Source organism: Sciurus carolinensis, chromosome 8 (assembly GCF_902686445.1).
Source record: "Sciurus carolinensis chromosome 8, mSciCar1.2, whole genome shotgun sequence".
Classification (NCBI taxonomy): domain Eukaryota; kingdom Metazoa; phylum Chordata; class Mammalia; order Rodentia; family Sciuridae; genus Sciurus; species Sciurus carolinensis.
The window spans coordinates 25,389,153-25,459,733 of NC_062220.1; the positions used below are offsets into that span (position 1 = coordinate 25,389,153).

At 43.1% G+C, this 70,581-nt stretch overlaps 2 protein-coding genes and 1 pseudogene across 8 annotated transcripts; 2 read left to right on the plus strand and 1 right to left on the minus strand.

Moving 5' to 3' along the window:
• The first annotated feature begins 3,947 nt into the window (after positions 1 to 3,947).
• Positions 3,948 to 13,894, plus strand: Prrt4 (proline rich transmembrane protein 4). Of its 5 annotated transcripts, none has more exons than XM_047561642.1 (5): positions 3,948 to 4,326; positions 5,356 to 6,210; positions 6,295 to 6,399; positions 6,735 to 6,860; positions 11,576 to 13,894. In XM_047561642.1, exons 2-5 carry the CDS (start codon positions 5,559 to 5,561, stop codon positions 13,399 to 13,401), a joined length of 2,709 nt encoding a protein of 902 aa, XP_047417598.1. In that variant the 5' UTR covers positions 3,948 to 4,326; positions 5,356 to 5,558; the 3' UTR covers positions 13,402 to 13,894. The 5 variants fall into 5 exon arrangements, with proteins under 5 accessions (XP_047417598.1, XP_047417599.1, XP_047417600.1 ...); XM_047561643.1 differs by having other exon boundaries at positions 5,483 to 6,210; XM_047561644.1 differs by lacking the exon at positions 3,948 to 4,326 and having other exon boundaries at positions 5,288 to 6,210; positions 11,576 to 12,519; positions 12,940 to 13,894.
• A 4,880-nt stretch (positions 13,895 to 18,774) lies between these two features.
• Rbm28 (RNA binding motif protein 28) lies at positions 18,775 to 54,463 on the plus strand. Of its 3 annotated transcripts, XM_047560602.1 has the most exons (20): positions 18,775 to 19,003; positions 23,130 to 23,288; positions 23,616 to 23,710; positions 24,183 to 24,285; positions 24,989 to 25,081; positions 25,754 to 25,825; positions 26,920 to 27,118; positions 27,258 to 27,400; positions 29,371 to 29,443; positions 32,117 to 32,226; positions 35,261 to 35,334; positions 36,133 to 36,268; positions 37,302 to 37,366; positions 39,294 to 39,452; positions 41,304 to 41,453; positions 41,756 to 41,830; positions 43,837 to 44,093; positions 44,715 to 44,814; positions 46,969 to 47,120; positions 51,374 to 54,463. In XM_047560602.1, the coding sequence occupies exons 1-19, from the start codon at positions 18,886 to 18,888 to the stop codon at positions 47,101 to 47,103; spliced, it is 2,316 nt and encodes a 771-aa protein (XP_047416558.1). In that variant the 5' UTR covers positions 18,775 to 18,885; the 3' UTR covers positions 47,104 to 47,120; positions 51,374 to 54,463. The 3 variants fall into 3 exon arrangements, with proteins under 3 accessions (XP_047416558.1, XP_047416559.1, XP_047416561.1); XM_047560603.1 differs by having other exon boundaries at positions 24,183 to 24,258; positions 46,969 to 54,463; XM_047560605.1 differs by having other exon boundaries at positions 18,831 to 18,963; positions 46,969 to 54,463.
• Positions 45,380 to 45,884, minus strand: LOC124990451 (60S ribosomal protein L37-like; annotated as a pseudogene).
• Positions 54,464 to 70,581: the final 16,118 nt, after the last annotated feature.

The window sequence follows — 70,581 nt, forward strand, 5'->3', positions numbered from 1 at the left end:
CCAGGCATTCTGTCCTGAGATTCCAAAGATGGTAACCTGGCAGCAGGAAACACGGAAATAAATGACAGTGTCAAGGTGCCTACCTCCTGAGTTAGTCACAGGGCTCCAATCTGAAGTGGGGTCCCTCTACATGTGATGCACAGCTTACATCCTGGGATTCCCCCTTCATAATCTTCCAAGAAGCTCCCTCCTTTCCCTATCATCTCCAGTGGACCTCTGCCTCTTGTATTCTGCATCTTCTACTTTTCTTGGTTTGCATTCTGGTTTTGGTGGAAACTAGTAGCTTTTTCAGAAACTATGTGTTGGAGGTAAATGTTTTGAAGTGTCTGAAAAATATATTATGTATTTTAACTTCTTATCTAGTTTGATAGTTTGGGTGGGTATAAATTCTAGATTAAAAGTAATTTTTTCAAAAATTTGAAAGTATTGCTTTTAACTTCCAAGGTCATTATTGAAAAATTCAAAGCTTTCTGATACTTGGTACTTTGTACACAACATTTTTTTTTCTTTCTTTCTTCAGTATGCCTTGGTATGGGTTTATTTTCATCCACAGTACTGGGGACTTGGTGGACCCATCCTTATGATCTGTCAACTCATGTCCTTCTGTTCTGGAAATTTTCCTTGAATTAGAATTAGTTAATTGATGATCAATGATTTCCTTCTTTCCATTTTTCCTCTTCTAAAAAAATTCTATTATTTTGAAGTCAAACTTTTAAAATTATCCTCAAGTGTTCTTATCTTTCCTCTGCTGTATTTTCTCTTAGTATGTTTGCTTTACTTCCTAGGGAGATTTAATTAACTTTATTTTCCAATATTTCCATTAAAGCTTTTGTTTCTGATTTTATTTTCCAAGCCGTCACTGTTGCCATTGTTCTCTGAATGTACGATCTCTTTGTACAGCATCTTATTCTAGTATCATGGATTCATTATCTTATCTCTCTGTGGATATTAACAACGGTATTTTTGTTGACATTTCTTTTTGCATAACCTGTTTCATCCAAGTTATTTATTATAATTATTATGGTTTGGTTTCTCTCTTCTGTGTTAGAATTTTTTCTGAATGTCTGCTAGTCTGTGGTCATTAAAGTTGCAGTGTGGAGGCAAAAGACTGGTTAGAAACTCCAAGCTCACAGTTGAGTTTGGCACTATAGGATGATCTGGGCTGTTTTGTTTTGTTTTTACAGTACTACTGATTGAACCCAGGGCCTCACACATGCAAGGTAAGCATTCTGAGCTGCACCCCAGCTAGCTAGGCTGTTTCTGCAGAATGTCCTACGTCAGTTCATTGAACCTTTCCTCTTGGGTTAGTGAAATGCCCCGGGGTAGAGTTTTCTAGTCTCCAGTTTGGAGAGCAAAGGTCCTGCTCCCACTACTTTGGAAATCTGGTTGTGGGAGAAGGCTCAGGTTTTCTGCATTCAGTGTTCCGTGTGATATGTGTGACACGGTCACTTAATGCCCTTGTTTCCAGTGTGCTATCTCTGGGGTTCACAACCGTGCCTGAAGTTTTCCCAGTCCAGTTACCTTCTATCTTCCCTCCTTCAGAGGAAAATCTTCCAGACCTGGCTGAGATATGAGATAAACTATCGCTCAGTGTTTTGGAGTTCAGGAAGAGACCTAGGGACCTACTGCATTTCACCTTGGTCTTTACTTTAGTCACCTCTTCCACAGTTCCAGAGGTGCTTTAGAACTGCCAATTTCTGTGCCTTCAGAGAACCATGAAATGTAAACCAAGTTGACTGTGTTTCCCCGCTGCTAGTTGGAGATGTCTTTTTCCTCGGGACTGGTAAGTCAGTAACTGCGTGGCTGTCTTGCATCCTGCCTCGAAAATTCTATTGCTGTTGTCTCTATTCTTGGTCTTTTCCTCCCTGCAGTTTATCTCTTGATTTTAAAATCTCTTTATTGAAGTTTTAGTGGAGTTTGGGGAGGGAGTGAAATTGGACATATGCATTCAATCACCATTTTAATCCAGAACCCTAACTTCCCTTTCCAATATCTTTAAAAAATATAATTCTTGGGAATAACCTTACTTGGTCATGGAGGATAGCTATTTTAATGAACTAGGGTATGTTTATTTCTGTCCTTCCATCTAGAAGTCTTTAAGTGAACATGATTAGCAGGAAATGAGCCTTTCTATGAGGAGGATTGAAAGAAAATGTCTCCAGTGGGAAACTTTTAGTATGTGCATGAAAGAAAACCAGAAAGTGAATCCCACTATGCTACCTCCAGGCAACTGCTAATGGACTGGGGGAGGGAAGGGGAACCGACTGACAACCCCTCCCTGAGGGTACATTAGGGGATACCCTTTGCCCCATGTTTTGTTTAGGAACTCAGAATAAATACCAGACTTCATCATTGACTGGTCCTGAGAAGAACTCAGTTGGTGACCTATTCTGATTTTACATCAGTTGGGGAGCTTTGTGATCAGGAAGTGATTCCTGGATGCCTTTCTGAACTGTAGCCCATGGCTCGTTACTTATCAGATAGTTATTGAACATCTACCCTGGGTAAAGTGCTATGCTAGCTCTCTGAAGGAGAAACTGCCCTTGGTAGCGTTTTCTTTTGTTGTTGTTGTTGTTCCTGAAATGGGGGATCTTGCTAAATTGTCCAGGTTAACTTCTAACTTGTCATTCTCCTGCCTCAGCCTCATCAGCAGCTGGAATTAGAGGTGTGCAGCTGTCTAGGTAATTTTCTAAGCATCTCTCACCTTAAAGAGCAGAAGGGGGGCTGTCCGAAAGAAGATTTGGGGTCACATCCAGGGTTGTAACATGGTGACAATAATTTTTCTCTTTCCGTTGCCTGTGATGAGGAAAAAGGGGGGAGGCTCAGGAGCTTCTACCATGGTGCTCAGCACTCAGTAGGATGAATGTCTGAATTTTGAGAGCAAGTTTTGAATGGTGCAGAGAGCCTCAGGGGTTTTATGTTCTCCTGATACTTTGAAATACTAGCATTTTTGGAAGAAAACATGAAGGGATATAGAGACTCAGAACAACATTAATGAGCGAGTACTGCTTAAATCAGTCACTACTGCAGCCTAGCAGGGTGCAGGAAGCATCCATAGTGGCTACTCAGTGCTGGGTCATCCTCAACACTGCCTCTGCCTGGGTCTCATATTCCCTGGAGGCTGGATGCACTTTGATTTTACCGTTCTCCTCTCACCTCCCATGGGAAACAAGTTGTAAAGCACTTCTCACAAGCGGTTCAGCTCACCATTCTTTCCCGCAGACATTTCTGAAACTCTACGCATTTTTGAGAGACCCGGTTTAGCAAAAAGAGATGTGCAGGGATTGACATTTGGCAGTTGGCCTGCCAAGTGTTGGAGAAGCTCCTCTGTAGCAGTAAGGCTGTTGCCAACCGTAAGATGGTGGAGAGGGCAGGCAGAGGGACCGAGTTCAAGTCTCTGTGTAAGCTGTCTAATCTTGGGTAATTTGGTAATGGGACTTAATTTACCTGGCTTTAAAATGGGAACATAACAGGATTGTGGGGAGGGTTTGTGAGGGTGTAGAAGTATACTTTTACTCACAGTAATGACGTAATAGAATGACTTTTAGTGCCTGAAGTGCCAACGTGGGGGCAGGCTGCTGTGTGCCGTGTGTGTGTGTGTGTGTGTGTGTGTGTGTGTGTGTGCGCGCGCGTGCGCGCGCGCGCGCGCCCTGGCCGGCGGGTGTGTTTCCCGGGAATGGTGGATGTGTGCGCTGGGCTGCCCTGGGAGTGTGTGACTGCCAGCTGCAGGCTGAGAACGAGGCGCCCGCGCTCACCGCGGTTGATTGGCAGCGCTGGGTGAATGAGCGCGCGTGGGGCCCCGGCCCCGACGCGGCCGCGGCGCTGCTCGGCTCTGCTGTGCGCGCCCGCCTGCCGGCCAGGGTGGGGGGTGGACCGCAGGCGGCGGGCCGGGTGGGAGGGGGAGAGGGGAGGGCGCGGGAGCCAGGAGGGAGGGCCGTCAGAGCGCGGCTGCCGCGGAGCCCGGCGCGGGCGGCTGGGCCGGGGACCCGGGCTCGCAGCCAGGAGGCGGTGCCGTGGGGAGGGAGCGCGGAGCGCGGAGTGCGGAGCCGGAGCTGGAGCCCGGCCGCCCGCCTGGTGAGAGCGCTGCGGGCCGGGCCGGGGGCAGACAGGGGGCAGCGGGTCGGCGAAGCTGCGGTCACCTGGAGGAGCCGAGGGGGCGTCGGGGAGCTGGGGACCCGATCTCCGGTCCTGGCGCCGGGCTCAACGGAGAGAAGGGGCGAGACTCCGCGGAGCGTTGCCCAGTAGGGTGCGACGGGGTCGCGGCGACCGCCCCTTCTCGGGGTCTAGGCGGAGGAGACCGCCTGAGGGAGCGAGCGACAGGAGCAGGTCGGTCCAGACTGGGGGAGTGTGTACGTGTGTGCGCGCGCCGTGTGTGCACATGTGTGCCTGCGAGGGGTGGGTGGGTGTGTAGGGGCGTGGGGGAATGACGGCGTGTGATGTGGATATGTACAGTGCGAATGTGTGTTAGGGGCGTGTGTGCCTCTGACCGTATGTGCTGTGTGTGAGGGGAGAGAGCGGACAGGGGAGGTGGGAGCTTACGGCGCTAGGGTCTGAACCCATGTAGGAGGGAGGGGGCTCAGCAGGGTGGAATGTGTGTGCATGTGTGCAGGGCTGTGTGAAGGGTGAGTGGGTGAGTGTGTCGGGTGCTAGGTGTGGCTGTGCGTGTGTGATGGAAGGGTGCCGGGTGCACGTGTGTCCCTGGTTCACCCTCCCTCCCCCCACCAGATGTGTGTTCCGGGTGGGGAGAGTCCTGGGGAGGGAGTGGGAATCTACTGCTGCTGCCCCTTACCCAGCTTGCCTGCTAAGCCTTCTCCCCCAGGGAACCAGAAATGGCCAAGCTACCCCTCCCCCAAATACGTCTAGGGTCTTGGAGAAGGGAGCAAGCAAGCCCCAGGAAGGGGGAAGGGTTGAGAGGAGGGAGCTTCTGCCAGACCAGGGACTCTGCTTCTCAGGGTAGAGCCCGGCAGCCTTCAGCCTCTGCCAGATCCAGCTGGCCTGTGCTTTACCCCTTTGGGGGCCCTGTACTTCTGTGGTATCTCAGATCACAGGAGGTGGAGGGCAGGACTAACCCAGAATGAGGGTTTGCTTGCTCACAGCTGTATCACCAGCAGCGGGCCTGCGCACAGTAGGCCTCTGAATATTTGAGGGAGGGAGGAAGGCTGGGCAAAAGGGTGGGGGAAGTAGGGTAAGAGTCTGTATCTGGGAGCCCAAGTGCATCCTCTGGCTGTATTGAGGAACCCAATTCCCAATGAGCCGGGTGGGTGGGATTGGGGGACTGCAGGGGAGAGATTTGTGATGGGGTTTGAAGGTACAGGAAGGAGCTGGCAAGAAGAGCCACCGTGTCTCTCTACTTAGGCAGAACACTTCACATCCTGTCCCTCCACCTGCCTCTCTGTGATTAGTAGCCCCTGTCTGGGTCATCTGATCCTGGGAGAGGGAAGAGGGCATCCGCCAGGGCTCACAGGACCTCTCCTTCCTCCAGGACCTTCGTACTCAACAGGTGCTGAAGAACTGAGCCCCCTGCCCACTCAGGCCACCCCAGGGGGCCAGGTGGGGCCATGGCAGGGCGTAGCTGCCTGGGGCTGGGCCTCTTCTGCTGGGTCCTGCTTGCTGTTCCTGTGGGCCCCCAGCCTGCCTCCTCCGTCCCAGGTGCCCCTCTTACCACTTTGACCCCGCCACCTCAGAGCGAGGCCTCTATGCTATCTCTCAACTTGGGACTTAACTTCAAATTTCATCTTCGGGGACCTGCTGCTGTCTGGGGGAGCCCTGTCACAGAGACCCATCCTCTCTCTCCTGGGCCAGGCCAGGAACCAGGGGAAGAGGTTGCCAGTGTGCTGAGGACTGACCCCCTTTGGGAACTGCTAGTGGGCTCTCCCAGGAACTCTCCCTCAGAGTGGGGCTCCGCTGAAGGCAGCTCTGTGCCCTGGGCCTCCTCCCTGCCTCTTGAGTCCACGTCCCCACTTTCTGGGCCCACCGACCGGCCCACTGCTCCCTACCAGCCCAGGATGGGCACTGTGACTTGGGCCACTGCTTTGACGGCGACAGCGCCTCCATCCAGTGTTCCCAGGCCCCACCAGAGCGAGCTGGAGCTGAAGTTTGATGTAGCACTGAGAGCAGGTGCAGCTCCCACACTTGGGCATCGAACACTACCCCTGCTGCCCAGCCTTCGAGCCAGCCTGGCAGAGATTGCTGGGCGCCTGGGACCCTTTGGTAAGCACCCACCCCATCTAAGGAGAGCCTTTGCTGGGCCCTGCAGCAGTTAAGAAGCAGATTCAGCTTGGGCTCCTTTTGCAGGGTTTTTTGGCACTACTCTCTCCCCACTCCGGAACTTCTCTGGCTTGAGTCCCCCAGGCACAACAACATCCCCAAGCTCTGCCTCTGAAGTGTCAGATTCTCCAGGTGAGTGTTCATTTCTTTGCAACAAACATTGGTGGGACCCTCTACGTGCCAGGTGCTGTGCTGGGGGCCTGGCCAGTGTCTCCTTTTCTTTGCCTAGGGGAGGCCTGCAGTGCTTCTCCCAGGTCCTAGGACAAGGACTACTGCTCCATGAGGAAACATTCTCTTTGCCAGATTGACTCTGCTTTGGCACTATAGTTTAGTTCAAGTTGTACGTCAACTTAGTATACGGCTACAATTCCTAGGACGGTGACTTCCTTAGGGCAAGGTCCTCAGAAGGTCAAATCCTCAAAGGCCACAGCCAGCTGGTAGGGTGGCCCCATGTGCTCCTGTTGCAGGGTTCTTTGGCACTACTCTGTCCCCACCCCCACCTGCCCTGGAAAGGAAGCTCTCAACCCCACATCTGTTGGACCCAGCTGCTTCCCTAAGCTCTGCTTCAGTTGAGACAACACTGATGCAACATGGTAAGTATACAATTCATTTGAACTTGACAATTATTTATTGAGCACTTACTACATGCTAGTCACTCATCAGTGCTCTCGGACCCTTTTATTTCATTGTCATAATGATCATAGTCGTCATTCTTTTCATCATCGTCATGGAGAAATCTACACAAATGGTCTGAGAATAAGTGTTGCAGGGGAAGATCCCATGTGGAGTTAAGTTATGATGCTCTGGAAGGTTTTCAGGTAGATAGAGTAGGATGGAGACAGATGAGTGAGGGCCAGACAGCACAGGAACTCCTTCGTGATTTCCACGGCACTGCCACTCACCCCACCCTCCACTCTGGGTGGCCTGGCCTACCTCCCCATCCCCTCTCAACCCCAACTTTGGGCTCTCTCTTCTGCTGTCTGATCTGACATGACATGCTGTCAGATAGGAGCAGAGCTGGGCCCCTCATTGGGAGGACATGGAAGAGGAGACTGTGAGCACGCAGATGCCACCTTTGTTCAAGGGAGTCTTTCAGAATATGCATCTAGACAGGTGGGTGATGCTGAGGAAGGACCACACACTCTGGCATCTTGGGACCTGGCTTTAAATTCCTTTACTTACTTAAAATTAGCTGGGTGACCTTGGGCAGGTTATTTAACTTCTTGGACCCTAAATTCTCTCATTTATCTAAGGTTAAAATAGTACTTATTTTGCCAAGATACTGCAAAGTTTCTGCAAACTCTTGGCATGCTGCTGGGCACAAAGTAGAAGCTCATATAGTTGTAGCTATTAACCTTGTTTCTATCCCCCCCACCCCATGCCCCACATATACTTCCAGACCCTACCATGCAGAAGACCCTGCAGCCCTTGCCCCAGGCTATTGTGGAATCACACATAAACCCACTAGGCAGATGGCACAGGTGCTTGGTCACAGGAGCCCTGGGGAGAGCTTTGCAAAGGGTTACTTGTGCCCACGAAGCCTCTCAGCCACCACATACTAGGCTCAACCATGGAAACCCCAGTTTCTTCCATCCCCAGACTTAACACCAAACTCCAATTTCTGGTTCCCTTTAGTCACTGTCAGCACTCCCTAAGTGGTGGGTGAGGAGCTGACTGGCCCCTGTCTAGCTAGTGTACAGCAGCAGGAGGATCGTTGTGGGTGGGGGGCAGCTCTGTGCCTCAGGGGAAGGATGCTGGCTGGCAGTCTGTCAGCCTGTGTGACAGCGCTGGCCAGGCAGGTTTAATGAGTCTGGACAGTATCAGAGGCAGCCTCACCCTGCAGGCTGGCAGCCCCACCCTCACCCCCCTCCTCACTAGTGGCTTCAGGAACTGGGCCTCTTCCTGGCTGCTGCTCCTCCTGGATAAACTCAGGAGGGCAACAGACCTCCTGGAGAGAAGACCAATGGGCCTGGCTCACGTGGGAGTGTGTGTGTGCGTGTGTATAAATCCATGTGCATGTTAAACAGGGAACAAAAAGAATCTCTCTGTGATTCCTCTAAGATATTTCTAACCTAGGTGCCATCAACCTTGTACCTTGGACTCCTAGGTCTTCCTTGTACTAGATTCCCTTCACCTTGAACTGAGCTTATATTTAGCACATACCCAACCCAACAGTTGTGTAGGTCCTACCATATGGAAGGACTTTCAGACTAGTTGATAAGCCCCTTCTGTCCTTAGTTCCTTGAGTTCTTGCCTTTACTCCCTGAGTACCCTGGCAGGTCCCTGTTCTACCCAATCAGCATTTGCTCCATCCAGTAGTTGAATCTTTTGAGTATCACTGCTATAAGTTTATCAGTTCTCTAGGATCCTGGAGGTGGGGGTGGGGAGAAGGATGGGGCCAGGTCACTAAATGAGCTACAGCAGAACGGAGATGCAATTCCCCAGCCCTTTGATCTGGGCAGCTGGTGGATAATCAGGCCTGATTCTTCCATGAATGATCAGGTGCCTCCACCTCCTTTTCCCCCTCCCCAGCCAGCTCCTGTCTCACCGCTTACTCACATTGACATCCCATCTCCTCTCTCACCCCTGAGGCCAAGAGGGGACACAGACCAGAGTGGGGTCTCCCTGGAGAGATGCCCTGTTCAGGGGATCCTGGGAAGTGGGGAATAAAGTTGCTGTCTTCTGGGGGAAACTGAAGACTCTTTCTGGGGAAGCCACAACTGGGGAGACAGGAAATGAGCTTAAGTGGACCCATCAAAAGTAGAAGTTGGACTTTCTCCTACCTGTCCTCATCCTTACCTGACCCATGCAGAATGTACTGAGTATGCTCTGATCCCTGGAAACAATGCTCCTAATTCAGAACTCACTTTCTGACACTTGAGCTGACCCCGTGCTTTGCCTATTTTCTGGCTTTTATTCCTTTCCTGGATTGTTATGAATGTTGAAATTTGCTCTAGTTGTCATAGTGCCTGAAGACAAAGATGAGAGATGGGGTTTCCTGTGGCCCGGGGCGGGGGGGGGGGGAAGGTGAAGATGGAAGAGTGTGAAGTGGAGCTGACCTCTGAGAGCTGCACTTATCTGTGTGTGAGCAATGAGGAGAGGGTGAGGGGTGAGAGGCTGGGGCAGACTGTGAGCTCCCAGGCAGAACCTCCCTGCCTCTTTATAGAGCCCACTAAGGCAAGGCTACTGGCACTGGCCTGGTTGCTGCTGCAGGACCTCAGTCACTGCAAAGTGACTGAGACCAGAAGCAGTGCATTACACCAGGACATCAGAGGGGACCAGGGAATGTTTATTTGATCCCACTAAGTTCAGATGGATGTCCTCTCCTGATCAGCAAGTTATCTGTTCCCAGGTGGGTGGTTTCTCATTTAACTGATGGCAGCTGTCTTCATGAATGTTCTGGAATGGGCAAGTCATTAACTCAGAGTTCATAAACTGAGACAGTTGATCTTCACTCACTTGACTAATTGTGGTCTTTCTAAGCAAGCTTAGGATGTGCTAAGGATGTTTAATCCAGACAATAGTTTTTAGTTAGGTAAATCAAGAATTACTTTGAAGCCAAGAGTAGTCACATTCACACAAACACAAACTGCTGATCAATCAGTGATGAACAGTATCCAAAAACAATGATGCAGACCACCAGCATGTATTGAACATTATTTCATGCCAGGTACCCTAAGAATTTTACATCCATCATCTCTTTTGTCATTGTAACTGTCCCATGTAGTAGGCACTCTTACCCATTTCAGATTTGAGGAATGTAATCAAATGGGATGCAGGGTGCCATTTGCTGTATTTAATTTTCTGGCTGTTCCCACTGTGTCCTCCCTAGTTGACCAATTCCATCTTCCCCTCCCCTCTCTAAAGAGCAGGTTTCTGGGCCCCTGGCTTCTTTTTCTTGTTCTCAGAACTTTTGTGTTTTTTCCTGTGTTATCCAGCTGGGGCATGGTCAAGCAGTTGAGGCAGGAATGTGAACCATAGAAGATGCACCTCCCTCATTTCCCACCTGTGTCCTGTCTTCTTTCCCTTTGCTACCAGGCTGTCTCCATCCTTTACCACCATCCTTTCTTCCTCCATCTTAACCTGAATATGCAGTCCCATCAAGCCTGTGAGGTAGTGATAGGGAGAGGTCAGCTTCCAGCATCTTCTCTGTGACCTGGTCATGGCAAGAATCCCTGGGTCTAACTCTTTTGAACTCCTCCCTTGCTCTAAGAGAGTAGATCCAGGATCTTACTCCTCCCTCCTCTTAGTTGACTTCCCTTTTGTCAAGAGATGTGGGAAGATGTTGGTCATAGAGGGGCTCACTTACTCAGATGGCATCTTATCCCATTATGATCTGCCCAGTTATTCCTTTCTGGGAGTTCAGGGGCAACCTTTGAAATCCAGGGCAGCCCATCTCAATGTTACCTCTATAAAAGGGGGAGAACCAAAGGGCCATCTATATCAAGAGTCTTAGACCAATGGCTTTGTGGGTAATAATGTAGCCACAGCTATGGGTAGGTTGAAGATTGGGGTGTAGCTGGCAGGAAGGTGCTGGGGACAAGAGAGTCTTATATCTTCCCCTGCTCTGTGTGGTCTACATGTGAGTTCCTTGAAATGAGAACATGGGAGAATACCTGAAAATGTCAGAAGAAGTATCTCCTAGCATCAAGGTAGGAGTTAGGAGTCAGGGGTGCAGAACAAGAGATAAGCAGACGAGAATGACGAAGAGACTTTGGAGTGGACAAGGGCTCAGATTAGTGCTCAGTCTGGACTCTAGTAGCACTTTGCCACTTTGTGACCGTGGACAAGTCACTTTATCTCTCTGCAGAGCCTCAGGATCTTCATCTGGCAAATGAGAATTCATTTATTCAATGGATATCTGCCTAGTGCCAACTATATACCACAAACCATTTAGGCATGGAGATTCAGATGTGAGCACAGGGAACGAAAACCTTTGGTCTCATAAAACTTCCTTTCTGGTGAGGGGTTTGAACTGGAGGAGGCATCCACAGTTCCTTCCAGTTGTAGTAAAGTTCTGTAACTTCTTAGACACTTTTTTCTCCCAGTAGGATCAGATTGTTGGAGGAAAATGAACAAAAGAGAGAGAGGGAAAAGGATGAGAGGTGAAGCTTCAGGCTGAGGGGTTGGAATGGGGGAGGGGAAGTTGGGAGACCAAGATGTCCTAGAGTCTCCTCTGTAGGACAAGGGCCTTTTGGGTGGGTGTTTTGATGGACTATTGGTATTCAGGCCTCTGGTTGAGGTCTGTGGGTGGAGGGTGGAGGGTGGGATTATATAATTGCCTCAGCTAAACGTTCTTTGCCCACAGACCCCACCATCCCTACCTCTGGCCCAGATGACCCCTCTCCTGCCAGCCTTGGGAACCCTTCAGTGCAGCCAGAATGTGGGCCAGAGTCCTGCAGTGTGGGAGAGCTACCTGACCACGAGGGGCAGCCCGCTGCCTCCCCGCTGCCCCTCTTCTTCCTGACCCTGGAGGCCGACTGGACAGAGGCCAAGGCTCATTGGGGGCTGGCCTGGGAGGCCCATGTATATGGGGCAGGCGCTCTCTTCGGCCTAGTGGCCCTGCTGGCGCTGCTGGCTTTGGCCCTCTTGCCCTGGCGCTGCCCGCCCGGCGCCCCCTGCCTGGCGCTGCTGGACCTGCTGCTGCTCTCCGCGGGGACCACACGAGCCTTTCCACTCTTCTATGACGCCTATGGACACCGGGACCGGCTGCCGGCGCTGGCCTGGCTGCTGCTGCAGGACCTTCCTCTGCCCTGCCTGGCAGCCGGCTTGGGGCTGGCCTGCCTGCTGTTGGCTCGGCCGCGCCCGCCGCGGTGCCCCGCGGCATTGGCTGCGCTGTTGCTCTTAGGCCTGGGGTTGGCTGCCGCCGCCGCGCTGGGGAGCGCCGCGCATCGCCCGCTGAGGCCTCTGCGGCTCGCCTCACGCGGTCTGCATGCCTTCCTCGCCGCCCTCCTTTCGGGTCTCCTGCTGGCGCTCTCCTGTTGGCGGGGTCGGCGGCGGCGGGCTGGAGCGCCCCTGGGAGGGTCTGGCTTCAAGGGATCTACTCCTGTCCCGCAGGCGCGCAGCCCTTTCGCCCCGCGCGAGTCCTGGCGGCGCGCGGCACGCACTGCCCCGGTGGCTGGCACTTTCGGGCTGTTGAGCGGAGCCCTGCAGGGCTACGAGGTTCTGCACGCCCTGGGCTACGGCGGCCAACCTGGCCTAGAGGGTCCCTGGCCCTGGTGGGCCTTCCAGCTAGGCCTGCGCCTGGGCGAGGTGGGTGTAGCACTCCCGCTGGCGCTGCTGGGCCTCTACCCGGCGCTATGCAGTCCCCGAGTGCCTCCGCGCTGCTGGGCTAAGCTCTTCCGATTGTCCCCGGGTCATGCGGCTCCCCTCCTGCCGGGGGGCTGGGTCACTGGGCCCCCTGACAAGGAGCCTCTGGGTAGCGCCATCGCACGTGGCGACGCCGAGTTGCTTCAGCTGTGCGCCCTGGCAGGGCCAGGCCCGGATCTCCTACTCCAAGGAGGTGGCGGCAGGGGCTTCAAAGCTACGGCGGCCAACTCGGCCCCGTCCCCTGCCTCCTCCCCCTGCAGCGATTGCACAGTAGACTTCCGCCCGCCCTCCCCAATCAACCTGCGGCGCAGCATCGAGGAGGCCCTCTGCAGCGAGGCGCTGCTGGCTCCCGGTCTCTTCCAGGGCCCTGCCTTCGGGGAAGCCCTGCCTGGGCTCGGCCTCTACCGCACAGCCTCGCTGGGGACCAAGACAGGGACCAAGCCCTGTGGAAAGTCGGAGGAGACCCCCAGGTCCCCCCCGCCCCGGGAGCTCCCCTCTCCCGGGGCCTGGCCCACCGGCAGCAGCGCCTCCTCAGGTTCTCTGTGTGGACTCTCGCGGGACAGCTCGTCCATGCTGCTATGTTCCAGTCCCGATAGGTCCCTGCGCTGTCCACTGGTTTGCGTCCTCAGCCCTCCGAGACCCTCAGGAAGCAGCCCCAGCCTCCCGGCTTCAGGATCCTACCAGGCCTTGTCCCCACCCTCGCGCGACTCCCCAGAGCCTGCTCCTGAGCTGCAGGCCGAGGAGGCCTTACTGCAGGAGCAATTCCTGGATGCCTGTCGACAGATCGACGAGCTGAGTGTGGGGAGCGACACCATAGACCTGTGAAGGGGTGGTCACCTGATTGCCCTGTACATAGGCCCCTTTCTGGTGCCTGCTGTGGTCAAGACCTGTACACTGTAACCCTTTTCCAATCCTGCCTGGGTCAGATAGCTCCCCTGCTTCCTTCCTCCTCCAGGGGGTGGGTGGGTCAGCAGCCAGGCTCTGTTGATTGGGACTGAGTGCCACCTTCTCTGGAGCCCTGGGCTCAGATGCCCTCAGCTGTAATTTTAGGCCAACAGGAATCTCACTATCCTTGGCCTGTGCCAGCAATAAAGCTCCAAGGTGCTCCACCTCTGACCACTACTTCCCACTCTGGTGCTGAGTGAGAGGAACTGTCCTCAGAACACCTGGGGCCCTGCCTCTGCCCCATACCCACCTCTGCCATGCCCAGGAATCCCACCCCTGTGGTGAGTGAGACTCCCTGTTCTCCACCAGACCCCTCCTCACAGAAGGGTCTCTGGCCGTTCCAGGAGACCTTATAGCAGTTGCGTGGGGGATGAACGCTTTCAGAGTTAATTTATCAATAAAATATTTTCAGAGGAGAAAGTTGTTACCTTCTTGGAAAAGCTTAGGTGGCACCACAGAAGCAGTAGTTCTAACAGAAGTGGAAGTGGGGTGTGTCTGCCTCAGACCCAGGGACCTTCACACAAGACCAAGGGGTCTTATCCTGTAGCTGGGATGAGTGGGGGGGGGGCTACTGGGGGCTGCCCCTTGAAGATCCTTCTGACTCCCTGAGAAGTGACTTTTCATAGGGATAAAAATGTAGTCTCAGAGGTGGGGGAAGAACTCTCAGTCCTTATTGGAAATGCCTGCCTTCCTAGGAGTCTGGCTTTGGGGCTTGGTGGACCACTAGCTAGGGACTATTTAGTGATAAAGTCCTTCATGGAAATATTGATACACATGTAAAAGGGCCTGATCACCTCCAGCTGGAATCCCCAGCAGTCCCCGCAGCCACAGTTCAACAGTTTGGGATTCACAAAGAGAAAACTGCCTTCTTCACCCACCAACAGGGCCTTTTTGAAATTGGGCCCACAGACACCCTACCTACTCCCCTGCAGATCTCTCCTTTCTCATAGGCACAGATCCTCTCTGGAGAAAGCCTGTCTCCACTGCCTGCCCCTGCCCCTGCCCCTGCCTCAGCCCCAGCCAAGCTCCCAAAGCAGAATTCACAGTGCAGAGAGCTACAAACACATCCACCACCAGGCCCTTGGTAATCCTTCCCTTGCCTGGAGCATTTGGCTGGGAGCTGTGTATAGTGTGCATTTGTCATTTGGCTAAAATGTAGTAGTTTAGAATGGCACAAAAGCGGAGTCTTGGATTAGGTTTCAAAGTGAAAATCTGACAGTGTTTTGGCAGATGTCCTGCACATCGCAGGGAGACCTGCAGGGGCACACACACTAGGCTCAAAGTGGTAAAACAGGAACTACAGTGGTTTCCTTCCAATTCTTACCATCAGCTGGTGGGGCTTGGAGAAGGGAGGCTAGAAACCAAGAGGGAAGCAGGCGGGGAAGCCTGGGTTGGGGGTGGGGGCTGGGGCCCTTGGCCAGACCAAGTCCCAGGCTCTAGTGGGAGAATTCAAGTACTGCTCTCCTTGCAGATGAAGATCTGTCTTGGCTGAGAGGAGCACCCAGGGCCTCAGACCTCAGAGGAGGGAAGGGAGCCAGTGATGTCTGGGAGGAGTGAGAGTCATAGTAGAGAAGAGAAATGGGAGGTGGGTGTGCAGGCAAAGCTGAGGGATGGGCCTGGAGTGGTTCAGACCATGTTTCCTCCATCATCTGGCTCAGCATGGCTCAGAAATTCTTGCTGCATCGTCACTCTGGGCTGTGGCCCAGAGAACTGCCAGCCTCCTAATTACAGGCATTTCTCACTGGTGTCATAGTGGCTGTAGCGGGCCCAGCATTGGTGCTGCATTGTGTCATGCAAGGAGTGCTTGCTGCTCTGAGCAATTGCTCCTTTTCTTCTCCACTTTCCTTTCCATCTGCCTCTGCTCACACGCAGCTTCTCCTTGCCATCTCTTCCTCATTCTAATCCTTGCCAGCTGCTCTTTCTCACCCTCCCTACCAAGGGCCCTTGGGTTCATGCACACACATACCCAACAGAGCATTCAAGCCCTGGATACCCCCAATCTCTCTGTATCCTTCCCCCCATATCACTCCTTTGCTGTCTAGAAACCAAATGGTGCTGATGGGGAAGGAGCCGGGGAGGGAGTACAGCTTGGCGCTCACCAGCTTCAACACTGTTGATTTTCCTCAGTAGGAATTACCCCAACCCTTTGGCTTCATAAAGAGGCCAAGACTTTGGCTAGACAGCTCTCCCCTTTTGTCTCATGCCTTATCTCTTACCCAAAGCAGGTTTCTCAGGAGTCCAGGTAAATCCCAATGCATACACCAGCATACACAAATCTTGGGACTGAAGAGAACCAAGAGACAAACTCACCTCTATTCATTCATTCATTCATTCATTCTCTTAAAAATACCTATTGAATGCTTACAATATGTTAGGTGCTGGGGTTAGAGAGGTGAATGAGGAGGACACCAGCCCTGAATTTATGAAGTTGCCATTCTTTTGAAGAAAGACATTAAACAACTAATCACATAAATAGTCACAATAACAACAGTAATTAATTACTGTTGTGAGAACTGTAAAGAACAAGAACTACTTGGCATTACAGAAGGTTTAGTTTACAATGAGTAGCAGAACCAGAGGGATGGGGCTTGGGAGAGGCGGATTGAGGAGAGCCCAGCCTCTCTTACTTCCTTTCCAGGCTCCTGCATAGTGATGGATGAGGGGCAGGCCGGCAGTTTATTTCCCCTGGAAGCCACATTGCAGGGTTCCAAGATTCTTACTATTTAATAAAGAACGCTGCGTGTGTCCTGAGGAGATGGATGAGCAAATATTTCTGATTGAAGAACAACATGCCTCCCTGATCTGAATAGATACATGGGAAGGGGGGGTGGGAACAGATGGGACCCAGTCTGAACTACTAGGAGGATAGAAAGGGTCAACTGTACAGTTGTCCTCCCTGAGGGGCACAGAACTGCACTGTGGGTAGCTGCTGCCCCCTGATGGGCGTAGGGACACAGTTTGGTTTAGTTCTTTAAGAAAAACTTGGGGGAGTGGGGTTGTGGTTCAGTGGTAGGGCGCTTGCCTGGCATGCATGGGGCACTGGGTTCAGTCCTCAGCATCACACAAATTAAAAAAATAAAAGTATTGTGTCCATCTACAACTAAAAAGAAAATTAAAAAAATTTTGAAAAGAAAGAAAGAAAAAAGAAAAACAGACCCATGGCATTTGAAACAGCATTAATAGAGAGTGTTGCAGAGATGTTGGAACAACCTTTTCCCCTGTACATATCGTGGCCAAGACTGGGAAGGCCTCACCACAGCTGGGGCCCTGAAGCTTGCATTTTAGTTTTTGGGGATGGAATTGTGGTTCCTAAGGTGAAGGGTGCAGGAGGAAAAGAGAAAAAAGAGGTAGGAATGTAAAATCTCAAACCAACTTTGTGCAAGCAATCCTATTCATTTCCCTCGTCTGTTTGGCTCTCTTTATCCTGGATAGGATTAACCTAGTAACCTTAACAATCTGTTTTGTATTTCAGTGCTTCCCCTCCTGAGTTATGTGTCTGAAAAGAGCTATGTTGTGTGTTTTTAAAACACGTATTACTTACTTGGAGCTAGGGCTTCATAAATTTGATGCTCAGAATTCTTCTTTTCCCCTCGTTACTACCAACCAGTCATCTATTCATCTAAATGTATTGGAAATGGATGGGGTTTAAGGAGAAAAGGAAACTTACTTTTCATTCTACCTTTTGTCCTTTCTGCATTTTCCACCTACTAAGATACTATCATTTAAAAGCAATGATTTAGAAAGTGCTTTGGGGAGGGCTGCCATAGCATAATGGTTACCATAGAAAGTGCTTTGGTATTTTTTGCAGTGTTCTGTAGATGTCAAGGTCTTGCACACAGGTCAGTTTCTGAGCCTGGAGTGTGGTAAATACTCTTTGTGTTTCAGAACCCAGGAGCACCCAAATCTTCTCCTGCTCAGTTAGACCTCTCGGTCTTAGATCTGTCTGATAAGCTGACCTGGGGGAAAATCCTCTGTCTCTGACTGGACCTGGGTTGTAAATCTGTATGTATAAGTTGGGTACTTGGTTTGCTTTGGGTGTGTTCTGATGTGATCTTGCAATGTACGTGCTGTGATACATTTGTAAAATTTTTCGAATAATGTCTGTTTCTCTTACTAGACTATCTTCTATATGAGAGCAGGGACCTTGTCTTTTTTTTTTAACTCCCTGATTTTATCTCTAATGCCTGGCGCATAGCAGGAGCTCAGTATTTATTGAAAGAATAATTGCAAACTGTGTTAGTTAGCTTTTCATCACTGTAACAGAGTACCTGAGAAAAACAACTTAGGGGAGAAAGATTTATTTTTGGCTCACAGTTTCGGAGATTTCAGTCAATGGTTGGTAGGCTTAATTGTTAGGGACTTCAGTTATATCAGAACATCATGGTAGGAGGAAGAGATGAGAAGGGAAAGGGAGGGGAGGGAAGGAGAGGGGAGGGAAGGGAAGGGAAGAGAAGAGAAGAGAATCTGGGGACAAGATATAGTCCCCTAAGGGCTCCAACTAGATCCCACCTCTTATAGTTTCCACCACCTCCAACTAGATCCCACCTCTTATAGTTTCCACCACCTCCAACTAGATCCCACCTCTTATAGTTTCCACTACTTCCCCAAAGTCCATTCAAATTCTGCATCCATCAATGCATTAATCCACTGATGAGTTTAGAGTCCACATGATCCAATTGCTTCCCCAAAGTCCCACCTCGGAACGTTGATGCATTGGCGACCAAGCCTTCATGCCTTCAACACATGAGCATTTGGGGGACATTCCAGATCCAAACCATAACACATGCCTTCTGTATCTATGCATACTTAATAGCTACACTTTGTCAGTGAAGCCGAGGTGACATTAGTCTCATATTCTCTGAGGATTTGAGAATTGTCCGAATGGTGTACAACATCTGGGTGCATCTGGCTGCAGTTTATGCACAAGATACGTACATACATATGTGGAGATACACACGTGGATACATACGTGGAGACACTTCAGAAAATATTTTTAAAACATTGGTTATATGACAGATCCTGGGTAAGGCTTAGAGCAAAAGCGACCTCTCCTGCCTGTTCTGATGAATTGGGGTCGATCTCCGGGAGGTGAGAGTTCAAGAGAGGGTAAGCTGTTGATGCTAATATTCCGAATAGAGGTGGAGCCTAGTTCAAGAAACTCCGCCCCCGGGGAGTCACTATTTTTTCATTCCGGAACATTTCTTCCCCATCCAACTAGGTTTCCCCTCCGGAGTCTTTTGAGTGAAGAGCACTTCCGGGATCGCTCGGCAATTCGGCGTGGTAGTTCTACTTTAGCCAGTTTTAAAAGCGGTGTGCCGAGGCTGTGTTCGGTCTTGGCTTTACGAGCCTTGGTTTCCCGGTCTCATGGCTGGCTTGACCTTGTTTGTGGGCCGCCTCCCGCCTTCAGCCCGCAGTGAGCAGCTGGAAGAACTGTTCAGTCAGGTGGGGCCGGTGAAGCAGTGCTTCGTGGTCACTGAGAAAGGTAGGGGGCGGGACGGTGCAGAGGGCTTGCGTTTTCCTGGGGTCGGGATCAGGGCGAGAACACCTTTCTGAACTTCAGGGAGCTAAATTATTCTTTATTCGCTCCTGAGAGAAGGGACTGGGAATTGAGTTTCTTTTCCAACTGAATTTGCTTTAGGTGGGCCTGTAGGATCGGTTTATGAAAGTCAAAGCCTCATTTTAGGTTTCTGTAGCGCTTTATTTTATATTAGGTACATTTACATTTACGATCTTATTTGTTCATAATGAAAATAGCAAACCTTTTTTTTTTTTCTTTTTCTTTTGTTACTGGAGATTGAACCCAAGGACGCTTTACCACTGAGCTACATTCTCAACTTTTCAATCTCCCGCTCCCCCCACGGTCTCTTCAAGTTGCTGAGCCTAGCTTGGAACTTGCGATCCTTATGCCTCAGCCTCCTGCGTCCCTGTAATTACAGGTGTGCACCACCACACCCGGCGGCAAATCAGTCGACTCTAAGCCTTACCCTTGCTTTATTAAAAGGGCTGTTTTCACAGGGTTCAGTGGTGCAGGCGCATAATCCTAGCGACTGGGGAGCCCGAGGCAGGAGAATCGCCAGTTTGAGACCAGCCTCAGCAACTTAGTAAGGCACAAAGCAACTTAGCGAGACTCTGTCTCAAAATAAAATAAATAATTTAAAAGACTGGGGTTGTAGCTCCGTGGTAAAATACCCCTAGGTTCAGTCCCCAGTACAACCCCCCCCCCCCAAAAAAAAAGACTGATTGCCAAGGCACAGCGCTGAGTTTGATGCATAGTCTCATTTAATTTTCTCAAAAATCTTATTGGGTGAAGACTTTTATTCCCGTTTTATATACAGGAACTGGGACTTAGAAAAGGAAATATACTAAAATATACTAACTTTGGTTTAAATTCATACATCTAGTAAGTAGGAGACACAGAATTTGATCTGAAACTTTTAGTCAATATGAGTCATTTTGGTCTTTGTTCCTCAAGTACTTACTGAATAGCTACTGTGTTCTAGGGCAGTATTATAGGTCCTGAGGGTACAACAGTGCACAAGAAATGAGAAATCCGTGTTCTTACGTCTTTATGGTGTGGAAGACAGCCAATTAACAAATAATCCAACTATACACTGTATATGTTAAGGTAAATGTTAAGGAGAAAACTAAGCGAAGTGGGATAGGGAGTCTGTGTATAATTGGGGGGCTTCAGGGGAGGAGAGCCCGTATAGATAGGACAAAAGAGTGTGAGCTCTATGTCTTTTGGGGAAGAACATTCCAAAGGAGAAGAAACAGCAAGCTCAAGCATACTGAAGCAGGAATGTTCCTGGTATATGGGAGAAGTAACAAGGAGGACAGGGTGACTGAAGTTGAAATGAATGAAGGCAAGGGGATTAGGAAATTCGATATAGAATACCAGGTCTTGTAGGACCTTCTAGGTCATTGCAAGGATTTTGGATTTTGGTGTGCTAAGGGAAGCCACTGGTTTTAAGCAGAGTGGAAACTCTGTTCTAGTTTTCATTTTGAAATATTCTCTCTGAATACTGTATTGCAAATAGACTATTGGAGAAAAGGAAAGAAGCATTAGTAAGCTCTTGGAATAATCTAGGTGAAAGATCATGATGTTGGACTAGGATGGTAAGAGTGGAGGTGGGATAAGGTCATTGGAATATGGATATTTTTAAAGGTAAAACTGAGAGGATTTGCTGATAGATAAGATGTGGAGTATGAGAAAAAGGAGTGAGGGAGTTAGGTCTAACTCCAAGGTTTTTGGCTTGAGCCACTGAAGAGATTTCCTGACTTGTAGAGTGTTGTTGTATGTGTCACCTTCTGTTTGGTGTCAAATATGCACCGTTGGCATGTACTGGAATAATTATGAGGGTTTTAATTATAGGAACATTCCTTTCTCTCACCTAGACTGACAAGGAACACTGAGATAGGCACCCAGTGATACCCAAAGCATACATTTAACTTCCTGTCAAGTCACCAGGCTGTCTCTTTTGGTGACTGCTTTTTTGCATTTTAGCAGAACAACTGGCAAGAACTAGCATCTCACGGACTCCCTTTTCCCCTCCATGGTATCTGAATATGTGAGTAGGCAGCCTTACGTGTGTTAATAATGACCTCACTTTAACTTCTGTTCTGTTAATAACAGCAATTATAGTCAGGATTGTCAGCATGGCTCTAATTGTTGTACAAGTCATGGCACCTGCCTGGTTCTTTGTCATTCTAAATATAGACATAAGTGAATGAGAGAGTGAGAGTGCTATACATTAATGTTTCTTAAACTGCAGATTATTACTCATTAGTGGATCTTGTGTAGGTTGTGACTAGAATTTAAAAAAAATAAAAGAGTAAAAGGAATATATATATGGTAAAGGATGAATATTTGCAAAACTTTTATTTCAGTTTTGTATAAAGTGCCATGTGACTGTTTTCTAGGGAAGAACACGCCATTGACTGAGAATTCCCCTTTGAGTCTTCAGAATATAGGCTATATATAACCTTATCTTAAATCTTTTGCACTTTGTCTAAATCATTAACAATTTCTCTTATTTTCCTTTTAAAAAATTATGTACTTTCCTGTTCAGGCAGCTGGGAAATATTGGACAGAGTGCTGTACTCAGTGGAATGGGAGGGGTGAGGTGTGGGGTTAGGTTTTCCCCAATAGTAGTGTCATGTCTCTTAGCTTCTTTAAGATGGGGTAGTTTCACAGGGTTCTTAGGAGGATTCTGAATGTATTTGAGAATGCTTTATGTAGACATAATTATTGGGCACTGAACTCCTTCACATTTGAACTGCTTTATTTTTGGTTGTATTTATTAAGAAGGGCCCTCATTTTTCTTGTTCTTGCTCTTTGAAAGGTGAGCAGGCAGGCTTTTATGTGAGGGATTTCTAAGAGAAAAGAAATTGATCTCCTTGTTGGGGTGTGCTTTCCTGTTGCCAAATGTCAACTTTAATTTCATCCTGTGTTACATTGCATGTACTCTGGAGGAAATTCGAGTGTAGTTGGAAGGGAAGCAGAAAACACAGTTCTGTTTCTTCTGCAGGTAGTGGGCAGACTTCTTGGTCTGTCTTACTCCTTTTTGACACACTAAATTACTTAAAATTTTACTATGCAAACTATGTTAAACCAAAATAAACATACCAAAAAAGGGGCAAGGTGGGTTACAGTATGTAATTTTCCACCTGCTTGGTCCTAATATTGTTCTCTCTGGAATCCTGTGGAAGAACATGGGGCTGGTAGGGAGGCATTAATTGAACTACTAATGTCCTGTGTGATATTTACTCACTTTCCTCTGTGTCAGATTATTCTTTGGGAAAAGGAACTTGCTTTACCTAACTTGCATTATAGCTGCCTTATAAAGGTTTTATTTGATATCAAATAGCTAAGGCATTGGTAATAATGGTAATAATATCTGCAGGCTCCCAAAGCAGTGTTTATTCTTTGAGGTTCTTTTGTCAGGGCCTTAGGCATTTGTTGCTGACCTATTCTGGGTAAACACTTTACCACTGAGCTACATCCCTGGCCTTGTTGCTGATCTATTCTAAAGAGGGACTGCAATATTACATTCTGATTTTCAAAGTTACTGCACTTACCTTTCCTGCTTTCCCTGATGATCTTGCCTCCTATTTGATGTAAGTTAGTTCTTCTTTGGGGGCGTAATACATATCATGGGTCCTCCATACCTTTTTTTTTTTTTTTTAAGTGATACTGGGGATTGAACCCAGGGGTCTTCTATACTAATTTACATCTCTAGCCCTTTTTATTTTTATTTTGAGACAAGGTCTTGAATTTGTAATCATCCTGCCTCAGCCTCCCAAGTAGCTGGGATTACAGGCATGTGCCACCATGCCCAGCAGATCCTTCATATTCTTAAGATTATCAGGAAAGGGGAAAAACAGAAACTAACAGCAAGACACCAAATTAGAAGAGAGGAAGAAGCCTAATAGTTTCTGAGCAAAGTGGAGGGGGCATAGATGCCAGCCTATATCTTTCCTTCCTGAGACATTTGGTAAACTGATCACAGGGTATCTGCTAGCTTAAGCCTTTGAGTATTTACCCATTAGTGTTCTTGGCTTATGATTCTCTGTCCTTTTCACCCCACTCACTTATTCTTTTGTTCTAGGGAGTAAAGTGTGTCGAGGCTTTGGCTATGTCACTTTCTCCATGCCAGAAGATGTTCAGAGGGCCCTTAAGGAGATTACTACCTTTGAAGGTTGCAAGATCAATGTGACTGTTGCCAAGAAAAAACTGAGGAATAAGTCCAAGGAAAAGAAGAAAAATGGTGAATTTCTAGTAATCAAAGGGAGTCTTCCCCCAGGATGGAGAGCAGCACTATGAAAATGAAAGAGGCTCAGCAGCCTTGGGTAGTCTCTAGAACTTAGAGCTCCCTGAATTTCTTTTTCATATCCAGAATCACCTGGTGTATTTTGATATTTATTTTAGTCCTTTGCTTCTCCCTCAATCTGGGAAATCTGGTGTTCCTGGATAATACCATGCTTAACACTGTGGTAAATACCATCTGTTACTAGCAGCTTTTTCCCTGTGATGTCTAGCCTAGAAGTGAGCAGTTTTGGAGCATGGACTTATTCCATGCCTCTTCTTTTTTTAGAAAATTCAGAGTCCCCAAAGAAGGAACTGAAGCCTAAGAAAGCCAAAGTGGCAGATAAGAAAGCCAGATTAATTATTCGGAACCTGAGCTTTAAGGTAAGTGAGGAAGAACTTACCTCAGTGCATACACCTTCTTAAAATATAGAAAGTGGATTGCTGCATGTGTTTGGAAGGCAGTTGGAGCCAAGGCATGCTCATTGGTGGAGTGCATTACAGTATGGTATAATTGGCCTTAATTCCTCCTGGGAATGAACATAGCCTGCTAACTTGAGAAAATGGGCCTGTATTAACAATAACTTTTAAGAACATTGAGTGGGAAGATGCCTTCCTTTTTGGGAAAACTGCTGTGAAGAAAGAGTGGAAAAGCTCTCTGATATCTGCCTTTTTGGCTTCTTGGATACAAAGTAGTTTATCATCAGTTCAGAATTGTTTGATATCCTAGTTTCAGAAGTAAAAAAGAAATGAAAATATTCAGATTATTCCTAACGAGTGAACTTTGTAGTTGATGTTTCATGTTTTTTTGATGAGATGATATTTCTTACTTTTCTTTCTTCACCTTTGGCTATAGTGTTCAGAAGATGACTTGAAAACAATATTTGCTCAATTTGGAGCTGTCCTGGAAGTAAATATCCCGAGGAAGCCAGGTACTAATATATCTTCATCTGGTGAAGGTTAGATTATTTAACATGTCTTTCCATATTGACCTTGAACCAGAAATACAAGCTCTGTGTCTTACTCTTTTTTTTTTTTTTTTAATATTTTTTAGTTGTAGATGGTCACAATATCTTTATTTATTTATTTTTTTATGTGGTGCTGAGGATCAAACCCAGTGCCTCATGCATATGAGGCAAGTTCTCTACCACTGAGCTATAACCCCAGCCCAAGTATGTGTGTCTTACTCTTTTTTTTTTTTTTTTTTTTAATATATATATTTTTTAGTTGTAGATGGAGAAAATACCTTTATGTTTATGTGGTAATGAGGATCATACCCAGGGCCTCACGCATGCTAGGTGAGGGCTCTACTACAACCCCAGCCCTGTCTTACTCTTCATCACCTCTAGATGATATGATATTTATGAAGTATCTGGCATAGGGCTTGATGAGTAATGAAAACCCAAGTAATAGTGCTAGTCCCTTGATAGTATTTTTAGTTAGATTAGGATTAATTTTAGAAGAGTAGTTGCCATTGCTTTTGACTTCTTGCTCTCCTGAAGCCGAATCAGGATTCACTTAACAAGAGAATATAAACTATTGCCTTTGGGAAAGGACTACCTGACTGGTTGATGGGATTTGGGCCAAGTTGCTCTAATTTCCTTCTTAGTGTTCTGTGGCTCCCCACTGCTGCCTCTAACTTTTTTTGTACATTTTACTTAGATGGAAAGATGCGTGGTTTTGCTTTTGTTCAGTTCAAAAATCTCCTGGAAGCAGGAAAAGCTCTCAAAGGAATGAACATGAAAGAGATAAAAGGTAAGTTTTCTAAAACCATACCATTGACCCAGATATTTTTGGTGTTTGGGCGAATTAGCATAGTAACCCACTTTCTGCATTTTCAAAAGGTATTTGCACTGTAGAGAGTCACTGCTAGCTGTTGTGGCAAAATACTTCTAGTACTTGATCTTGGTACTTGAAAGTGTCCATGCCAGAATTGTTGTCTTTATTTGGTGAGAGTGTCCTTTTAAATTTTTAATGAAGGGTGTCCTGGAAATAATCACTGATAGATGCAGGTTGGTATCTAGGTTCCTCCTTGTTGGTTGTGACCACTCTTCAGCATTCATGGGCTATTAAACTCACTGAGGCTATTCTTGGTATTGATTATCAGGTACTGTGCCTAAGGGTTTTTCTAGCTTCTGAGTAGGATGCCCGTTGGCCCAGAATGCTTTTTTTGCTACTTGCTAGTTTAACTGGAAACTATTCTTCATTTTTTTTCCCTTCATCTTTACTAAGGTCGATGCCCCTGTAAGGCAAAATTTGTTATTGTTAAAATGTCTAAGGATTAAAAAGAGCAGCTAAAGTTCTATAATTTCTGAATTGGTGTTTCCACTGGTTCCATAACTAAGTTTCATGGTTTGAAAGTCACATACAGGAAGTAGGGATATTAAAAAGGAGGAAAGCCTTTCTGATGCCACTTTCGTTTGACAGGTCGGACAGTGGCAGTAGACTGGGCCGTGGCAAAAGATAAATATAAAGATACCAAGATTGTTTCTGCCCCAGGTAAGCCATGGTAGAATTGGGTAGGAGGGTTGGATATTCTGGATGAGAGCGTGAAAAAACGCTTGTGTTTTTGCTAAAAGTATGAAGGAAAATGCTTGTCAGAGTGGGAATATTAGGCTGGAGATATCAAAAGCACAAGTAGCCAAAAGAACAAAATAACATTCAGGAAAAACTCTGAAATCCTTAGGCTCAGAAATGAGCCCAGGGTTTTGTGTCACTTCATATCAGACCATCTGTGATCTGATACCAAAATAGAATCTTTTTAGTTCTAAACCCACTCATAGAGTATGGACGTGAGGAAGGGCCTGAGTTCATTGTACCCTCTACTTGCTCTCTTTTCCCAACTTTTCATAGGAATGATGAAGCATTAAGAATAGAGAAACTTAAAACTTGAGTTTCATCTAGAGAATAGTTGGCTTTTAAGCCATTAGGATATCAGACTAGATCTCACTGAGATTAAAGTTTGTGCCTGGGCCTCTGAGTTAGCATTGTGCTGGCTGTAGGTTACAAGTGGTGGGCTGTTTGGGGAGGCTTAGCTGCTTTTGTCTAATTCTGAGGCAGGTTAATCTTCAGGCTTCTCAAGATGAGAGACAAACTGTAGGGGAATCTGAGTGATGAGAGTTTTGTTTTTCATCCCACCCCCTCACCCCAGTTGCACTTCTTACATATAATTGTCTCTTAGTACCTATGGGGGATTGGTTCCAGAATCCCCCTCAGATACCAAAATCCTGGTATGCTCAGGTTCCTTATAGAAAACGGTATAAGTTTGCATGGAATCTACACTATCCTCCCATATATTATAATTTTCAGATTACTTATAATACCCAGTACAGTGTAATGTTATGTAAATAGATGTTATACTGAATTGTTTAGGGAATAATGACAAGGAAAAAAAGTGTAGTTTTGATCTATGTTTAGTTGAATCTCAGGATGTAGAACCAGTAGGTATGAGGTGCCAACCATACAGTCAAGAAAAATATATGAAATTCTGAAACATCAAAGAACTATAAACTTGGAGTTTTAGTTGCTCCAGTTAAAACAACCTTGTTTGGAATATTAGAGAAATTCCTAACTTTCTTTATCTTCCTCCATAGATGAGGAGAAGAGTCATAAACCTAAATGTCATGAATCAATTAAAAAGAATGGCAGGGTGGAAGAGGAAGAAGATGATGAAGATGATGATGAGGGTGATGATGAAGATGATGATGAGGGTGATGATGATGATGATGAAGATGAAGAGGAGGAGGAGGATAAAGAATCAAAAATGACCAATCACGTGCAAATTCAGAAGAGGTAAGCAGGGAGACAATAGAGGAAGATACAGGATTGTCCCTGAGAGGAATTCTCATGTCTTCCTAGAATTGACATGCGTGATGAAGTTGAATAGCCATGAGTCCGCTCAGTTCCTTAGGTCTGAACTATGTCATTGCAGAGCAGTCAAGAGAGCAGCTCCTGAAGAAAGTAGTGAGGAAGACCACTCTGATGAGGACAGTGATCTGGAGGAAAGAGATAGCATTGATGGTGGAGAGGGATTGGCACAGAGTGATAGCAGTGCTGAAGAAAAAGAGGATGAAGGTTTGCTTGGATCTTCATAAATGCCTTTAAACCTTAAATAAGTTATGAGAAATGTTACATTATTTCTACCCTGGTCTCTCTTTAAATAGGACCCTAAGTTGTTCAACCACATTTATGTTTAAATGCAGAAAAGGAAACCTCTTTATATTGCTTTCTTCTTAAGGTTTTTTGCTTGATATTTTATTATTGTTTAGTTTGTTTTAAAAGTGAGTTTGAGGGCTGGTGATGTGACTCAAGTGGTAGAGCACTTGCCTGGCATGAGTGAGGCACTGGGTTCGATCCTCAACACCACATAAAAGTAAATAAATAAAACAAATATTGTATCCATCAACAACTAAAAAAAATTTAAAAAGATAATTTAAAAAAAAAAAAAGAATTTGAAGTGGTATTTGAGGATTAAGATTCTTTTCTGGGCAGTTTAAAACCCAGCTTAATACTGAGGTCCTAATCTCATCATCATCCAAGTTGAATCAATAACGATAAATAGCATATATTGCATGTCAATACTGAAGTGGTGTTAGACAACTCTGAGTTGAGATGGGATAAAGGACTGAATAGTGAACTCAGGCTGCCATGACAAAATACCATAGACTGGGTGATTTAAACACAGAAATTTGTTTTCTCACGGTTCTGGAGGCCAGAAGTCCCAGATCAAGTGCCAACTGATTTAGTCCCTGGGGAGGTTTTGTTTCTGGCTTGTAATCTGCTGCTATTTCACTGTGGTCTCATATAACCTTTCCCTGTGTGCTTCAATGTGGGGAGAGAGAAAATGAGCTCTGGTCTTTCTTCCACTTCTTATAAGGACACTAAACCTGTTGGATTAGGACTTTCCCCTTATGTCCTCATTTAGCTTTAATTACTTCCTCAAAGTCCCCATTTCCAATGCAGTCACGTGGGGTATTAGGGCTTTAGTATACAAATTTTGGAGGAACGCTGTTCAGGTTAAGGACCTCTGCAAGCATTTTGTAAAATTGCTACAAATCCCCATTGCTACCTTGATTGAGAATTAACTCATTTATTGAGGACGGCAAGTCATTACAGTAAAAGAAATGACCAATAACTGTACCTTTGGCTTGTCTAGTTGGACATTTTTATTCAGCTCTTTGGCTTCCATTTCTGTTAAGTCTGGCTTATTCATTTGACCATATAAGAAATCTGAGGAAACAAGATTTTCCATGAGAATGGAATGCTAGATACCTCAGAATTGAAGCTTTTACACCAAAAGGACCATGAGACTGCATCCTGCAACCCAGATTCAGCTGTCTCTGACCATTTATTCAACTGAAAAAACTTACGGGACTGATATGATAATGGGAGCAAACCAGAAAGTACAGTACAGAAGAGTATAATGTAGAAAGTAAAACTCATCACCATTCCTCTGATAATTCCCCAAAATAACCACTGTTGTTTCTTGTATAATTATCTGGAAATTTCCTATGTACACATAAGTATATATATTTATTCTTCAGAATAAGTAGGGAATCTCCCTTATATCTAGATCCTCAGCCTCGTAGGGCACACCCCCCAGAGACAACCAGTATTATGTTTCTTATGTTTGTAGAGAACATTTTAACTTATTTATAAGCAAAAACATACATTCACACCTACATGATGTAGCATATGTTTATGTGTATGAATCTATATGTATGTTTTCTCCTCAAAGATTCTACATGTTTTATATTTCTGGAAAATGTACATTATCACAGCTGTATATGGGAATGTATTTTACTCACACCTGTACTACATTGGATTCCATGTCGTTTTGGTTTTGCCAATCTGTGGGTGAAAGTAGTCTTTTATTTCTTGTACTGTTTCTCTTCTTTTTTCTTGGTGTTGGCAATTAAACCCAACTTTGTTCACTGTTAAATAATTTTTTACATTAATTTATACAAGATCTTTACATACTTAAGAAATGAGTCCTTTGTCATATGGCTTGCACTAGTCCTTGAGTTTATTTTTCTTTTCCTTAGATATACAAGTCTCAAAGAAAAAGAAGAGGAAATTACCCTCTGATGTGAGTGAAGGGAAAACTGTTTTTATCAGGTATGCCTTCTACCAAGAGAATTGCCATTTTCATTGCCTTGACAGGTCTCCTTTCTTCCTTTTTCTTTCCCTCTCTCTTCTTTTTTTTGCCTCACCTTCTTCCCCTCTCTTCTCTTTTCCTCTCTTCTTTCTCCACCATCCTATCTTCCCCTCCCATTCTCCTCCCTCCTGTGTTTCCTTCCTTTTGGTACTATTTATGTTACCAAGCCCAGAAAGTTAGATGCTGTAAGACCATTAGCACATCACATCTGAACCTAGGAATGTACCAAACAATGAGAAATATAGGAGGATCAGAACTGTAAAGCAGAAAACAAGGAGTAGCTAATATTTTGTCCTCTTTAGATTTCATTCTTTGTAATTTGGGTGTCATTATTTGGAATAAATCAGCACTTTAACTGTCAGGAACATCTTGGTTCTGACTTTTGTTTTAGAGGGAGTACTGGGGTGATACCACTTGTCACAAATGACTTTTCTCTCCATACTAACTTAACTTTTAAGTCAGTGTCCAGAATAACTAAGACATGCTGTCAGTTTCCAGGAAAACGTGGTGGTAGGGGGATGAGGGCAGAGATGGCTTTTATTGCATGTTTGCTGTTACTATTTCAGCCCTACCAACAATAGATTGATGTTTTTATAGGTCAGGGTATCGTCACTTCACTTCAAACATGTCTTCTTGTTCTTTCCTAGTGCGCTAGGCTTATTTGGATCTGGTTTTAGAAGTATATATTTTATCCTCCCATATAGTCTTTTAAAATTGTTCTTTTTTTTTTTTTTTTTTTTAATCTTGTTATATAGGTAACTTATGTTCATTGTAGAACATTTGGGAAATACATGAGCAAATAGGAAAAAAAAAATTAAACCTTAATCACTACTCAGAAATCATCCCCACACATGCCCACATAAATATTTTAATAAAGATGAGTTTGGCCAAAACAGGCTATGCCCATTTCTCATTTAATAGTAACTTGTGTTACTATTATATCTTTCCATAGCTTTTCTATTTTTTTAAACTTCAGAATTTGGAACTTCCATGTAAATAATTTTGTATTACAGAAAGGAAGAAAAGTTACATTCAGAAGCCTGTGATCTGAATACCAATGATTCTATTACTTTTCTGTGTGTTTTAGCTAATAAAGAACTTAGGGAAATAAGGGAGTGGCAGAGAATATAAAGGGGTGGAAGAGGATGTAAAGGATGAAGTAAATTAGAAGAAATAATATGGATATATCCTCTATATATCCTGTAGAAAACTTCTGTTTGTCTGGAATATTCCATGAACTAGTATTAGTTATGGGGCTATTTATTGAGTATAAGAGAAGTAAAATTGTAGCTATTACTAGAAACTGTTTTTCTTAACCCTGGAAGGATGTGCATAGCTAGAAAAATGAGGAATCTTTGTACTACATCAAAATGTAGGAGAACAGAATCTTCCAAGATTTGTAATTCCATCAGAAGAAATAAGTACAGGTTGAGTATGCCTCATCTGAAATTCAAGGAACCAGATGTGTTACAAAAGATTAGAGTTTTTCAGATTTTGGAATATTTGCATACATTTTACCAGTTTAGTTTCTGTCTCTAATCCAGAAGTCCAAAATCCAGAGTCCAGAACTTTTTGAGCACCTTGTCAGTGCTCAGAAAGTTAATTGGTCTTTGGATTAGTTAGAGATACTGAGAAACCTGTAATTTATTTATTTATTTGCACTTAGCTAATACACTTTATCATGTTTGCATTTGTGTTATTTTGAAAGATTTTCCGACTTTTATAAAATCTTAACAGAAACCTAGATTTCATAGTAACACAGAGGAAAAAATAATCTGGAGGTGAGCAGGACAGAAAAGGTGATTTATCTTACTAGATTGCTGTGTGCCTTTTGGTATAGTAAGAAAACTCATGTTGGCCATCTTAAGTGAAAAAGAGAGTTTGTGGGATAAACATGGGGGTGGCTTATAAAATCAAAGTTAAAAGAGTGGACCTCAAGAAGGTGATGAGAATCTGGGTAATTCTGGGACCCTGCTGCTGGAGTCTGTGGGTCTTTTCGCTAGCAACACTGTGTTTTTTGTTTTTCGTTTTTTGGTTTTTTTTGTGTGTGTGTTTTGTTTTAATGTGTGTTCTGTAAAGTACATTACTCTTAAATGTACAGCTCAGTGAAAATTTTCATATGTATATATTCATGTAACCACTACCCAGGTCATCATGTAGAAGATTTTCTAGTGCCTTGAAAGTCTTACTTGGGTTGGGTACTGCTATTTTGAATTGAATTCAAGTCTTTGTATATGTCTGCTTAAGTTTCAATCTCTGCTAGAGAATCTGATTGATCTAAGAAAGTCCCTTGGGACCAAGGGGCAGAGTCATATTGCAGAAGCCTGGTTATTAGAAGCCCCCCTTCTGTATTGGTGCTATTTCTGAACAAGGAAGGGTGGTCGTGAGCAATTGTGTTCATTTTTTTCATGGACAAAAGCAATTCTCGGAGCCTCTCATTCACACAAGTGAGGAAACTGCCAGAGAGGCACTAGAGGCAAGGACCCAGGTCTTCTCCCTCTCTACTTCTCCCTTCCTCTCCCCGCCTCTCTGCCTCTTCCCCTGTAAATGTCCAATTCATTTACTTTCTAGTGGAACACAAGATCTCACTTTGTAATTGATCTTTCTTATCACCTTCTTATTGTCTTCCATAGAAACCTGTCCTTTGACTCAGAGGAAGAAGAACTTGGAGAACTCCTCCAGCAATTTGGAGATCTTAAATATGTGCGAATTGTCTTGCATCCAGACACAGAGCATTCTAAAGGTATTTGCCACCAGCTGGCCAGGCCCTAAAAGGGTTGCAACCATTGCCATGGATGTTGACTGGTCACATGAAGGCATATTGTGTGCCATTCTGAAGTGTCCAAAGTCTATCCTGCCCCTGGCTTCCTTAAGCCCAAGGGTGTTCTGAAGTTATGATACCAAACAGTATCTTTAATGGTGCTGCCATAATTTTGTACAGACTTTTTAAGTGCTTGCTTATTTACTTTAGTGTAATGAATTCCATTTGTTGTTCTCCTTCGAATTTCAAATATGATAGCATCTCATGGGTATTTATCATTCCACATTGCCTGAAAGTACAGGCCAGGCCCCCCCCCTTTGTTAGAAGTAGAAGCTGACAGAGAAACTTTGTTGCATAGCAACAATCGGAAAGAAAACTATGTAGCAGGAGTGCTGCCTGAGATATTTTTTCCCTGAAATTATTGTGTACTCTAAGGGTTAACCACTTCTTATCTTGTACACTGCTGTTAGGTAAGCATTTTTCAACACATTCTGATCTTTGACTTCATGGATTTCATTCATTCTCCTGAAGCACTGAATTCTTAATTTATTCTGATTTTTGATTCCTTTGAGATCTAGCAAAAGCTCCCCAGAAAATGCTGTTTCTGAGGGGTGTGGGCACAGGTTAGAAATTACCCATGGATTAAGAATACCCAGTCTAAACCTTATATTCTAAATTGATAAGACTTGATCACTTTTGATTTTTACTCAGCTAAAGAAATATAAATAAGACAGTACTAAACAGTTTCCTGGAGATTAGGAATATAATCCCAACTATGCCAAAGACCAGCTGGGTAATTCCCTCCTCCCACCCCCCATTCTGGGTGATTTGGGGCAAATCATTTAACCACTGTGGACTTTAGTTTTTTATCTGTAAAATGAATGGGTTCAACTAGAGTAACCACTTAGATACTTTCAACCTAATATTCCGTTATACTTCTTGGACCTTCTTCATTTCCAGTATGTTTTTCTAAAAATGGGCAGCTAGAGTTACTTAGAATCTTCCAAGTATGGGTATGATATTGCTTTATTTTTATGATATCCAGTATCTTTTATGCCTTCTCGAGTGCACTAGTATATTGGGTTGATATTTTCAGAATGTAGTTTACTACTGTTTGCTAGATGTCTTTTGGGCTATTAATGTTAATAGGGTTAATGATCTTAAAAGCATAATTTTAATTTTTTTCTTAATGTGTTGTTTTTTCCTGACACACATTTTTCTGACACCTGTTCTGCCTACTCAGGCAACCTTGTGCTCCTCTTATGGTGTGTCCCTCTCAGCATGTCATTTCACTGCCTAGAAGGGCTAAAGATTATCTGTAGACTTTTAGGGAAATGTTAATACTGAGCCCAATACTTACCCTGGTTTCAATGATAAAATTCTTATTAAGAGAGATGTACTACTGGGTGCAGTAGTGCATACCTATAGTCCCAGTGGCTTGGGAGGCTAAGGCAGGAGGCTTGCAAGTTCAAAGCCAGCCTCAGCAACTTAGTGAGGCCCTGAGCAACTTAATGAGACCATGTCTCAAAATGAAAAATAAGGGAGTGGAGGATGGCTAGGGATGTAGCCCAGTGGTCAAGTGCTCCTGGGTTCAATCTCTAATACCAAAAAGAGAAAGTGAGAGAGAGAGAGAGAGAGAGAGACAGACAGACAGACAGACAGACAGAGACCCATTTTCTTCATATTGGATGATTAGGTTAATATGCCTGTTAGAAATTCTTCCCCCTGTATTGTTTTGTTACACTTGTTCTGTAGTACCTATAGGGGGATTAGTTCCAGGACCATTGCATATACCAGAATCTGTGAGTACTTAAGTTTCCTTAAAAAATGATGCTGTCTTTGCATTTGTGCATTCTCTCTATATTGTAAATGATCTGTAGTTTACTTATAATACCTAATATGTGAACAACTGTTAAACTGTATCATTTGGGGAATGACAAGCAAAAAAGTGTATGTGTTCAGTATAGACATTTTTTTCTCCAAATATTTTTATTTCTTGGTCAGTTGACTCCACTAATGTGGAACTCAAGATACAGAGGTTCAACTGTATTTGTTTCTTTGTTGGTATTTATTAATGCTATACACTATGTTAGTGGTTCTTAGTCCTGAGATGTTCATTGTGTTTGGGAAGATACCCCCTGACCAATGCTGTAAGAGAGATGTGAGTGGAGGCACACAGAAGTAGGAGCAATGAGCCCTGTCTGGAGGAGGCAGAGAAGGCCTTACTAAATGGTGACCATTGGGTTGACCTGCCAAGTTGTGTCCTTTTGGTTAGTCGCTGCCATTTATTCCTATCAACAGGCAGAAGATAATGCCCCCGTAGCTCTAGGAAATATGGTAGTGTTTTCATATATGAGAGAATTTTAAAAGTTTTTAAAAGTCCTAACAAAATATGAAGCCTGTATTTTTTTTTTTTTTTTTTTTGAGTTTACTTTTTTTTTCTTTGCTTATGTTGTCAATAGTATATATTTGGGCTGATGGCCCTTCATCTAACCAATGAAAGGCATACCTTATGGAGATTGTAAAGCATAAGCCAAGAATTGAGCTTATGGACTCTTGTTTCCTGGGATATTCATGTAATGGAGGCCTTTTTTACTCCAGGAGGTAGATCTGATGCCTGAGACAGTGAGATGTAATTTTCAGGGTTAAGTGGTTCCTACTTCATCTTTTAGATCTCTAATAGGCACTCAATAAGTGCTGCTGAGTTAAGTGTTTACCTGGAATTTCCCTACCTTTTTATGTGGATATTATTAAGGAGAAAGATGTTGAGACTAAAGTTCCAAGACACATTAGAGAAGATGAAGGCAGTAATAAAATTTCATTGAGAATAGATGTGCTATCGTATTTCCTTTTGACCTTCACTGCCTAACTTAGTGTCCATCTCTGGTATTTAATAAATGGATGCTACTTTTCCTTCCCTTTCTGTGTTATACTGTGGCCATTAGAAGTATTGTCTTTGATTTACTGATGGGCCACGGGAGTTTGAGATGTGACTTAATTTTGTGTCTTTGTGCAGGTTGTGCATTTGCCCAGTTCATGACGCAAGAAGCAGCTCAGAAATGCCTTGCAGCAGCTTCTCCAGAGACTGAGGTAAGGAAGCCTTTTCTTTTGCTCTATAATGTAGGAGATAGTGACTTCTAGGGGCAATATCTGGTGTTCACACAAAGTTTCATTATTTTTGTTGATGATGATGATGATAAAGCTAGCACTTGTTGAACACTTGGTATGTGTGTCAGGCACTGAACTTTATGTGCATTATCTTATTTAATCATTGTATCAGCCCCATGAGGTAAGTAGAATTATTATCCCTGTTTCTTAGGAGAGGAACAAGTAGAATAATTTCTCTGATGTTTATCAATTGCTTTATAAGTGGCCTCTGTCGTAGGCTGATGACATGAAAGACTGACATGAAGGAATTAAGACAACCTATAAAGAGGAATATATGTTGGAGAAAGTGTGTGGATGATTCAGAATTTTTCTCTGTTATGTAACCAAGTATATATTGTTTTGAGATAAGTTATCCTGTATTGCCATTATCCCTTAAATTTTCTTGTTACTGTCATTTTACTAAACTTTCCTCAGAATATTAAAAATTTACCTGATTGAAGATCATTTTCCTCTGTTTTGGCTTACTTTTCAATTAATGAACTCCCCTAGAGTAAATCTGTTACTGTTGACTGTCCTCAGTACACACATGTCCTTTTGCATAGCTACACTAAATATTGTGAGGGTCAGGGATCCACATGTAGACAGCTAGACTGAAACATCCTGGGATTTGGCTTCCATGACATAATTGGGGTTTGTGGGTTCCGCTTCCTTGGTGTTCCTTGTCAGGTGCTCAGTTCCTGCTTATTGTGTATTTGAAGAGAGGGTTGCAATCTATTACAGGGTGGTGGCCTTAAATTGGATGGCCGGCAACTGAAGGTTGACTTGGCTGTGACCCGTGATGAGGCTGCAAAGCTTCAGACAAAGAAGGTGAAGAAGCCAACTGGAACCCGGAACCTCTACTTGGCCCGAGAAGGCTGTGAGTAGTGAAACGGAGATGTGAACCAGGTTTCTGAGTGACTCCATGCTATGACAGTGATCCAACATGGGGCACATTTTTTAAAAAAATTCCTTCTTAATAGTATCATTATCATTCTACCTTGCTAGATGTGGCTTTCTGTTAGAAAAACTTCACCCATTTTGTGAATTAACTGATCCCATTCTGTTTTCTGCCTGGTTGCCTTTAGACTTTTTTGATGGAGGATTGGCAAGGCAAAGAGGGAGGAAAAACTTAAACCATTCTTGCTTCTTGACATCATTTCTTTTTTTTTTTTTTTTTAAGATGCTAGGACCTTACACATGCTAGGCAAGCACTGTGCCACTGAGCTTTATCCCTAACCCCTTGTCATCATTTTTAATAAGAAGTGTTCTGAAGGCGTTGAAAATTATAACTAATTGTTACTCTTTTGGATTATTCATGGATTTAAAGTGGGCATCTAGTACCTTTCCTTTAACATCAGGAAGTAACCTGAAATTAGCATTAAGTTAAAAAAATCCTTTTTTCTAGGTCACACAGTGTTTATCAGCATAGTCCCAACTAGTAATGTTAGGCTCTAAGCCTTTGATCTAGGCCTCTATGACAATGGGTGTTTTCTAGGCTCGCTTATCTCACTGCTGAGTGATGGCCCCTCAGTACATGAGAGGCAGCTAAGTTTAAGGGGCAGGTTGTAGGTGGAACATTTTGCATTCCTAATGCTTAAACGTTGTACTTATTTTCAGAACTTCCTCCAGGTTTTTCCAGGTACTATTATGCATGTATCTGAAACTTCTTTGAAGGGAGAAAAGGAAAAGAGCAAAATCACAGAATATTGAGAGTTTTAGTCCTTAAGAGTTCTAAGTCCAAAACTTAGCCCTGTAGCCTATTTTTGGACCTAACCAAATGATAACATGTTCTGGCCAACACAGTCCTCTGGGCCCTGTACAAAGTGTTTGCATCATTCAAATCACATTCCTCCTGTTGCTCCGTGAAAATTCCCTTGGTGATGTCTTGGCCTTTTTTCTTCTTTCTGCAGTGATCCGTGCTGGGACGAAGGCTGCCGAGGGTGTGAGTGCTGCTGATATGGCCAAACGAGAACGGGTGAGTAGATTAGGTACCATCCTACTTGTAAGACTCCAGACTTAAAGTCAGTCAAAAACAATTATTAGATACAGTATTATATGCCATTATAATAACTGGATCTTAGTTTTGTTTTCCTGGTTTCTCATCAGTAAACATCTGCTGAGAAGCACACTGCTGGGTCATGTAGTAGACATGTGAAGGCTAGGGCTATGCATAATTGTCAGTGTAAATGTAGAATAGCATCAGAAAGGAAGAGCTGTATGGGTTAGAGTATTAGGATAGGGAGGAGATGTGGGTTTTGGAAGGAGCAGCTAAGATGTCAGTGGGGAGGGGTTGATAACTCCAGTTTATAAAATTGTTGTAGGAAAATTCTGTATTATAGGAGTTTCCACTGTTAACTGATACCATTATGTTCTTTGGCTACTTGGTAATGTTAGTTCCTCTTATACTGAAGGAAAGTAAACATTTTTACGATCATTCTATCCAGCCTAGAATTCTAGATAAAAATGCACAACCTTTAGCTGATTGTGATGGTGCATGCCTGTCATTCCAGCAACTCGGGAGGCTGAGGCAGGAGGATCAGAAGTTGAAGGCCAGCTTCAGCAATTTAGGAAGGCCACATCTCAAAATAAGAAATAAAAAAGGATGGGGATGTGGCTCAGTGGTTAAGCTCCCCTAGGTTTAATCCCCTGTAAACTCCTCCCCCCCGAAAAAAAAAAAAAAAGAGCAAAATCATTAACAGAATTAGCTGTGAAACCTTAAAGTTCAGGAGATAGTGAACAGAGGAGAGGATATAATAACAACCAGAAGCATTTTTTCTTTTTTCAATGTGCACAGGTCCTATATTAGTAGTGTTCAGTTTTTTTGGTAATGAACATCAAGAAATCTTGGTATTTGTGAGAGCATGGTGTGCCCTTTCTGATTATAGTGCAATAATGACATTGAATTTTAGAACTAATTTTGAAAATTAGCTCTAAATCCAGTGAAAAGTTCACTGGATTATATGTAGTCATCATAAATTCACAGCATCACAGCTTTTCCTGGGAGAAAAATAGTCCGTTGAACTTAGGCATGATAGCCTCTTCAGATGTCCCTTTGATATTCATTTTCAGAGTATTTGTTTATTTTGCAGTTTGTACATATCTTTACCAAACAAGAAACAGCAGAACTGAGAATACTTGATAAAAGAGAAAAAATTAACCGAGAGCTTTTTTCCTACTAACTTAGTTTAAAAAAAAAAACAAAAAACAAATTAGTAGAAGAATGTCATTCTTCATTTTTTTTCTTCAAAGACAGGTCACCCAGGGAACTGCTGTTCCTGGCAGTATAGTTGAGGGGTTTGCTGAACATGCTTTGTGGTCATGGATGTGTCTTTGCCTCAGGGTGGCAGAGTTGAGACAAGACACCATTCTGTGCTTTAAATAAGTTCTATTTCTTTTGGGAAGGCAGCACTGAAAATTAGTTTGAGTTAGTGGGTAGATGAGTACTGGGCATAGACATTAGCCACAATATTCATCGTTTTTGCTCTGGGCAACATTTTGAACCAGGGATTTGTACATGTTGGGGGGAGGGTGTAGTATGTGTAAGTAATCTAATTTTGGTCTCATGTTAGTGCTGAGAGATTCATACTGTATTTTATCTGCAGTTCCATGTTATGAATGAAAAATTGAGTCTTGAAATTTTCATGTGATTTCTATAATTGGACAGCTTCCTAGTTCAGATCTGACTCCAGAGCGTATGATTTTACCACTACCTACCCATTGTCCAACCTCCTTAAACCTTTATTTTCTTGTGCTGGTCAGTATAAGGCTGCAGGGGTTGTCAGTTTTCTTCCTTTTTTGTATGTGATTATGGGATGAGGATTGTGGTTCTTTCCATCTATAGAATTTGCATCTGCCTTTTTAAAGGGTGGGTTCTACTGTTAACAATTTGTCATTTTTTTTAGTTCGAGCTATTGAAGCATCAGAAACTCAAGGACCAGAATATCTTTGTTTCCCGGACCAGGCTTTGCCTGCATAATCTCCCAAAGGCTGTGGATGACAAATGGCTTAGGAAGCTGCTGCTGAATGCCACTAAAGGGGAGAAGGGGGTGCGCATCAAGGAGGTGAGAATTGCCCTATTTATTCAGAACTTCCATTCTCATCCTGGGTTTATTGACTGTGTATTTCTGGCTAGGATGCTGGCATATCAACAGATTTTCTTTTGGACACATTGTCAGCATGCAAGACTGGATTCAGCAGTCGTTTTTGTTTTGTTTGTCTTCTGAGGACTGTCTTTCACATCTGACCAAATTACAGCAGAATGTGAGGAAGTCTCTGTCCTTGGGAATTAATTTAGCAAGCATTTAAATGTCTGCTATGTGCTCAGTATTATACTGGGTGCTGCAATGTGCATTTTCTTGCAGAGAAAATAATTTGTGTACTTTGCTCTTTAGTAGAGCATTTTATTACCAGTTAGGGTCTTACTCAATGGTAAGAGTTCCCAGTATCTCGTGGTGAGCACAGGGGGCCATGCATGTCTTTAGCTGTTCAAGTAGAAAACACTGGGTTCACATCAGGTCTTAGTTCACTCCACATGAGTACTGAATCCTCTCCTCTGTGTCTCTTTCATAGGACTTACTGTTAACACTGACCTGAAAAAGCAGACTAAACTCTTCAAGGGATACTATTATATCCCCAGTCCTTGGTATAGCACATAATAATTTTTCATTAGTATTTATTTTTAAAGTGCTATGGCCAATATTTGGGGGTCTCCTTTGCTCCATTTTACCACCATAAGCTGTTTTTCTAATCGCTGAAAGCCTCTTCAAAATGTACATGTTAGTACTAGGAAATGATGTGAGAAAATGTGACCATATCAGCATATATCTCACCAACATTGCTAGTAAAACTTCTAAAAGTATTTCTGGCTTAGGGGTCCATGCGAGTAACCTCACATCAACTTTCATAATGCTTAGTGTCTATATATTTAAAATCTTTGTATTCTATAATGTGTGTATTATATTGAATTTTTCTCTTAAATCTTTGGTTTATATAGGTATGGTGTCTTAGTAAGACAGAAGCATCTTGAGGACAGGAACTCACTGTGTGCTTCTCTTGATTCCGCTCTGGTGCACACAGTGATATCTAGGAACAGAATAGCTACTGAACATAAATCAAATTTAGAATCCCATGTGTCCCCAGTACTTAGGCTTCTCCATTACAAGGGAGTGACAACTTTCAGGGGTAATTGTACATAAATGGTCAGTTTTCTCATACCTCAGTGCCCCAGTTTCTACCACATCTTGCTTAAGAATTTAGGGGAAAAATCATGCCAGAGAGGATCTGACTCTAAGCAGAGAACTGAAACTTCTTTCTGTATTTCTGAGTCTAGATGTTGGGGAGGCTCTTTCTCATGCCAGAATCATCTTTCTCACCCAAAGCCACCAGGCTTTCTCTCCTTCCTTCAATAAGTCCCTTTCTGGGACCTTTCTTTAGAAATGAGCTATATGGACAGTTTTCCATCTACAGTGATAAATTGTTATACAGTGTAGAGTGCCATATACCTCTCAACTTGGGTATATTGTGAATAGTTAGCTACTATAAATTTTCCTCAGCAAGTTTTATTGTATTGATGTACTTATTTGTAAGTCTGTGTTGTTGTCTCTAAACTCTTAGAAAATAATAAAATAATCTGTGCTCTCAGTGGGTGTATTCTAATTAGATGCACATTCAGAAGTATTATTTCAGTATGTTTTTTATGATGGCAGCATAAATGAAGATTCTCTTTCCATAACTGATTTTCTTCTTTTCTGTGTGTTGCTGGGGATTGAACTAGGGCCTTCGTGTTAGACAAGCACTGTACTAATCCATACGCCCAGCATATAAGCTCATTTCTTATTGAATCTGTTGAAGCACTTCATGTCTAACAAGGCTTATCATTAAGTAATTATGCTTTGTTCTCTCATTTGACTTAGTGTAGGGTGATGCGAGACCTTAAAGGAGTTCATGGAAAAACAAAAGGCCAGTCCCTGGGCTATGCCTTTGCAGAGTTCCAGGAGCATGAGCATGCTCTGAGAGCCCTCCGTCACATCAACAACAATCCAGAAATTTTTGGGACTCAGAAGGTAAGCCTCATCCTCCAGGGAGACTTATTTTCCTCAGGGCCACCTATGGAAAAGAGTAGCAAGTGGATGGGGTGGAGGAGGAGGTATGAGTGGATTCCATGTAAAATCATCATAAGGAGCTCAAAATTGAATAGACTGCTTGTAGAAATGGCCCCTTACCTTTTAAGTAGAGGAAATGAGCAGTAACCTCTGGTTTGTGGGTGGATAATTCCACTTACAGATCAAAATCTAAATTTGCACTGGATTCAAGCCCCAGCACCAAAAAAAAAAAGTCTGACGAATGTCATTGTCTCCTGACACAGAGACCAATAGTGGAGTTTTCTTTGGAAGATCGAAGGAAACTTAAAATGAAGGAGCTAAGGATCCAACGAAGTCTGGTAAAAAATCATTTTTTTTTAAATGTCATAGTTATTTAAACTTAAATTTTGTTCAGTTTGTGCTTCTCCTCCCTGAGAGCAATTCTCAGCCCAGTTAAGGTTACTGACCCTTTATTTTCAGTTCCCTAAAGCTCTTTGGACCATTTTCTCCTCTGTTGACCTGTCCCGTGATAGCGCCATAGGAGAAGGGAAAGGATAGGGATCAGTTAATAGGGTTGTGCGGGACATGTCAAAACTAATGGATATTGTTAGGGTTTTATATTCATGTTGGTTTCAACTGTCCCTCCAGAATTCTTTTTTCTTAGATAGCATGATTCCTGATAGTTTTAGAACTGTTTTTAATCTAGCATGGTAGATGGAAGATCAGAGACTTTGGGAACAGGCACACTTGTGTTCAAACTTTAGTTTTGCCCCTTTTTTGCTATATATTCCTTGGTAAGTTATTATCCCTCAGAATCTCATTTTGTAAAATGTGTTAACAATATTTACCTCACTTGACTATGAGGATTAAATGAGATGACACATGTCATTGCCTACCTTACTGCATGGTCATTCTCTTGCCCATACAGGGCCAGATTATTCTGGGTTCCATAACTCTTATAGCTCTTGTCAATATTAACCTTAAATTTTATATATAGTGAACAATCATAGTCTTTGTGGTGTGTACCAAGAGCATGATTAAGAGATGAGCAATTGCAATGGTTAAGACAATGGCTCTGGGTTGGAGAACTAGGGATCTGGTTGTTGTTCAGGTTAACTTTGTTATTCCACATGATAGAATTATCTACTGCCTTTAGCCATTGCTTGAGAAGTGACTCTAAAGCTACTGGCTTTGTTTTTTCTCATTACTCTTTGTCTACACTTATGTACATAAGCTCTTTCTATGTAAAAATGCCCCTTTCAACCCTAATTCAAAACAGATACTTATTTCCATATTCAGATCAAATGAGTAGTGTTCTCCCACCTCTCAGATAAGGCCTCATTATTTAGACTCTGATGAACTTTCTTAAATGGTTTCTTATTCTGTTATATCTATAGCCTCACTATTTAGAGATAGACTGGCATATAATCAATGTTGGTTATATTAGTGTACCTATCTGGATCTCTTAAGGTGAAAGGGCATAACAGCAAACACTTATTGTTACATTAATTTCACTTGAATCATCTTTTTCTTTCACTTAATTACAAATAAATCTGTAATATCCCTTATGTCTTCTCTAATGCTCTTCCTTTATGTAGATCTGAGTTTCTGACCTGTGTCATTTTCCTTCTCTCTGAAGAAATTTGTTTAGCATTTCTTACAATGTAGGTCTCTTGGTAACGGGAGAAAGTCTTTATTTCTCCTTCACTTTTAAAGATTATTTTGTTGGATACATAATTCTAGTTGGTGATTATTTTCCTTCAGTATTTTAAATACCCCACTTTTTTCTTGCTTACATGATTTCTGGAGAGAAATTCAGTGTAATCTTACCCTTGTTCCTCTATAGATAAGATTTTTCCCCCTCTGACTTCTTTCAAGATCTTATCTTCAATTTTTTACAATTTGACTATGATATGCCTAGGTGTGGATTTGGGGGTATTTATCTTTTTGTTTTTTTCTCAGCTCCTGTATCTGTGGTTTGGTGTCTGTCATTAATTTTTAAAAATTCTTAGCCTTTACTACTTTAAATATTTCTCTTGTTGCTTTCTTTTTTCTCCTGGTATTCCTCTTCTATGTGTGTTATCCCTTTTGTACGTGTCCCTCATCAGTGACTTTTGAGTCTTGGGCAAGTTACTCTATGCTATTTCTGTATTATGGGAAGGGTAATGGTTATTTTGTGTCCTCCACCCATTAACTTTCTGTTACTATAGATAGTGCTTGTATTCACTTTTCTGTAGTTTCCAACAGTGTGGGGGAAGAATTCCCTTTCTTTCACCAAACTCACATAAAGTTGCGCTTCTGCTGGATATTTCCAGCAAACAAACCTCATCCAGAAACCAGATGGCAGTTTTTTTGTTTTATGCAGCAAAAAATGAGTTTGAAGCCTGCAACCGGTAAGCCCCAAAAGGAGCAAAAAGAGCCTGGAAAAGACAAGCAACAGAGTGCAGCTCAGATTCACACACGGGAACAAAGGAAGAAACCCCCACCCCAGAAGGGAAAGTCAGACTCTACCTCGTGGACAGGGTTCCAGACCAAGGCGGAAGTGGAGCAGGTGGAGCTGCCTGATGGAAAGAAAAGAAGAAAGGTCCTGGTGCTCCCCTCACACCGAGGACCCAAAATTAGGTGAGATGTGAGAAGGTGACATGGAACAGGGCAGCTCTGGGCACATTTGTTTTTGTGTAGCTATTTTCCCTGTTGTGGCATTTGTTTGGATGAAAGGGATTCTTAGTGCTGTGCTGGTCCCACATGGGATTAACACACAAGTCTTTCTACACCAGCAGAGATGTTACTCTTGGATCAAAGGGCAGAGGGAGCCTCAGAGGAGCCTTCCAGGGCAGGCTTTCATGCCATTTTTCTCTTTTGAAGAGCTTCCTCTTGTCCAGATGGCCAGCTCTGTCGGCTGAAGCCACCTACTTGAAATTCACCTGTAACTTCTGTTTGGGGTGCCAGATTTGTGCTATGTATAAAAATAGATCTTTATGAAATATTTGGTAAGTAAATGAAGGTCTTTGTGATTCCACCCTGATTTAAACAACAACCACAAAAACCCAGTAAGAACAAAACTGTTGAGCCTTAGGATCATCTGTTCTAGGATCCCATTTTAGAGTGATTTAACTTATCCTGGACCTAGAAAGAGTCAGTATAAAAAGGAATTTATGTCTGGAATTCAGAGAACTCAGGAATGTCAGTTAGAGGAAGGACTCAGAGTGACATTTGACCATCTACTTGACCATCTTATTTCAGATTGCGAGACAAAGGTAAAGTGAAGTCCCTCCCTCCCAAGAAGCCAAAGCCGCAGATAAACCAGTGGAAGCAAGAGAAAAAGAAATTATCTTCCAAGCAGGTGAGTTCTGCAGGGCACATGCCTTGGTATGGCGAGACTGCTGGGCTGGCAGCACTCATACCTGGGTTAGTCGCGCAAACGTATTCTGGATTGCAGCTGCCTGCAGGACTACAGCACTGTCACATCTGCTGAAATTAATAAGAACTCTTAATACCACTTAATGCACAGCCCATATTAAAATTTTCCTAATTGTCTCAAAATGTTTTTTATGCTTGGATAGTCTTAGTCAGGACCAACAAGGTTCATATATTACCTTCAAGTTTTGTACTTTTTCAGTCTTTTTTTATTTAGAGTAGCCACTCTCTATTAGCATGCCCCCTTTTTTCTGTGCTGTTAATTTGTTGAAGAATCCAGATCATTTGCCCTAAAATGTAATTCATTTTGAGTTTAGCAGCTACCTTGTGGTGTCATTGAACTTGTCCCTGTGACACTGCATATTGCCTTTCAACTAATAGGTGTAGTGGCTTAAGTTCAGTTTTTTTTGTTTGTTTGTTTCTTTTTTTTTTTTTTCCTTCCCCATTTCTGAAAACCAGAACGTTTATTGGGTGGCTAATTGTTGAAACTGTCAAGAGGAGCTGGATGCTGCAACAGCTGCCCTCTTGGGTTTAGGAGTTGTTCCATCTTGGAATCCATGCCTGAATCTGCGGTATGCAATTTTTAGGTGCCTCATTAGACCAGTCCCAATGGTGTTTCATCTTTCAGCCTTGGCCCTCCAGTTATACTTTCTCTTGCATTTGGCACAGGTCGACTTCTGAAGGTGGTAGACCTTAGAGCCCCAGTGGTGGCACAATGTGTTTGTGTTATTATGACATTTTCCAAAGACATTCCCTTCATCATCTCCCTTCCGCCTCCAAGACCAAAGAGCTCAAGTTCAGTTTTCTTGACAAGTGTATTTCATGGGTGGTGCTGTGAGTTTCCTTGATTCACACACATGGTACTTGGTTGCCCTATTTTAGTGATGTGGAGATTGGTCAGTAGATGTAAGAATTGTCTACCTCGATTTAGAAAGTCTCCCATCAACCTTTTACCTATGATTTTAGTAACCATTGGTCAGTGTTGTATAGGCCCATTATTTACAGAAAAGTGATTTTCTAATTCATTCAGTCCTTTTGCATTGCAAATTGAAGGCTTCTGCCTTCAATTTTGGGGCTACCACCAGTTACCATTTGTGTGAGAAAGGCAGGTTAAAGGCTCACTTTTTAATTTTCTCTGTATATTAGTTTGCAGAGTAATGAGCTACTGCCCTACTAACTTCCTGTGGTGACCAATGAGATTTATTTAGTATTTTGGAATCTTGATTTCCATATTTTTAAAAAAATGTTTTTTTGTTGTTGTAGATGAACACAATACTTAGATGTTATTTATTTATTTATTTTTATGTGGTGCTGAGGATCAAACCCAGGACCTCACATATGCTAGGCAATTTCTACCACTGAGCCACAGCCCCAGTCCATTTTCCATTTATTTGATGTGTTTTAGTCCAGTGCTTTTATTCTTGTCCTATCATAGGCCAGCAGAAGCCCCTTTAGATTGACTCCTGAATCCATCTGACATGACCTTATCTGTCTTATATTTTTTTTTTTTCCAGTCCTGGCATTAGCCATTTTTCCAAGGAGCCCTAGTTTCTTTTAGTAGAAAATAATGATACTGTGTTCTTGAACATTTGAGATCAAGCTTTTTTCTACCTTCCCTACTCCATTTTTTTTTAAAGTTAAAGCAAGCATTAATTTCCCATCCTACTTAAGAAATACGTTTCTCGGAAATTTCTGCTATATCACATGATATTTTAGAGATCTGTCTCTGAAATCCCTTAAGTGGTATTCTTGATGAGGGCAGGAGCAAGCAAGAATGTCCATCCTCTAGGCTGTGTTGAGGTTAAAGTGAGTGAGTGGGAGCTAGAGTGGGAGAGGCTCCAAGACACCCAGATAGCACTTTAGTTGAGCCCTGCTCCCATATACTCTTGGTCTGATGTCTGTTCAATCAATGATTCCCTTTGAGCTTTTCTCTTTAAGGGTCTGTCTCTGAAAGTCTACCTCTTCCTGGTGGGGAGTGATCTCTGTACCTCCTTATTTTCTGTCTTTGGTGACCTAAGGGTAAGGTGACTTTTAGTGTTTGAAACTGATTATCCTATGTCTTCTTTCCTTTACTTTATAGGTACCTAGGAAAAAAGCTAAGGAAAATAAGGCAGAAATACGCTTCAACCAGTTGGTCGAACAATATAAGCAGAAATTATTGGGACCTTCTACAGGAGCACCTCTTGCAAAGAGGAGCAAATGGTTTGATAGTTGATGCTGCTATCAGACTGGGTAAGAAGTCAGGCATGTACTTTCTAGTAAAGCTCTTAATCATAGGCCCATACCCATGTCTTTCACTGAGGGAAAGAAGATCCCTGAGAGCACCCGCTCTGTTACAAGGCTTCCTGGACTGTGCATTTCTGAACTTTGGTTCCTCCTCCAGTATATGGCTAGTTAGCTACAAAGAAGTATCTGAAAAACATCATGATGGTTCTTGTGTATTATCTGGAATATTATGTGAAGTTGTGTCTATTAGTACCCATTTTTATTCTGTTTCTCAAATGGAAGCAATTGTAAAAAGCATTCTGGAGCACTTTTTAAGATGTATGATTTGTTTTGACCCTTTTAATAATAGATTGTGTTTCATTTTTAATACTAAATCCTTTATTATTAACATTTTTACATTCTTAACTAGTTCAATTTTATAGATCTGTATGCTGTAGGAGCTGACTAAGTAAAAGCAGAGAAAAATGTTTGTCGAGGTAATCCATACAAGCTGGAAACCCTTGAGTGGGAAAGCAGTTGAGAGCAGTGGGCCAGGCACAGAGCAGAACCTGCTAAGTGTCTACTATTATGAGAGGGTAATGGCTGGTAGCCAATTAGAGATCAATTTGCAGTGACCACAGACACTCACCTGGCTAGTGATGACCTGCATTTCTCTCATGGAGCATCTCTTGCTGGGGACTCAGAGCTAGTAGCTGTAGTAGAAAAAGCAGTGGATACGAGGCCCAGATCCCTCTAAGTCTAAGTACCGTCACCCTGTGGGTTCTTTCGAGGTCTTAGTTTCTTCACCTGTAAAATAAGGAGTTTTACTATTCTCTCTGATCCTTTGAAGTTCTAAGTTCTTCCTCTATTTCATTCTTATATTCGTATTCCTTCTCTCCCTTTTCTAAAGAAAAGGTGGAGTGGGGGACTTAAATATTAGAGTCAAGGTCCATAAGGATCCTGATGGCATGAGGAGTGGGCTGAGTCTGAAAGATGAAAATCACTGGAGGCAAACATAAATCCCTGTGCTGGGATCTAAAATCCCACTGCACAACTTCTGGTGAGAGGGTGGGAGTCAATTGACTTCATGTTACAAAGCAGCAGTCTGGCCCTGACGTGTACAAAGGGACCATTGGGCTGTCTTAGTAGACATGTGAGGTCTCAGGTGAAGGAGCTGCTAGTACTCTGAGCTGGCCAGTTTACACCTATAGGACAAATACAGTGACCAAATAGGTGAAGGAAACCAGAATGCCATGTGGAAGCAGAATTGGTCTTGACTGTTGTTGAAGCTGGTCATAGGTAAATGGAGATTTGTTACACTATTCTCTCTGCTTCTGTGAACATTTGAAATTTTCCATAATAAGAAGTCAAAGAAAAGTTAGTTGAGAAGATGAAGGAAAGTATTTTGGCCTGCCTAAGAAGGAAATTCTTGGTGGGAACTAGCTATGGGGAAAACACATAAAGGTATATAGAAGCAGATGAGTGAAAGCCACAAGGAATCAGATTTTGACTCATCATGAGAAGGAACTTTTTAATGTAGCTGTCAGGTATAGGTGTGGTATGTCTGTGATACTGTTCAGATATAGATGTGGTATGTCTATGATACTGTCCAGGAACTCCATTGCTAGAGTTATGCTAAAAGAGATGATAAGGACAGGTCAAATCATTAATATTTGACCCCATAATGACCTGAAGATGTGTCTGTTTTCTTGCCCAAGTGCCTGAGGCCTGTTTCTAGAGACTGTCTGGCCATTCCTCTCTGTCCAGTGTCCTGCATGTACTCAATCCTCATTAACTCTGGCCTTTGAAATGGCTTAGTCCCTGCTTTCCAGTGGTTTCTTATCTTTCTTTGATGGGAGTGATAACAGACAGTGCAGCCCTATCACCTCTCCTACCTTATATTTGTTCATTCTCCTTTCTGTTCATTTTTGGCTACAAAGGCCTGCCTTCAGTTCTCTTTGACTCAGCCACCTCAGCCTTTGTGTCTATGTTCCCTCTAACTGGAAAACTTTGTGAGAGGGACTTTATCTGGTTTGCTTCTAGTGAGACAGCACCTACAGAAACAGCATTTAGTCTTGACCCTGGCCCTTATTAGGTATCAAGTAAGTGTTTACTAAATGAAAAAAAACAGGGAAGAAGTAAATGGTACTTACAAAAGAAGAGAAAAAGTGGGGAACATAGCCCAGAATTCTTGATTCCCTAATTCATTCTAGTGCCATAAATGGTGCTTTCACAGAACCATTGCTGAGCTAGGGATAGAACAGTTTCATAGCAGTATTTTGGGAAACCAATGGATGCTCTAAATGCTTTTGGTTGGTTTAGAGGTAGATGAAAAAGGCCTTGAAAAATATTTAGACTTTTTGGAGAAATCAGAACGACAGGTGCCATCTCTAAGGCTACCTTTAGACAATAGGACTCGGGGAGTTTTGAACATTCTTGCAACAGCCTGTCAACATACCTGTCCTACATTTGGGAGGAAGTAAGGTACTTTTATAAAGGCTGTCAGTATAGCCACAACCTGCCTATCATTTGATCTCTTTTCCCTTAGCTAACTCTCTCTGCTTGCCAGACACTTTCTCCTCACTGTACAAATATCCCTAACATTTAAATATAATATATCTTAACATTTAGAATAGATTTAAAAAGGGTGTTCTTTCAGGTAACATTGCCAGATTTTCTTAGATCCAGATATTTCTTCTAACAGCTTTAGCAACCCAGTGTGCTAAAGCATTAGTCAGTTGCTTGTTAAGTTATTATTGCACAGTTCTTTAAAAGAGTGATATGAGGACAAATCATCTGCTTTCTCAACAACTGGACTCCATATATGGTGTCCTCCTTTGGGACACCTTCCCATGGGTTCTTTAGTCAGCCATTGACTCCTTGAGAGTTGTATTCACTTCTACTTCACTTCAGAGCCTGATGTTTCAGAAAATGGGATTTTCTGAATTAACATGAGGGTTGAGTTATAGACTACTTAGTTACTAACAAGAGTAAACATTTTTGTTAATACTGAAGGCCATCAGTCAAAATGATCAAGTTTCAGTGGCATTTCCCTGCTTAATTACACAGTAGCCTGACTCAGAGATAAGATATCCAGTAAAGTATCTTAAGATGGTGCACAGCTTTCTTTGCCTTGTCCTCTACCCTCCAACCTTGATTAGTTAGTAGTTTTGAAAAATCTGCTCTACTTCAACTTGTACAATTTCTTCTTTTGGAGTTGAGCCTGTGACAAGGAATGTGCTTCAGCTGTTGTAGAAATGAGAATTGTGGCATCCTCTGTTACAAAGTTAGAGCATGTGATTGTTTCTTTGAAATACAGTCATGTGTCACTGAAAAACCAGGGCACATTCTGAGACCTGCTTTGTTAGTCAATTTTATCATTGTGCAAACCTCACAGTGTACTTAACAAACTAAGATGGCCATGATGTCATTAGATGATATAGTCTTATGCGGTATTATGGTATGTGGGGATTCATCATTATGCGGCATGTGGCTATACTTTGAAATATCCTTTGGTATGATTTTTGTCTTGAAAAGAAGAGTAATCCCAGCTACTTGGGAGACTGAGGCAGGAGGATTGTAAGTTCAGGGCCAGCCTGGCAACTTAGAACCTGTAAAAAATAAAAAGTACAGGGGATGTAGCCATGGTAGAGTACCCTTGGGTTTAATCCCCTAATCCCCTTTAGTACTACAAAAAATAAAAATAGAAAGGAACGAAGGAAGGAGGGAAGGACGAAGGGAAGGAAAGAGAAGAAAAGTTTTTCAACTAGAAATTCAGAGTGAAAAACTTCAAGGCATCTACTTCTCATTATGCATTTGGCCTTCCATTGCCTGAGGAGGCAAGGGGGTCACATGTACCACAGTGAGTACTGACTCCCCAGAATCTGCAGTTTTAGCTCTCCAGCTGACCTAAGTAGCCAATTCTCTGCTTAATACCCCACTGTTTGTGCAGTGATTGACAGAATGTCTCTAAGAAGCGACTCTTTCCAAGCAACTTTGAAAGTTTCTGTACTTCTCCTAAGACTGCTCCTTCATGGAGGTAGCCATGTTGTTGGACTTTGGGGTGCTGAGACAAGTTTGTATTTCATCTTGTCTCTGATGATGCTCACCTCTGGTTTTCAACTCACTTCTAGCTAGTACTTTAAGGGCCAGGATGAGATTTCTCTCTGACCAAATAGAGATTTCCAAATTTCCCTTTGCCCAAGGTTGACCAGTTTGGAAGTTGTCTACATGTGTTGCCCTGTTTTGGTTCTTCTTATCTTGCTTCTTTTTCTTTCCAGGATTATTTTCAGAATCTGAGATTCCTTGTTGAATGGGGTGTTATTCAGCAGCCCAAACATGGGTGGCATATAGATATAGTGTGTGGTTTCCTTGGCTTCTGATTCTGAACTGGTAATTGGCTGCAGACAAGCTTCTCTACTCATGAAGGATTATAATGAGAAGACTGTTGGACACAGCCTGGAACCAATTCTGAGAAGAAAACTGCTGAGTTACCAAAAGACCTATTGGATCACCCCCAAACAGAGGATGTGCCCAGAGCCTTTTATCAGACATGAGAGTTCACTGCTGCAAAGCTGCCTCAGAATCTCCTTCACTGGACAATTGATAGAAGGAAAGTCCTTTCTGTGTTTGAGGGCAGGATCTATATTTTATGCTTTGCTACATACCCTATAACACCCAACATTGATTTACCCATAGTAGGAGTTCATGTAATACTGTTGAACTCTCTAAAGGCTCTTCTAGGGCTTAGCTGGGCTTATGAAGGACACGAGTCATTTCCTGAGATGATAAATAGTGAAGGCCAATAAAAAGTGAATAATAATAACAAACTACTCTTTACAGTGCCCTGAATATAGACCTGTATCCTTTCTACTGTGCCTTGTCTATGCCAGTCTTGATAATTTATTTGCCTCTCCTCTCTACTCAAATGCCATCTGTCATTCAGTTCAGGCTTAAGGCCCAGCTCTTCCCTAGGGACCTCAAGCATCCCAGGGCATTGCGATCCCTCTAAGTTGCTGGCGCACTTACTAGTTGACTTCCTCTCACTTAACAGTTCAGGGTACTGTGACTTGTCATTTCTCTAGGTCTTGCCTTCCTAGGGAGACCATGAACCCCTTGATGGCAAGAACTTGCTCCCTGCGATTCTGGCCCCAGGGCCTGGCACATGGTCCTTAGAGATTGGTTATTAAAGATGATAAAGGTAAAGAATGTCCCTAGGCATCTGTTGCAGTGATCTCTCCCCAACCTGTCCTTATTTTATGTATTTTCTCTTTCTCTTTTCTTTCTTGTTCAGTCTTGTATTAGGTACTTAAAATGGTTTTATATTAGGTACATAAAAATGTCAGTTCTTCTCACTTTCCTCCATTTTCTTTTTTTTCATTTTCTCTTTTCTGCACTATTATCTCGGCCTTAGTCTACCAGCAACTCCCTCACGTGTTGTTTAATCTGCCTTGGTGGCCAGAACTCCCATTCCTGTCCCTTTGCGCCCTGAGAGGTTCCCAGCCCTTATGCACAGGGAGGGATGGTGGAGGCCAAATGCAGGAAACAGCAAAGCGGTAAGAAACTGACTCAAGTGTCCCTCTCTAAGCCTGTCTTCCCAACTCTCCCTTCTCCTTTTCCTCCCCCCTGGGTGTTACACTTCATTGTCTGCATGTGCTTTACAACATAAAGAAACTCAAAAGCCATATTTTTGATGAAGCTTTCCCTTTGGATGCTCCTGCAGGAAACATGTTATCTTTATATTCTGGTCCATCGTGGGGAAGACCCCATCTTGACTTTGGGCACCTGGGATGCAGCAGGAGGCCCAGAACATTGTTCCTTTGCTATTTACAAGAGAATGGGATTGAGATGCACCTTTCTTATTAGAAACTTTGAAGAGCATTCTGAGAACATCCCTCCTCCAGCAGCACAGTAGCCATCAGTTGCTACAGTAAGTGAGGTGGTCTAGCCCAAGAACACCACAGAAGGGCTTTGGCAGCAGGGTTCTGAGGAATAGAGCAAGCTTGTGTTACTTCAGAGGTAGGCAACACAAATAAAATGAAGAACAGCTCTTGGAGGCAGAGTACTTTGGCCCCTTCCCAACCAGCAGCATCCTCTTGAAGTCCTAAAGTGACCTCCCTCACCAAATCAGTGAGAGGAGAAACCTCCCACTGTTAAAACAAAAGCAATTTCAACGCTCCCATCCCAGTGCCACCTCAGTCCACCTGGATGGTACTCCTGGTTCTGAGCCCATTGATGGGTTGGAGACTTCTGTCAGTAGGTGGGTTGATCCAGACCATTCCACATGTCCTCCCACTGACGAACAACTCATGTCCATTTAATAACAAGTGAGTATAGAATCCTATAGTGATCTAAAATTTATCTGTCGTCTGTGTTAAGTCATGGTTGAATTGCAGCCATAGGCTCCCTACAGATAAAAGAGTTGGCATATAATCAACAAAAGCAATTTCAAAAAATTGTGTGTATTGTAATTACAATAAAAAACATTATATATGGTATTTCTATGTATAACGTTTTGCACATAGTTTTAATTTTTAAAACTTTTCTCCATTTTCAGATTTTCTCAGTTGAATATGTATTTATTTATTTTCAGTAGTGGGGATTGAACCCAGGGACTCTCTACCATTGAACTCTACCCCTAGCCTTTTCCTATTTTGAGACAGGATCTTGCTAAGTAGCTGAGGCTGGCCTCAAGCTTGCAGTCCTCTTGCCTCAGCCTCACACATTCTTTTTATCAATTATGTGCATACATTTTTTATTCTAGAGAGCTCATTGTTAAATAGCACACTAATGCTATAAAACCTTTTTTTCTCCTGCTCACACTGTTGCTGGGAGTAACCAGCTCACTACTTTGGGCTGTTGCTATTTCTTTTTTAAGTCTTCCAAGTAGTGTTCTGCTCAGCCTTCCAGACTTTCTTACTGTTCCTTCAAAACTGTTCTGTTGCTCAGTGGTAGAGAGGTTGCTTAGCATGTGTGAGGCCCTGGGTTCTATCCCCAGCACTGAAAAAGAAGAAATTAAATAAATAAGCCCTTTCAATATATCCTGTCTCAGGTGAGCTTCACACCAAACCTGGCAAAAGTCATTGAGTGGCAAACATGACCTATCCATGTTAGAGCCAATTAAATAGGATGCAGGGAAGATCCCTCGGCCTCCTAAACTAGGACTAGAACAGGGCTCCTCCCGCTTGGAGTTCTGTCCCCTAGGGCTATTTAAGGAACTAGTGGACAACACTTTTTAATAGGTACCCCAAATGTTTTTAGGGTAAAGAACTGATTTTTTCAAATTAGGAGAGGAAAAAAGAAAAGGGAATTTCATTCTCACATTCTTTGGTGAAATTTTTGAAAATTTCCCTCATGTAATAAACAATGCAAATTTTTTTTAAAGATGATTTTCCTTTTTCTTTTCTTTCTTTTAAGACAGCGTTCCTGTTTCATTTGTTTATTTTTATGTAGTGCTAAAGATTGAACCCAGTGCCTCGCACGTGCTAGGCAAGTGTTCTGCCACTGAGCTATAGTCCCAGCCCCCACAATACAGTTTTTATGATAAATTATTAACTTAAAAATTAAACCCTTTGCTTGGCCAGCTCCTCTCCCCTCTCCCCGAGGGCAAACCAGTCACACATTTTTGGAGCTTTTTCCCTCCCTCTTTGTGCTACCAGAAGCCAAATGCACTCATATACATACAAATAGGTCAAAAGAGAATTTGAGCCCTGAATACATTTATTTTGTGATTTTCTTTGCGACAGACTTGCTAGTAGTACATGGCAGGGGTGAATTGGCCTCACTCACTTTTATAACTGCCTTTCCGGGAATTCAGAATCTGCAGACATCTCCATTCCCCTGGAGGTCATATAATGGCTGTTTTCCATAGTCATGAAAATCTCTGGGGAGAGCCATGGCAATTTGACAAGGGCTATTAAAGGGACATTAGGATTGAAGTGGCTGCTCAGGGAATCATACCCTTGATCCTGTCTGCATGGACAGCTGCCAGCACTGACCAGTTGGAGTCTGGCCCTCCTGCCTGGCCCAGCTACATGTGGGTGCTCCTGGCAACCAGCCACTGGAGTAAGTCCCAAGGAAGGGGACAGGTTCTTGGAAAAACTGCTTGTCTCTGCTCTCTTTCCACACTCAAGAAGGTTGTTCTAAACTCAAATAATATGTAATAGTATCAATTAATTACTCTGTGTGTCAGGCATGTGCTAAGGATTATTTCAATAAGAAAATGCTTATCCCATCCTTGTCCCATATCTGGAGGCCAGATGAAGAAGACAGAAGGAAATCTCTGAAAAGGCCAGAGTTTCCTTTCCCTGTTTGCAGACCTTCAGTGAGATGGGCAACTCACTGCCTGTCCTGCCCCAGCACGTCACCCATTTTCCCACATTTTGGAACATGGCCATGTCCAGGGCCTAGGGATAATAATAGGCTAAGTTCCTTCAGCAGAGCCATTTGAAGTCTTTTGTTTCTGGGCCTGTCCTCCCTGTAGGAGGTCTTCCCTTCAATCTGCCCCACCCCACCCTCCATCATACTTTGTTAGCCAGTAGGCACTTAAAACTAATGCAGTAAGCGTGGTCTCCAGGGGAGGCCCCAGCAGGGGGCTGGGCACTCAGTAATTTCAGGAGGCCTAAATGTTAAGGTTGGAGTGGCTGCACACTGGGCCAGGGTCGAGGTGGGGCCCCCATGGCTCCCAAGGACTGACTTTGGAGTTTCCAGCTTTTGAGTCATTGGTGACACTGTCTTTTTTTTTTTTTTTTTTTTTTTTTCCCTGTCCTGTCCCAGGAATTGAACCCAGGAGCACTTAACCACTGAGCCTTATCTCCAGCCTTTTAAAAATATTTTATTTAGGGATAGGAGTTGCTTAGGGCCTTGCTAAGTTGCTGAGGCTGGCTTTGAACTCATGATCCTTCTGCCTCAGCCTCCTGAGCAGTTGGGATTACAGGAATGTGCCACTGTGCCTGGTTGACACTGGCTCTTGACAGGGATTCGTGTCCTTTCTTAGGGGACAGTGAGTGTATCTGAGCTGCTTCTGAAGGGTAAGCAAGAGAAAGGCCAAGGCCCTCTGCAAGAGATCCCATGTTTTGGGGGAAGAAGGGAGCCAGGCTGTTTACAGCTGATAGGATACGCAGGGAGGGGGCTGTCAGTGGGACTGAAACTCACCCTCTGTGCATCTTCACAGCCCACGTCTCCAGGGACACAGGTAAAAGCCAAGAGACAGGGTGTAACGTTGGACCAATCACTCAGTGCTGACAGTTTTCTTCGTTCATCTGTGAAATAGAGGCCATCAATCCTATATCACAAAATTGTTAGCAAGCACCATGTGACATAGCCACTGTAGAAAAAGCCTGGAAAACATGCTGTGGGGACGGACCAGAGGATCTGGGGAGTATGGAAAGAAATGTCTCTGATGACTTTTGCCAGTTCCCACAGTGAATTAACAGGAAAGGGTAGAGAGAATGGCTGGCTACCGCAGGATAATTGACTGATTTCCACCCACTTCTGCCCATGCTGAAAAAGCCCATCCTTGGGGAGGAACAGCCGGAGGGAAGGTTGGCTCCATCGCCAGCCTCCACAGGAGACCAGGACATGTGGCTTGGGGCTCTGCTCCTAGGGCCACTGCAGGGAGAGGAGAGCATGTCATATCTCCACGTTCGTTATTTCCTTGAGGAATGGCTGGGCCACTCAAGCAGCCCTTGGGGTGAGGTGCTATAAGGGACTGGCCCCCCAGTCACCCTCCTTTCTCCTTTGCCTGAGCAAACATTGCTAATTAATCATGACACTCTCTGCCACCCATCTCAGCCGGGACCTTGGCAGTCTTTCAACACAGCTAGAGTTGGCATGTGAGGTGAAGCCCACTTGCCAATTTTGCTGTAAGGAAACAGCCTTCTCTGCCAAAACAGGACACAGTATTAACCACTGCTCTTGGCAGATTTGTGCTGGGTTCTAGGCATCATAGAGGGGCTTACTACAAGGCAGAAGGCAGGTGCTATCCATGTGCTTGTGCTCATTGAATGATTAGAAAGGTTAGGCTCAGACTGGGAGTGTAGCTCAGTGGTGGAGCATTGTCTATCATGTGCAAGGCCCTGGGTTCATTCCCTAGCATTGTTAAAAAAAAAAAAAAGGCTCCAGACAGACCACCCCTTTTATTCACTTGCTGGTATGAACCAATGACTCCTCATGTGCTCCTCTAGAAGCTGCAGAGCACAGAACAGACTGTCCTGCTGTCTTGGAGTTCACCTTCCAGTAACCAAGTGCCAACTCACCTCTACGTTTGACCTATGCCTAGGTTCTAACTGCCCTGCCCAGAGCCCTCGGAGGAGGCGTGGTGATGAACCCAAAACCTGGAGCTTCTAGTTGGAAGGGGCTGTGTGGTCCTTAGGGTTCATCAGTACAGTGTTTCCACCTTGAACTTCATTGTGAAAACCAGTCATGGAAGAGAGAAGGCACCAAATGTACTTCTGAAGCCTCTGCCAGGGTTACAACAAGGAAACTAGGACTTGTAAGGAAAGCTGAGAAAGCACCTGTATTTTGTTAGGACATACATAGCAAAGTGGTCCTTCTGTGTTTTCTATTTTTGGTTTTTTTTTGAACCTGGGATTGAATCCAGGGATGCTCAACCACTGAGCCACATCCCCAGCCCTTTTTTATATTTATATATATTTTATTGAGAGACAGGGTCTCACTGAGTTGCTTAGGACCTCACTAAGTTGCTGAGGCTGGCTTTGAACTCGAGATCCTGCTGGGCTTTCAGGCGTACACCATGGCACCCAGCCATAAAGTGATCCTTCTGAGTGCTTTGAGGAAGAATCTATTCTTTGCCTTTTCTGATGTCTGGGTTTTGCCAGCAATTTGTGTGTGTGTGTTTGTGTGTGTATGTGACTGGGGATAAAACCCAGGGCCTCACACATGCTAAGCACATGCTTTTCCCTCCAGAAGTGCCCCCCTGCTGCCCCATTTTTACTGAGTTCCCCAGATTGACCCAAAGTCCTGGGCTCAGGTGATCCTTCTGCCTCGGCCTCTCAAGTACAGGACTACAGGACTACAGAAACATGATACCACTCCCAGCCTCGGATAGAAGTTCTTGCCATTGCTTGGCTCATGGATGCATCAGCCAGTCTCGGCCTAATCTGACTCTCTTCTCTCTGTGTCTGTTTCACAAGGTGTTCTCCCTATGTCTATTTCCAATAACTCTCTTATAAGGTCATGACGGCTATCCTAATGCTCTCATCTTGGTTACACCTGAGAAGATCCTGTTTCCAGATAAGATCACACTCATAGGTACCAAAAGTTAAGACTCAGTATGCGTCTTTGGAGGACACACTTCAACCTATAACAGGGCCTCTGATCTATTCGTTTTCCCTTTAAAAAAAATCTTAATAAAATTCTTTTTGAAATAGGCAATACATTTACATGACACAAAATTGAAAAGATACAGTAATTATCTCCCTCCCAACCTGGGCTCCCTTCTGTGGAAGCACCCTATTAGGGTTATTTGTTTGTCCTTACAGAGGTAATCATTGCATTCATATACACATGAAGTGGAGGATATGTGACTTCGTGCTTTTCCCTTTTTGCGACATACCTTGGAGTTCACTCCATTCTTTTCCATGACTGCATAACACTTGATTGTATCAACGTACCATCATTTACATAACCAGCTCCTTACGAGGTAGAAATTCCACTAATTTCCAACCTTTGCTATTACAAACTGCTGGAAAGCAAAATTGCATATGTGTCATTGTACTCATCATGTATTGTTTATGATGTTTTGACATCCTGAGACGTTCCTGATCCTGGGGAGACTGCCCCTTCCAGGACTAGTTAATTCCTAGAGATAGTGAACCACTTGCCAGTGAACTGTCTTCTATATGAAAACAATCAATAGAGCTCATATCCTCAACTACCTCACTTATCCAACTCTCTTACACCAAGCCACTATTTTGCCTGCCCTAAATCACCCCAGGGATAGGTACTGGACAACAGGGACTACCTGGTAGCCCAGAGCCTGCTGAAATTTTCAAACTAGTCAATCTGCACTCTTCTGACACTGGCTTGCCTTGCCTGTGGAAACCACAATAGACACTGGTTGGTGCTTTCCCTCACTCCATCTGCCTTCAGACCAACCCAAGTGCCTCCAGGTGTGGCCCTGCCCGACATGGCACCTCCCCTCTTCTTGATCTGTAAGCAATAAATTCTTATTTCAAGAGACGCAGTTGTCTCGGTGTCTGCCGTCTTACCATACCTGATTAGAACAAATCCCAGGTAAATTTTAAAATAGTATGTGCAGCCTTGCTCTCAGCTAAATACAGAAAATACAGAGTGATCCTTTGGCTCTGAGGGAATACTGGTCTCTATGTAGAAAGATGAAAAAAAAAAAAGCAATGGGAGGCCTTCGAAAATAAATATATTCATTTTTTTGTGATTATAAAAATAATAACTGGGCATATGGTAGCATGTGCCTGTATTCTCAGCAACTCAGGAGATTGAGGCAGGAGTATCTCAAGTTCAAGGCCAGCTTGGGAAACTTAAGACTCTGTCTCAAAAAGGGTTAGGGTGTAGCTCTGTAGGAGAGTGTCCCTGGCTTCAATCCCCAATATCACACACACAAAATTAATAATTATATATGCTCAATAGAGAAAATTTAAAAATGCAGAAGAAAATTTTTAAAAATTAAAACCGACCATTGTGCAAAAAGTTAAAACATAGACTTACCATATGATCCAGCAATTCTCAACTTTGGCATATACCCCAAGGAACTGCAAGCAGTGATTTGAACATATACTTGTACACTAATGTTTATGGCATGATTTATAGTAGCCAAAAAGCAGAAACAACCCAAATGTGCATCAGTGGATGAATGGATAAAATGTGGTATGTAATTACAACCAATGGAATATTATTCAGTCATAAAAAGTGAAATTCTGATACATGCCACAATATGGATGAATCTTGGAAATACTGTGCTAAGTGAAGTAAGCCAGACATAAAAGGAAAATATTGGATGATTCTACTCATACAAAGTAGCTAGAATAGGCAAATTCATAGTGACAGAAAGTATAACAGGTAACTAGGAATTGAGGATAAAGAGAAATGGGGAGCTATTGATTAATGAATACAGAGTTTCCTTATGGACACATGAAAAATTTTGGAAGATTAAAAAATTCTGAAAAATCACGCTAGTGATGGTTTAACAATATTGTGAATGTACATATTACTATACTAAATTATACAATTAAATAATTGAAATGGCAAAATTTTTATATGTACTTTATCAGAATAAAAGCAATTAAAACCACTGCTATGCTTATAAATATCTCAGTTTATTTTAACCCTTCTCCTACAGGTATGTGTTTTATAAAAATTTTATAATAATGTACATATAATAGTGAACTCTAATTATACATTTTTTAAAAACTATTGTTTAGTTGTAGATGGACACAATACTTTTATTTATTTATTTTTATGTGGTGCTAGGGATCAAACCCAGTGCCTCGCACATGCTAGGTGAGTACTCTACCTTTGAGCCACAATCCCAGCCCCTAATTTTACATTTTTATTGTGGATATTTTCCATGTCATTAAATACATTGAAATCACTACCTTCAATGGTGGTGTAGTCTCACATTAGGTAAATATGCCATGATTCCCCTATTGCCAGGCATTGAACCTGTTTCTAATTTTTCAGTACATAAATAGTACAGTGAAGAACATCTTTGTAGATAAATATTTGCCTAAATTTCTCATTGTTTCCTTAAGATAGATTATTAGAAGGAGAATTATTGAGCCAAATATTATGGATTATTTAGTCTCTTTACAAAGTATCAGACTACATTCTTAAAAATGTATAAATTTATACTTTGAATAGCACCATGGGGGCAGTTTACAATCTTTACTGCACACTGGTCAGGATTAAAAACTATTTCATAAAATATTCTCATTGGAAAGGCAAAAATTATCATCTTTTATTTATATGAATTTAATCACTAGTGAGGTTGAACACTTTTTATGTTTATCCTCATGTATATTCTGTGAATTGTCAGATTGTGTTCTTCACCAAATTTTCTGTTGGGGTTTTAAAGTTCTCCTTGTATAGGAATAGTGATGTGTTATTTTATGGCATTTAAACTTTTCAGTTTACTGTTTACCTTTTACGTTTTGGTAAAGCAATTTTGAAATGTTTTTCATATAAAAAGTATTGATTTTTCCCTTCGAATTTTCCCATTACTTTTATGCTTAGAAAACACTGCTTTTGAAAGTATATATATTTTTCACCTATATTTTCTTTAATTTTTAAGATGGTTCTAAAGTTATACATTTGTATCAGTTTCCTAAGGCTGCTATAGTTAAATGCTACGAATTGAATGGCTTGCAACAACAGAAACTGTCTGCAGTTTGGAGACCAGAAATCTGGTATGAGCAGGACCAGGTTTCTTCTGAAACCTGTAGGGAAGGATCCTTCCTTGCCTCATCCAGCTTCTCAGGCCCCAGATGTTTCTCGACTTGTTTCTTGACAGAGGAAAACTCCAGTCTCTGCCTCTGTCTTAACACGTCATATTTTAAAAGACACTAGATATTCTGGATTAGGGGCCTGCCATACTCCAGTATGACCTCATCTTAGCTAAACTAATTACTATTTCCAAGTTAGGTCACCTTCTGAGGTGCTGGGTTAGGACCTCAACATCTCTTTTTGTTTGTTTTTGGAGGGACCCAATCCAACCCATGACAACATTTATTTTTCCATCCACCTGGAATTTATGTATTCAGATCTGTTATGTGAGAGAAGGTATAATTCTCCATCCAAATTGTTAACCAAGTATCTCTACTTCATTTATCAAATAATGCCATTTCGCTTCACAGGATTTTAATTCTCTCTTTATCAGCCATCAGTTGCTTGTGCACTAACTTCTGGTAAATATGATGATATGTCTGCTAATTCCTGTTTCATGGCTACACAATTTTCATTATTTTAGCCTCACTGTATATTTAATATCTGCTAAGGCAAAGTTCCTCCTTATTTATCTTCAAATTTGTTTTCACCTATTTTGGCCTATGTATTTCTTCTGAGTAAACTTTAAAATAACTGTGACATGCTTAATGACAACAAAACAACAAATCTCCTGTTCTTTTAATTGGACTGTGCTCAGTCTACAAGCACCTCTGCGGCCCATTCCATCTTCCCATTTAGGAACGTGGCATGCTTTTCCATCTAATTATTTTGTGGGCTTTCAGCATTAAAACTTTTTTTAAGATACAGATTTCCCACCTTGTCCGTACGGTGAATCCTGGTATTTTTGTTGCTGTTGTTACTATCTCTGGTCCTCCATCCACTCACCCCCATTATATTTTCTAATTGGTTATTGCTAGTTGATAAGGAAGCTATTGAATTTTGCATCCAGCCACTTTATTAAATTCGCCTGTTAGTTCTAATAGCTTTTCAATTTATTCTTGTAGGCTCTCTGGAGCCTTTTGCACAAACCAATTCAAATGAATAATTAACTCTCTGGCTGAATCAATGACCTTACCTAAATCAGGCCTCTTAGAAATTGAGGGAATTTGGCTGATGGAGAATGCTGTGGAACTGTGGTGTAAAATGGGGACTTGGAACATTCTGATATCTTCAGGAATGGTCTTCTTCTTTAATTCATCATTTTACTGCTCAAACTCTGTCCTAAAAAAAAAAAGTAGTCAGAACTATGGTTAAAATAATTTAAGTATCAAGACATGTATTGCAACATTTGTACTTATAACAATGAAAACTGGAGACAACCTCATGATTAACATTGGTGGACTGATTAAGTAAATGTTCATGTGGGTGTCAGCTCAGTATCTTAACCCTCCCATTCTACCTGCCCCAACAAGGCCCAGACCTCTCCCTTGAACTTGAGCCTCACAAATCCGCTGCCTGCAGAAGGCTCCCATTCTGTTTCTGGTGCTACCTTAGCCTCTCCATGACCCCTCAGAGCTCACCCGCTTGGCTGAAGTCATGTTTGGGGAAACATTTTGAGGCAGAGCTGGGAGTGCAGGTGAGTGGGGCAGGGGACTTTTGAGAACAGCATCTGCAAAGCAGGAGAAATTTCACTGCAGTGCATCAGCCCAGCCTTCAGTCAACCCCAGAGCTCCAGAGCCAGGATGGCTCTTCAGAGTTGTCATGGTTGTTGTAAAATGACATTAAGGGGATGGACTCTGAAATGCTCCACATTCACCAGTCATTGCTTGGGGGCTGCCCTTAGAGAGAGGTCTTATCTTAGGGGAGAGAGACCCATCTGTGAGCTGCCAACACCCTCAGAGAAACGAATGCTTCCATCTTGAAAGGGACTCAAGACGGGTGGCACACCACAGCATTCACTGATTGCACCTGCTGTCTTGGTTTAGTTAAAGATGGCCACAATTCTTTGCTACTCTTTCCATTCAGAAATGGTGTCTGTTTCTCCTTTTCTCAAATATGGCTGACTCTGGGATTTCTTTTAGCCAAGAATGCGGCAGAAGTGACTTTGTGTAATTTCTGAAGCTGGAACTTGAAAGATAGAGCATTACCTTTGATTTTAGAATACATGCTCAAGGAGGCCACCCCAATGAGGTTCAGCTCTCATAAGACCGACATGGTGGGGGAATCAGAGCCAGCCACCTGGAGAGAAGGGGCCATGTGGAGGAGTACCAAGGTGGTAGGCATATGAAGCATGGACCTTCCAGCCCAGCCAATAACTGCACAGTAACCAATGACTCCCCCAGGCCAAGTCTTGTGGAGTGGAACCACCCAACTCAGCCCCCCCCCCCAGTTCTAGACCCATGGAATCATGAGAAATAATAAATTTTTGTTAAAGTCCATATTTTAGGGAGGGTTTTCATGCAGGAATAGAGATAAGTGAAATACTTTCTTTTCTTGCATCATTGGTCCCAGTTTTTGGCACCATGATTCACCAAGTCATCCGATCTAGATACTACAAGGTTGTCATAGACTGCTCCTTTACCTTCACTTCTATAACGTGTCACTTGCAAAGCCCTGACAAGTTTACCTCCTAAATAATTCCTGAGGACTATTAATAAATTAATACAAATGAGTAATTTCCCTCTTCATCCTACCTATTGCCATTACCCATTTGCTCAGACCTGCAATCTCCTTGCCCCGGGCAGGTGCCATGGTCATCTACACTGGCTATCTCAAACTCCATCTATGGCCAAGATTATCTCCCTAATGCATGTCACCCTCTCCTAAAACCCTCTGGGTAGCTCCCATCTATGACAAGGCAAAGGCTCAGCTTTAACCCCACACATTCAGCTTTAGCCTCCTTTACCTCCATACTTGACCAAACTTTGTGAATTCTCTAACTCAAAACGTCAGCCCTCAGCAATTTTGCTACTCACATGTTGTTTCTCCCTTCCTTACCTTCTCTTCAGAATGCCTGCTTTCTTCCTCCTTCTCCTGGCTGGTTCTTACCTTAGAAATCACCTCTTTCTGGAAGACTTTCTCTTTTCTACCTCCAACATCCTTCACCCATGCTGGACTAGTTGCCACCCTGGGGATCCATTGCTACTAGTTTTTGTAAGCCAAAGAAACAGCCAAATCAGAAAGTAATCCCTCCTCAAGAAAGACTGGTGTGGTGTCCAGCGCGGTGGCACCTGCCTGTAATCCCAGTGGCTCATTATAGAGGATTTATGCTCAGAGGAAGCGTTGCCGGACCTCCCTAGGCTGAGGAAGGAAGGAGGCTTCTAGTCTATCATGGAAGTGAAAATAATATTGCTCTCCTTTTCTCTTTCCTTCCAGCCCCAACTGGCCACCAGGCTCCTGCCATTCTACTTTAGATACCCAGACAATGGGCCCAAGAGGCAAATTCAGGGACCCAAGACTGTTATTCTGTTAATAAACATTATTGATTTTCCTTCGGCATGGTCTATTGGAGTAATAATTCTAGTATTTTATGTCTGAGGGTTAGGGTTAAGTTGCTACAGTATTAATGGCTGTAGTACTTCCTGTCTCTAGTGTTCAGTCCCTGTAGTATTTAGAATCTATAGTATTTAGTGACCACAGTGTTTAGTTGCAGTGGTGTTTAGTGCCATAGTGCTCAGTGGCTGTCATATTTGGAATCTGTCGTATTTAGTGGTTGTATTATTTAGTGGCCGTAGAATTTAGTGACCTCCTGCAATTCAGTGATTAAGAATGTACTCTGGTTTTCCTTTGCTGCCTCTGAACAAACTGTCCTCCCAGCAGTTCTTCTGTCTGCCCTGTCAGTTCCCTGCTCCCTGAGCCGATGTCCTCCACTCATAAGCAATTTTTCAGTCCCTTGGCACAGCTTCATTTAAAAATGTGCTATTCTGCAGTGCCTGAGAAATTTTTCTTCCGTTTTTCAAAGTTCAGCTGTTTCTGAATCATTTCCTATACGTCTTTCCTTCCTCACCCCTCCTTTGCCCCCAAATTAAAGTTCTTTTCAAAGTGGAGTCTGGGATTTTTCCATGTCCTGCCTCTAGCTACGGAACAAGAAAGTGATTCGGCACCAATTTTGTGACCAGAGAGGGCAGGCATTTGTTCAAAGGGATCAGTGGCTGAAAAATGTCCAGCAGATGAGACGAAGAGAGTGATGCATTGTGAATGCAGTCCAGGCTTTGTGGTGGGCAGCTGTGAGGCAAAGGGCCCAGGTCCACCTCCAGTGGTCACCCTGAGGCTTCCCTGATTGCAAGAGTGGTGTTTTACACTGGACACGAGAGTCTCTACTTCCAAGGACTGTGTTGGTTAAAACAAAACACAGAAAGTGCTGCACAGGGCCTGGCTCTCATGACCTCCTGAGGCAATGGGAATGGCTGTATGCTTGGCGCTGTACCCACCTGCCCAGCCAGGGTGAGGTGGGTGCTGGGGTCATATGAGGAGCAAAAGAAGGCTCTTCCCACCTATCCTCCACCAAGGGATCAGAACACCATCTACTGGGCACAGGAAGCCCACTATTGGTTAATTGTACAAATATCCCTTCTTCTCTATCTTAAGTTTAAAATCTGGATTCAAGGAAAACATCAGGTTTCCAACCTATTGATTGAATCGAATTCACTCTTTCTTTTTCCTTCTCTCTTTCTCACTCACTTCCTGCCTCTTTTTCTCATCAATTCCATTTAATTCTACATTTACTGAGCATCTACTCTATGTGAGACACAGAGCAAATTCACTTCCACCATCCTTTTGCTCCCTGGGGGGTGAGAGAGGGAATTTCCTGGGTCCTTGGAGATCACACTTTTCTGGTTGAGGTCTCATTCCCCTGCTGCCTCCAGTTGAGACTCCCTCTGTGAAACCTCCTCCCTCTGACTAACCCAGGAACCAGCCACTCAGGTCTGGTAGCTGGGGAGGGCTGTCAGCAAGATTGGGCTCTGTGAACTGAGAGGACTGTCGTGGCCACTCTTTGTTTTCTTGGGTAACCTTTATCCTGTGGTTTGGGATATATTCTTAAAACTTTGATAATTTCAGACTCTTTTGATAGTTTAAGAACTGCAAAGACAGTTTTTTGGTCTGGTCCCTGGGTTTTTTAAAGATTCTCAATTGAGTGTTTTAAGCCTTTTTGATTAAAATAGAGACATTTAATATCACCAGGTGATGACCCCAAACTCCCTCCAGTTTTATATATTAGTTTCTCTTTCTTGCCTTTGGAAAGAATAAATGCTTTTTTAACTTTCTTCCTGGGCCTCTCTCTCTCTCTCTCCTTCTCCCTTTCCCTCTCCCTCTCCCTCTCTCTCCCTCCCTCCCTCTCCCCCTCCTCCATTCTTTCTTTTCCCTTTTCCAGTGGCTCCTCTACTCCAAGTCCTGACATAACATCTGCCTCCCTGGAGATGCCCCATATGCCTCCCGGCTCCTGACTAGCATCCTTGAATCTGCAACCTTAGGGCCCCTTTCTCACCTCCATTTCAGCCCATTTCCAAGGCCATCCTGGAGACTTGGATCAGCCCCGGAAGTACACACCCCTCTCCGCCAAAACAACACATTTAGTGATGGTGCTCCTGATAGCATACCCTACCCTTTACCTTGCTGACTCAATACCCATGACACACCATCCTCAAGCTCTTTGGGATTTCAACCCATGTACTCCTCCATATTGTCTCCATTCCTCAGACCCCACTGCCTCCATGTCCCTCCCAGTTGAAATTCTATGTTCCAGTTTTAAGCACTAACTCTTATATCCTAAGTTCTTCTTCCCCATTGGTCTTCCCTCATAGGAACCTGGAAAAATTCCAACCCTTGAGAAGCACATCAGTGGTTTTCCATAATACTAGGCAGACTAGATCACCATAAAGTCATGGTCTCCACCCCCACCGAGTAATCCTACTACTTCTGCTTCAACTCTTGCTTCTGTCCTCAAAGACTCCATCTTGTCAGACTCTGACTAGTGGGCCAGTCAGTGGTGTGCTGGAAGATGATTAACAACAGGCTCTGGAGGAAATGAGGAAAGTTCTGATTTGTACTGTTTGTCCATTTTCATGATATAGATACTCTGTGGTCTCCTTTACACTAACAAGATGATATCAGTTAATCACTTTTAGAGATTACAATAGCAGCCAACAAGCTCAAAAGAATAGGTAGGCCGGGGGCGGTGGTGCATGCCTGTAATCCCAGTGACTTGGGAGACTGAGGCAGGAGGATTGAAAGTTCAAGGCCAACCTCAGCAATTTAGCAAGACCTGCCTCAAAATGTAAAAAAATAATAATAAGGACTGGAGATGTGGCTCAGTGATAAAGTGCCTCTGGGTTAAATTTCCCAGTCCAAAAAAAAAAAAAAAAAAAAAAGATAGGATAGGTAGTAGTGAAACAATTAAGTTGGAAGCAATTATTTTTTAGTGTTAATTTAAAAAATATTTGCAATGTTATGTGATTTAGCTTTTGTTTTAATTGCATATTCATGTGCAGTTGTAAGAAATAATACAGAGATTCTTTATACCTTTCATCCAATTATTGAATGTTAGAATACCATGTCACAACCAGGAAATTGATGTTGATATGCTTAATCCAATTGCTCAGATTTCATCAGCTTTACATGTAGTCATTTGTGTATGTCTCTCTGTGTGTATAGATTTAAGTTCTAAGCATTCTTATCATATTCGTAGATTCATGTGACCATCACAGTCAAGCTACAGAATAGTTCCACCACAAGGCTCCCTCCTGCTGAACTTTTATAACTACAGCCACTACCCTCTACCTGTCTCCCACCTATTGATAGCAGTAATCTGTTCACCTCTGTAATTTTGTCATTTTGAGTATGTTATGTAAATGGAACCACACAGTATAAAGACTCTTCTGAATTGTATTTAAGCTTTTAATTTTGTGAAAATTGTCAATTTACATGGACTCGTAAGAAATACTACAGAGACACTGTGTACCTCTGCCCAGTTTCTCCCAGTGATAATGTCTTGTACAACTGTAATACAGTACTGTAATCAAGCCATTGACACTGACATAGTCAAGACACAGAACATTGGGTGCTGGGGATGTAGCTCAGTGGTAGAGTGCTTGCCTAGCATGCATGAGGCCTGGGTTCAATACCTGGCTCGGGGAAAAAAAAAGATGCAGAACATTTCCATCACCACAGATTCCATCTGAGCACTTTCAAAGTCAGTACTACCTTCCTTCCTCCTTTCATCCCTAATGCTTGGCAACCACTTAGCTGTTTTCCATTTCTATAATTGTGCCATTGCAAGAATGTTATATAAATGAAATCATACAGTATGTGATGTTGTGGGATTGATTTTTTTTCACTCAGCATAATGCCTTGGAGATTCATCCAAATTAGTGCATGCATCAGTAGTTTATTTCTTCTCTTTTTTTACTGACTGAGTTGTTTTTCATAGTGTGGATGTATCACAATTTAACCATTCACCCATTGAAGGAGATTGGGTTGGCTCCAGTTTTTGACTTTTATAAATAAAGCTGCTATCACCACTCATGTATAGGTTGTTGTGTGAACATAGATTTTTTTACTCTCTTGGTTAAATATCTGGGTCATAATAAGCACATGTTTTATTTTATTTTATTTTATTTTTTAGTTATCAATGAACCTTTATATTATTTTTTTATATGTGGTGCGGAGAATCAAACCCAGTGCCTCACACATGCTAGGCAATCACTCTACCACTGAGCTACAACCCCAGCCTGGCACATGTTTGACTTTGTAAGAAACTGCCAAACTTTTCTCCAGAATGACTCAACCATTTTGCATTGCTCATAGCAATGTGTGAGTGATCCAGTTTTTCTACATCCTCACCAGTGTTTAGTGTTATCATTGCTTTTTATTTCAGTCATTCTGGTAGATGTGTGGTGCTACCTCATGTATTTTCCTAATGTGAGGGTGCTGAATTTCTTTTAATGTGCATTTACCATCTATATATCTTCTTAAGTGAAAAGTCTACTCATGTCTTTTGCCCATATTCCAATTGGGCTGTTCATTTTTCACTGCTGGTTTTAGGAATTCTTTATATATTCTAGATACTAGGCCTTTGTCAGATATGTAGTTTGCATATATTTTCTCCCAGTCTGTAGCTTGTCCTCTTATTCTTTCAACAATGTCTTTTACAGAACAAAATTTTTAAAATTTTGGTAATACCCAATTTCTCTACCACCATTTGTTAATAAGGCCATTTTTTTATTAAGTCGATATAATGTTTTTATATCATTGTCACAAATCAGTGAGACATGTTTGTATGGCTCTATTATAACTTTTTTTTTTTTTTTCTGGTATTGGGGATTGAATCCAGGGAGGCTTTACCAATGAACTACAACTGCAACTCTTTCATTTTCTTTTTAATTTGTGGTAGAGTCTCACTAAATTGCCTCAGATAGCCTTGAACTTGTCTTAGCTTCCCAAATAGCTGGGATTAAAGGCATGTGCCAACCCACCCAGCTAATTTAATTTTAATTATTATTTTTTTTCTTTTTGGTACTGGGAATTGAACTGAGGGGTACTGAGCTACATCCCCAGTTCCTTTTTTTTTTTTTTTTTTTTTGTTTTGAGACAGGGTGTTTCTATATTGCTGAGGCTGGCCTCAAACTTGTGATCCTCCTGCCTCAGCCTCCCAAGTCAGTGGGATTACAGGTCACCATGCCTGGCATTAATTTAATTTTTAATAGCTATGTTTAATAACCAGTTCACAATCTAAGAAAATGTAGCAACTGGTTTTCTGGGCAGGTTTTGACATTTGCGTGGTCAGTTCCTTTAGTTTTGCCTACAGCCTTAGTATCTGACCTTGTGCATGCTTCAGTGACAAAATAGAAGCCACATGAGAATTCCTTTTCCTCATCTCTGAGTCTACAAACCCACCACCCAACGGCTTCAGATCTGTCCCTTCCTTTTCCCTCTGACTACAGAGGAAGATCCCCATCCCTTCTCCCACCCGAGGCCAGGCAAATGGTGCTCTGAATTCTGGCCCCACCCACTTCCTTAGAAGCCTTCTTCTCTCCAGGTTCTCAGAATTGGAACAAGTTTGCTTCCCTCCGGCCCTCAGTCCAACCTCCCTGTCGACTCTCCCCTGCCTCAC

Bases quoted from the DNA above. Each gene is read 5' to 3' on its own strand.
- Prrt4 (XM_047561642.1), top strand. From the start codon at position 5,559: ATGGCAGGGCGTAGCTGCCTGGGGCTGGGCCTCTTCTGCTGGGTCCTG. The intron at 6,211-6,294 runs GTAAGCACCCAC...CTCCTTTTGCAG, and splicing joins TGGGCGCCTGGGACCCTTTG to GGTTTTTTGGCACTACTCTC. The intron at 6,861-11,575 runs GTAAGTATACAA...CTTTGCCCACAG, and splicing joins GACAACACTGATGCAACATG to ACCCCACCATCCCTACCTCT.
- Rbm28 (XM_047560602.1), top strand. From the start codon at position 18,886: ATGGCTGGCTTGACCTTGTTTGTGGGCCGCCTCCCGCCTTCAGCCCGC. The intron at 27,401-29,370 runs GTTTGCTTGGAT...TCTTTTCCTTAG, and splicing joins TGAAGAAAAAGAGGATGAAG to ATATACAAGTCTCAAAGAAA. The intron at 41,831-43,836 runs GTAAAAAATCAT...TGTTTTATGCAG, and splicing joins TAAGGATCCAACGAAGTCTG to CAAAAAATGAGTTTGAAGCC.